The 72,089-nt window shown below is 38.2% G+C and overlaps 1 protein-coding gene and 1 non-coding gene across 2 annotated transcripts; both read right to left on the minus strand.

Annotated features, from left to right (window-relative positions):
• Nucleotides 1-20,017: 20,017 nt before the first annotated feature.
• On the minus strand, nucleotides 20,018-20,124 carry LOC113002240 (small nucleolar RNA R71). The gene has a single exon (XR_003267784.1). It is a non-coding gene; the product is annotated as a small nucleolar RNA R71 (small nucleolar RNA).
• A 13,557-nt stretch (nucleotides 20,125-33,681) lies between these two features.
• Nucleotides 33,682-39,511, minus strand: LOC100781773 (RNA demethylase ALKBH10B). Its single transcript, XM_006583694.4, has 8 exons — nucleotides 38,549-39,511; nucleotides 37,607-37,729; nucleotides 37,243-37,301; nucleotides 36,994-37,111; nucleotides 36,219-36,341; nucleotides 35,961-36,073; nucleotides 35,703-35,857; nucleotides 33,682-34,644 (listed from the first exon to the last, which is right to left on the minus strand). Exons 1-8 carry the CDS (start codon nucleotides 39,159-39,161, stop codon nucleotides 33,954-33,956), a joined length of 1,995 nt encoding a protein of 664 aa, XP_006583757.1. The 5' UTR covers nucleotides 39,162-39,511; the 3' UTR covers nucleotides 33,682-33,953.
• Nucleotides 39,512-72,089: the final 32,578 nt, after the last annotated feature.

A 72,089-nucleotide genomic window follows, 5' to 3' on the forward strand; every position in this document is an offset into this window, starting at 1 on the left:
GTGATGTTTATTTGTTGGGACACACTGGGTGGTGCTTATGATATTCTCAAGAAATTCAACAAGTTGTTAGCGCATTGCCTCCTAGTTTATCTGGTTGAACTTTTGCACTTACTGAAGGTTTTTGAGTCTCTGACAAGTTGGGAGTTTCGTTGATACATAAATGACTATGGAACTATTTTTGCCTCCTTCAAACCCACCTGAGACTATTATACGCAGTTAGAATGTACTGTCATCATTGATGACAAATGTGGGAGAAGTGGAGTGCAAAGAAAAATCCACTGATGCATAGTATGTTTGGATTACCGTTTGAATCACCAAAAAAGTTTATTTTCATATTTCGAGAGATAAAACAGAGAAGCAACACCATTTTTTGTTGAATATAATGTATGTTTGCATTGGAACAAAATGTTTTCCATACATACACTATTTACCTTCTTTATGAAGTTGTTTTTACTAATATTTATTTGGTATCTTCTTATTCATTCATTCGGTTAAGGATTATGTGTGTGTGTGTGTGTGTGTGTGTGTGTGTCTGTATATGCTACTCAATTTATCTTTATTTCACTGAGTAACGATATTTATGCATACTAACATTACTTTTATTGATGTTTGCATTGTATGGATGCTCATTTAGATGGTTAGAGAAATTTTCTCTCCTTTTTAGAAAGAAAAATATAGGAGACTTATGATAAAATAAATATCGTGGGAGTATGTTACGAATAGAGGACAAAGCGAAGGCCTTGTATTCGAGAACAAGGTAAAAATCGTATTCTAAACTACTAAAAATTAAGTGCAAATTTCTATTATTTTATTACTATTGGTGCAATACATTATTTATAGTATGAGACTAGGTACTAAGTGTTGTTGCACGATAGCTAAAACAGAATAACCAAATGGGTGGGGTAGTGGAATGGAACAAGGTCTTGCTTTTATAGACTCTTCAAGTCTGGTCAAGAAAACCATTGGAAGAGTTATAACCTTTAGAAAAATCTGAAAACCATTGGAAGAGTTACATCTTTTGATTTTAGTTCAAAACTTGTCACTGGTAATCGATTACTAAATCCTTGTAATGATTACACAAAGCATTTTATGAAAGGATGTGACTCTTCACAATTGAATTTGAATTCCAACGTTCAGATGCACTGGTAATCGATTACCAATATCTTGTAATCGATTACACCATTTTGAAATTAATTGGAACGTTGCAAATTCAATTGAAAAACTTTTGAAATCAAACTTTGCCACTGGTAATCGATTACAGGAAACTGGTAATCGATTACCAGAGAGTAAAAACTCTGGTAACTTAGAAAATTTTGAGAAAACTCTTTTGAAAAACAAAACTGTGTTATGTTTGTTTTCTTAAAAAGCTTTTCAATACTTCCCTTGTGAAGTCTTCTTGATTTCTTCTCTTGGAACTTGAATTCATCTTTTCTTGAATCTTGAAATCAAACTTCTCTTGATTCTTGAATTGTTGACTCAATCTTAAAATCATTCTCTTGGGCTTTTTGTCATCATCTTTTGTTATCATCAAAACATCTTGAATCAACTTGATTCATCATCATGAAGTTTGCTTCTACAATCTCCCCCTTTTTGATGATGACAACCTTGAAATCAAGAAACACGTACACATACTTTTTCCTAGTCGATCACTCACTTAATTCTCCATATTCTCCCCCTTTGTTTTTGAGTTTAAGCTTCACTTGAAATTAAGTTATTTTATTATGTGAGTTTCTTGATTTAATCCTTAATTTCTCTCCCCCTTTGGCATCAACAAAAAGCCAAAGTGCGTAACAAATATAAAATATACACAAATGACTAATCATACATAAGTCATTCATTTGAAAAATCTAAACCAATCATGAAGCAAAAAAACATGAATAGACCAAATATAAATCACATAGTCATATAACATAATTCATAACAATTCAGTCATACTAAGCAAATATTAGAAGACATACTAAATTGTTCAAATGTCATAATAATATAGCCAAATACACGGCTAGAAATCAAAGTACTAATAATATTAATAAAAATCTAAGATGATGGTGGCGGTGGTGGTGGTAGATCAAAGCTTGTGCGAATGTAAGAGACATCTTCTTCGACCTTGGTAATCCTTGAATCCATCTCATCAAATCTCATGTCCACTTGTAACTCCAAAGCATCAAACCTTTCACCAACAAAGGTTTGAAGACCATCGAACCTGTCCAAAATCTTTTGAAGAAGAGAGGAATCTTCTCCACCTTGTAAATGTCCTTCTCCATCATTTGGTTGAGCACCCTTTTTCACCCAAGAGCCATCATGCTCTTTTTGGTAACCAAAGGATGCAATCACAGCGGCACCAATTAAGAAGGATCTCTTGATTGGAACATAAGGTTCAGAATCAAGAGGGATGTTAAAGTGTTGAAGGAAGAGAGTGACTAAGTGTGGATATGGCAATGGAGAATTTAATCGCAATTCCTTATGCACACGATATCGGACTAAGTGTGCTCAATCAATTTGTCGGCCTGTGTGAAAAGCCCACATGACAATAAGATCTTTTTGAGAAACCTGTGCAAGGTTTGAAGATCTTGGAAGCAAGATACGCACAATGAGATAATGAAGGATGCGGCTTTCAAAAGCCAATGAACCGGCAAGAAGCCTTCTGGTCATATCTACTTGGTTGGTGCAAACCAACCGACGGGCATCATTCATAGAGAAGTCAAATTTTCAATCATCATTCAGTGTACCTTCAAATGGTACAGCTTCACTAGATAATTGGGTCAAGTCATAGAATAGGGATTGGTCAATCACCATTTTTATCCCATAGACTTCAGAAATTAAAGTGTCTTGGATTTCTAAGTTAGAATAGAAGGCTTTAACTAATTTAGTGTAAACAGGCAATTTTAAAGACATGAAAGGAATGAGATTGGAGTTTTCAAATGCCTGAATGCATTCAAAACTCTCATTGGAAAAGAAATTCATGTCAATGAATTTTGGATCAATAATGGAATGGGAAGAGAAAAGATTTGTGTACCGTATCCATTGTTCTTCGGATGAGAACAATGAGGAAGAGGAAACTGAGGAAGGAATCTGCCCTTCCTGAGTCTCGGAATGTCGTTGGCTTCGACTCGAAGAACCCTTTCACTTCTTTGATGGTTCTGCCATTTGAGGGAGTTATTTGAAATTTTAATCGGTTCAAATGAAAGAGACTTAAAAAAGATGAAGTTTGGGCTTTGTGGGGAGTGATTTGGACAAGAAATGAGTGAGATATGGAAGAAGGAAGAATTGGGAACGAGGGTTTTCGAAAAAATGAGAAGTTACACATTTCTGATTTGGAATTTGGAATATATATGGGCAGGGACGCGTTGCAATCGATTACAGTATTTGGTAATTGATGACACCCTTCTTAACTGCCTGTAATCGATTACACTATTGTTGTAATCGATTACCAGAGAGCATTTCCGCCAAAACTAAATGTTGAATGACTTTTAAGGGAAAAAGGATTTGAATGAATATCAAAATACCTTCTTAAAGAAAATATATATAAAATTTTTATTTTTTAAAAAAAACTTTATGGAGGAACCTTAATCAAGTAATTCACATATCATATTCAAAATCATGCATAATCATTTAAAAGAAACATATATATTCACTTATATCAATATAATTAACACAAGTATTGAAGAATAATGATCATAGTCATTATAAAATTATTTAAAATGAGACTTCATGCTTTGAGAAAGAAAAATTAACTCAATCAAGAACATATAAACACATACTCACAATTTCAATTAATCAAGACAAACAAATAAAATTTTGTTAGTCATCATAATCAAAATTAATTGAAAGGAAAAATTTCAACCAAAATAAAATTTTAAAAAGAAAGGTTTTGATGTTACCTTTTTCATGATTAAAGTATCTAGTTCTTCAAAGATGGAAGTCATATATTCTTTTTACTTTTTGCTCAATCTTCCTGAGAGATGTTTTCATCACTTTCATAGTCCTTGGTTAGAAGGTTGATCTCCTTCTCGGAACCGTCGGATGAGTCATTGTCATCCCATGCAATGTAGGCCTTCTTGGTTCTTCTTTCATCATACCTTTTCTTATCACTTTTCTCAGGCCATTCTTCATTTGAAGGACAATTTGCTTTGATGTGACCAAGTTGGTTGCATTTGTAGCACCTAAGAACTTGAGAGTCTTTTTGAGATCTTCTTCCATTGTTGAAATTCTGACGCCTCTCGATTCTTCTTTTCTTGACAAATTTTTGAAACTTCTTCACAAAGAGTGAGAAGTCTTCTTCATCATCTGATTCTTCTTCTTCATTTTCTTCTTGCATTGATGAGGAGGCTTTAAGTGCTATACTTCTTTTCTTTTTGTTGGTTTCTTCATTTTGATTAAGACGTTGGAGTTCCATTTCATGTTCCTGCAATTTTCCAAACAAAGTAGCAAGAGACATAAAGGAAAGATCTTTACTTTCAAAAATAGCAGTTACCTTGGGTTGTCATTCCCTACTTAAACATCTTAAAACTTTATTAATTAGATCTTCATTAGGGAAGATTTTTCCTAAAGAGGCAAGATGGTTGACTATATGTGTGAATCTTTTCTGCATGCTATGGATGTTTTCATTAGGGTTCATCCTAAACAATTCATATTCATGTGTAAGGGTGTTGACTCTAGATCTTTTTACATCAGTGGTGCCTTCATGTGTAAGTTGGAGAGTATCCCACATCTCCTTGGCATTTGTGCAATTTGACACTCTAAAATACTCATCTATTCCTAAGGCTGAAGTAATAATGTTTTTGGCTTTAAGATCATACTGGATTCTTCTTCTATCTTCTTCTGTCCATTTATCTCTAGGTTTTTGTGTTTTGGTGCTAGTGCTTACATCTACTACAGTGGGTATGTAAGGTCCTATTTCTATTGCTTCCCAAATATTTAAATCTATGGCTTCAATGAAAATTTGCATACGGGTTTTCCAATAGTGGTAACCCTCACCATTGAAGATAGGTGGTCTATGGATGGAATTTCCTTCAGGGAACAAAGAGTTTGAAGAGGCCATGAATCTTGAAGTGGTTAAACTTTCTACAAGATACCTGCTCTGATACTACTTGTTGGATCAAGTGGCCTCGGAATAATTAAGAAGGGGGGGGTTAAATTAATTATTAATGAACCTTTACTAATTAAAAATCTATCCTTCTTAATGTTACTAGATTCAATTAGACTTTTACTATAATGTTAAGAAAGTAAAGAACAGAAATAGAAACTTAACCAAAAGTAAAAGCGATAAATAAAAGTGCACAGCGGAAATTAAAGAGTGTAGGGAAGAAGAAGAAAAACACACGAGTTTTATACTGGTTCGGCAACAACCTGTGCCTACATCCAGTCCCCAAGTAACCTGCAGTCCTTGAGATTTCTTTTCAACCTTGTAAAATCCTTTACAAGCAAAGATCAACAAGGGATGTACCCTCCCTTGTTCTCTTTGAACAACCAAGTGGATGTACCTTCCACTTGAACTGATCCACAAGAGATGTACCTTCTCTTGTTCTCAGTTACAACAACCCAAGTCGATGTACCCTCTACTTGTACCACAAAGGATGTACCCTCCAATGTGTTAAGACAAAGTTCTCAGGCGATTAGTCCTTTGAAACTTTGTGAAGGGGAAACAAAAGATATCTCAGGCGGTTAGTCCTTTGAAATCTTTTGTTTATGGGAAAGGGAAGAATCAAAAGAATTCTCAGACTGTGTCATTTTGAATTCTTTGACAAGGGAGAAGGGAGACACAAAAGAATTCAAGCGGTTAGTCCTTCGTTCTTTTGGAAAAGGGAGGAGAGAGACACAAAAAGAATTCAGGCGGTTAGTCCTTGGCGAATTCTTTTTGGCAAAGGGATAAGAGAATAAAAGATATAGCACACTTCTGTTTTCAAGGTTTGGAAAACCAGAAAACTTTAGAAAGCTTTTGCAAAGGAAGAAGAAGATGAAGAAGAAGTTCAAGAAAATGTTCAAAGAGATTCAAAGGTTGTAAAAGAATATGTGGAAAAAAAAATTTAAAGGTTGTAAGTGTTGTTCAAATGCAAATCAAGATCTTGCTTTTATAGACTCTTCAAGTCTGGTCAAGAAAACCATTGGAAGAGTTATAACCTTTAGAAAAAAAATCTGAAAACCATTGGAATAGTTACATCTTTTGATTTTTGTTCAAAACTTGTCACTGGTAATCGATTACACAAAGCATTTTATGAAAGGATGTGACTCTTCACAATTGAATTTGAATTCCAACGTTCAGATGCACTGGTAATCGATTACCAATATCTTGTAATCGATTACACCATTTTGAAATTAATTGGAACATTGCAAATTCAGTTGAAAAACTTTTGAAATCAAACTTTGCCACTGGTAATCGATTACAAGAAACTGGTAATCGATTACCAAAGATTAAAAATTCTGGTAACTTAGAAAATTTTGAGAAAACTCTTTTGAAAAACAAAATTGTGCTATGTTTGTTGTTTTTTTAAAAACTTTTCAATGCTTCCCTTGTGAAGTCTTCTTGATTTCTTCTCTTGGAACTTGAATTCATCTTTTCTTGAATCTTGAAATCAAACTTCTCTTTATTCTTGAATTTTTGACTCAATCTTGAAATCATTCTCTTGGGCTTTTTGTCATCATCTTTTGTTATCATCAAAACATCTTGAATCAACTTGATTCATCATCATGAAGCTTGCTTCTACAGATATACCCTAATGTAATGATTATGAAGCAAGTTCCACATTATGCCCTACATAAAAGAAAAGAAAAGTAGAAATTAGAACAGGGTTGCCTCCCAGGAAGCGCTTCTTTAACGTCACTAGCTTGATGCTTTTACCTCAATGGGTGATCACGTTTTGGTTCGTTCTTCCAGGACCTCCTTACCCACTTCCATTACCTGTAATTAAACATTTTGTTCTAGAGCGAGCTTGTCTTCAACAAATAAATCAAAATCAATTTTCTGATCTTCAAAGCCCAACTCCAACTTCTTTCTCCCCATATAAACTATGCAGCTTTCCCAATATTACAAGAATGTCATTATCTTGACAGATATCCATTACCACAAAGTATGCCAGGAAGATAGAATGTTTTACTCTGACCAACACATCTTCAATTACTCCATATGGTCTGGTAATGGAGCGGTCAGCAAGTTGTAAAGTCATCTTAGTGTGCATGATCTCCAACTCTCCCAAATCAATAAGAGCCTTTCCCACAATGACTTCTCCAATTGATCAAGGAATGGTTACGCTCCCAGGGTCTTTATGCTTAGGTGGAAGGATCTTTTGAATCACAGCACTACAATTTCCTTCCACAACAATGTTTTCCTGGTGAATATACTTGTGTTTCCTTGTTAACATATCCTTTAAAAACTTGGAGTAGAGTGGCATTTGTTGTAAAGCTTCTCCGAAGGGCATGGTTATTGATGAAATCCTACCCCGCAAGGGCATTGGATAGAAAACTCCAAGTAGATTGGGCCAGAGATGCAAGAGAAGGCCTTAGGGTTCTTATGAGCCTTAGGGTAGATTTCGGGCCCATGGGCTAAGTACGAGCCCACTTATCTTTGTAAATATTAGATTAAGGTTTCATTATTTTTGGGCCTTGTATTTAGGGCTCCATAATGTAGGTAGGGTACCCTAGAAATATAGGATTTTTTGGCCCTTGTATTTTAGGGCACCTAGACTAGTTTTTGTATTAGGGGTAGTTTTGTAATTTCACATGCACTAAGTGGATATTTGATGTGTGTGTTTGGAAATAAATTTAATTGAATTGGTAGAAGCCCAATCCAATTAAATTTTAGAGGGGGAGGTGAGCATTTGCTTACTACACCCCATTGCCACATCATATAGTCACACTTTGTGCATGTCCTTCATGCTTTTCATGCCTCATGACACCTAAGCACACTTAGTGGAGAATCTTGGAATTGATCTTGGATTAGTGGGCTGAACCATAACTAAAATTCACTAATCATAATTAGTGAAATTTTGGCTCCAAAGTTTGGCTCCACAAATTCAATTTCAAATTCAAGTGAAATTTGAATTTCCCTCCAATTTTGTTGTGACACTTAGGCTATAAATAGAGGTGATCAAGGCCGAACCCGAATCAAATAAACATGAAAATGCAGTAACTAGGAAGTGATCCTAGGTCGTTTCCCAACGAGCAGTGACAAGCCAAATGTTCATAATATACTTGCAGTAACAGTAACGATGGGGGGGGGGGGTTGTTTGTTTTGTGATTAAAGAGCAGAACAAGTAAATTGGAATACGAAACTACTAATATTAAAAACGGGTTGTTTCCTCTGATTCAGAAGCCATTCTCTTATCCTGGGTTATGGAGAATTCGTCCCTAACAGTCAACCACTTAATCCAACCCTATTTCAATTTACTAAGCGAAAATCAACTTAGGGTTTTCAATACGTGATTAGGCACCACATACACCAGTTAGCCCTTCGTCCATTAAGCATGAACGCAAGTTAGGCTCAGAGGCAATTAATCGAACACGAAGCGTGCACTGATTAATATTCACGAATTTGGGATACTGGTGAAGGGAGAACTGCCAGGAAACCACATTACAAGCGAAACCTCAAAGAGAGTTGGGCTTCGTCCTCAAAAGGAAACAACACCAGAAAATCTAGCCTTCCATGGATTCAAACAGAAAACGCAATTGAAACATGAAGCAGAAACGTAAATGAACAGAAACGTAAATGAACAGAAACGTAAACGAACAAAAATGTAAAATGGAACAGAAACGTAAATGAGAGTAGAAGAAGAAGCAAGAACGAAATTGTAATTAGAAGCAGAAAACGTAAAATTGCATTACGAACTCAGAAGCATCAAAACAGAAAAACGAAAACCCTAAAACAAAGCTCTGAATAATGAATAGCATAACAGAATAGAATGCCCTGCACGAATCCCAAGGCAGCTATTTAAAAAGAGTCACTCAAAGTCACTGGGCCCTATTACAATACTTTGGCCCAAAATGAAATAAACACTGAACAACATAAAATAAAATTGCGAAATTTCCTAATTAGAAATTAACTAAGGTAAGCGCTGCTTTATTTGCCCTCTTCAAGTCCACAACCAAAATCCGGATTAAGCCCAATGTTTCATTAATTCCTGAAATTAGATTAAAAACATCAAATTAGCTAAATGAGCCCAAATAATAAAACTGCCTAATTAATTGACAATTAAGACCAATCAATAATTAAAATGGTGCAAAAAGGGTTTAGAAAATAGAAGAAAATGATGGCACATCAAGAGGTCATGTGTGAATTAGACTCAAAATTCAAAAGTTAGGCTAAGAATGACAAGAATACATGAACAAATGTATCTAGAATTCAATCAACAAAATAAAATTCAACACAAACTTAGAACATAATGTGACAATTACTATGACTAAACATGACTCTAAGACAACATGGATTAAGTGATTTACACTTAGATTTTTGTGTTTTTTTTTTCTAATCAATATTTTGGAACAAAATTTAGATCTAAAGGTTCAGCACAAGAATATTATGAATGAAAATTGATAGAACCTAAAATCAACACAAAAACAAGATTCAAGAGTAGATCTACAAAATTTGAACCATAGAAATGCAAGAACAAGTGTAGATCTAAGATTTAATCGGTTTATTTTTTTTTGAATCTACTCTAAACATCACCAAACCACAAGACAATGGAGGATATACATGGAGAATAAGATGAAGAACAAGGAATTAAAGAGAATTCACTGAACAAAAAGATAGAGGAAGCAAAAGAACATCACCTTGATGAAGATGCTCTTAATACCACATGATGCAAGCTCCATTGGAGCTTGTAGGCCTAGGATCTTCTTCATCAATGGATTCCTTTGCTTCTTGGAAGATGAATGGCAGCGGAATGAAGAAAGGAAGAGAGAGAGGAACGCCACTTCAAGGAGAAGATGAGTCTAGAAGAAGCTCACCACCATAGGAGGCCATGGATAAGAGCTTGGAGGAAGAAGGAGATGAATGAAGGGAGAGGGAGAGAAGAGCACGAAATTTTGTGCTCTAAATGAGCTTTGAGATCTGAAGTTTAATATTCAAATGATCAAAGTTGAAAAAAATGCACACACATGACCTCTATTTATAGCCTAACAAAATTGGAGGGAAATTCAAATTTCACTTGAATTTGAAATTGAATTTGTGGAGCAAAACTTTGGAGCCAAAATTTCACTAATTATGATTAGTGAATTTTAGTTATGGTTCAGCCCACTAATCCAAGATCAATTCCAAGATTCTCCACTAAGTGTGCTTAGGTGTCATGAGACATGAAAAGCATGAAGGACATGCACAAAGTGTGACTATATGATGTGGCAATGGGGTGTAGTAAGCAAATGCTCACCTCCCCCTCTAAAATTTAATTGGATTGGGCTTCTACCAAATCAATTAAATTTATTTCCAACCACACACATCAAATATCCACTTAGTGCATGTGAAATTACAAAACTACCCCTAATACAAAAACTAGTCTAGGTGCCCTAAAATACAAGGGCCGAAAAATCATATATTTCTAGAGTACCCTACCTACATTATGGAGCCCTAAATACAAGGCCCAAAAATAATGAAACCTTAATCTAATATTTACAAAGATAAGTGGGCTCGTACTTAGCCCATGGGCCCGAAATCTACCCTAAGGCTCATAAGAACCCTAAGGTCTTCTCTTGCATCTCTGGCCCAATCTACTTGGAGTTTTCTATCCAATGCCCTTGCGGGGTAGGGTTGCATCAGTTATTTCCAGTTTCCTAAAAATATCTAAAAATCTCACCAAATGGAGGTCCTTCTCCTTCTTGGAAGGTACCATAGGATATGGTACTTTCGCACCTTCATTCACAGCTTTTTCTCTTTTCTTCTCTCTAGCTTGTTCGCTTCTACTCCTCTCTTCATTCTTATTTTTTTCATGTTTTTCATTTTTTCACTTTCTTTTTCTTTTTGTTTTTCTTGGTCATTTAATTTCTTTATCTTGACCATTAGTTGTTTTTCTTTTTCCTGATTTCTTTCACCTCTCTCATCATCTTTCTTTTCATCAGTACCTTTCTTTTCAACAGCTTTCTTCTTGGATACAACACTATCCTCATCCTCCGCCTCCACAAACCTCTTACTCCTTGTCATCACAGCTTTACATTCCTCCTTGGGATTCTTTTTTGTATTCACCACGAAACTATTGGATGACTTGTTAGCTATCTTCTTGGCCAGTTGTCCCACCTGGACCTCAAGGTTTTTCAGTGCTGACTCGGTGCTTTTATGATTAGACATTGTTACTTGCATAAGCTGAGTCAAAGTCTCCTCCAGCTTAGTAGTCCTCTGAAAGATGTTAGGCCCTTGTTGAATTGGCCTGTTGGAAGGTCCACCCTGGTCCTTGATGAATTGATTGCCAGGGTGTGATCTCCACTGTCCTTGTTGGTTATAAGGACCCTGCTGGAAGCCTGAAAATCCTCCTTAAGTATATCCTTGTCTTTGTTGATTTCCCATATAGTGAACTTCTTGAGTGTTTTCTTCAATGGGAATACATTGGCCTACTTCATGAGCCTCACCACAGATGGTACAACCTGTAATCTGCAAAATGGAAGAATGTGTAGGTTGACCAATAGACAGTTTAGTTGGCAACTTACCAAGTGTTTCTGTTAAAATCTCAAGTTTCCTAGAAAGCAACTTATTTTGTGCCATTAAAGCATCATGTGATGATAGTTCTAACAAGCTTTTCTTTGTGGGTTGTGAACTCTGTCGCGCAAAATGGCATGATCACTGGCTGACATATTCTCAATTAGCTCAGTTGCCTCTTCAGGGGTCTTCAACTTTATTTTTCCCCCTGCAGAAGCATCTAACAACTGCTTGGTTTGTGGTCTCAGCCTATCTATAAGCATATTCAATTGAATTGGCTCAGATAACCCATGGGTAGGAGTATTTCTCAATAAACCTCTAAACCTCTCCAACGCTTCACTCAAGTGTTGGATCAAGTGGCCTCGGAATAATTAAGAAGGGGGGTTGAATTAATTATTAATGTACCTTGACTAATTAAAACTTATCCTTCTTAATGTTACTAGATTCAATTAGTCTTTACTACTAAGTTATGTAACTTAAAAAAAAGTAAAGCATAAGAGTAAAGTACACAGCGGAAATTAAAAAGTGTAGGGAAGAAGAAGACAAACACATGAATTTTATACTGGTTCGGAAACAACCCGTGCCTACATCTAGTCCCCAAGCAACATGCGGTTCTTGAGATTTCTTTTAACCTTGTAAAAAACATTATAAGCAAAGATCCACAAGGGATGTACCCTCCCTTGTTCTCTTTGAACAACCAAGTGAATGTACCCTCCACTTGAACTGATCCACAAGAGATGTACCCTCTCTTGTTCTCAGTTACAACAACCCAAGTAGATGTACCCTCTACTTGAACCACAAAGGATGTACCCTCCAATGTGTTGAGACAAAGAATTCTCAGGCGGATAGTCCTTTGAATCTTTGTAAGGGGAAACAAAAGATATCTCAGGCGGTTAGTCCTTTGAAATCTTTTGTTTAAGGGAAAGGGAAGAATCAAAAGAATTCTCAGACTGTGTCCTTTTGAATTCTCTTGTAAGGGGAGAAGGGAGACACGAAAGAATTCAGGCGGTTAGTCCATCGTTCTTTTGGAAAAGGGAGAAGAAAGACACAAAAATAATTTAGGCGATTAGTCCTTGTTGAATTCTTTTTGGCAAAAAGAGAAGAGAATGAAAAGATATAGCACACTTTTGTTTTCTGTAGAAGAACAAGGTTTGGAAAACAGAAAACTTAGAAAGCTTTTTGGCAAAGGAAGAAGAAGAAGAAGAAAGATGAGTAGGAAAGGTTTCAAGATTTCTCAAAAGTTGTTCAAAGAAGTTCAAAAGTTCTCAAAAGATATTTGAATGCAAGTCAAGGTCTTGCTTTTATAGACTCTTCATGTCTGGTCAAGAAAACCATTAGAAGAGTTATAATTTTGAGAAAATCATGTCAAGAGTTACATCTCTTGACTTTTTATTCAAAACTTGTCACTGGTAATCGATTACCATAATCATGTAATCGATTACACAATGCCTTTTATGAAAAGATGTGACTCTTCACACTTAAATTTGAATTTCAACGTTAAGATACACTAGTAATCGATTACCAATATATTGTAATCGATTACACCATTTAAAAATCATTTGGAACGTTGCAAATTCAGTTAAAAGCTTTTGAAAATCAAACTTTATCACTGGTAATCGATTACAGGAAACTGGTAATCGATTACCAGAGAGTAAATACTCTGGTAACTTAGAAAATTTTGAGAAAACTCTTTTGAAAAACAAAACAATGCTATGTTTGGTTTTTGAAAAATCCTTTTCAATACTTCCCTTGTGAAGTCTTCTTGATTTCTTCTCTTAAATCTTGAATTCATCTTCTCTTGAATCTTGAAATCAACTTCTCTTGAATTCTTGAATCTTCTTGATTTCTTCTCATGAATCTTGAAATTAATCTTGATCTTGAACTTGTTGACTCAATCTTGAAATCATTCTTTTGGGCTTTTTATCATCATCAAAACTACTTGATTCATACTTGAATCATCATCATGAAACTTGCTTCTACATCAAGGACTCGTCAAGGAACTGCTGAAATGAAGAGATTTAGCTTTCCCTTCCACAGTTTTTGACTCTGGGAAATATTTTTTTAGAAACTTTTCAACAACTTCTTCCCAGGTTTTCAGACTGTTACCCTTAAATGAGTGGAGCCACCTCTTGGCTTCTCCTGCCAAGGAAAATGAAAATAGACTGAGTCTAATGGCTTCATCTGGCACGCCTACAATCTTTACAGTGTTACAGATTTCAATGAATGTCACCAAATATGCATAGGGGTCCTCATTTGGTAATCCTTGGAATAAGTTCCCCTATATTAAATGAATCAAAGAATGAGGGTAGTTTATGTTGTGAGCTTGCACTTCAAGACGTGCAATGCTGGTAAAGAATTACAGCACTGAACTGCTTGAATAGTCCTCAAGGGTAACTCTTTATTGGTGCTCATCAGCAATGGAAATGGCTTCTGGTAAATAAGTCACGGATTCCCTTGATGATGGTGAGTCGGATGATGAAGAATCAGAAAAATGAGTTTCTTCCTCAAGAATGGACGCTACTGTCCTGTCTTGTAGTAATTTTCTTCTCCTCTCGGCTCTATTCCTTCTCAACATAGCTTCAATCTTCAAGTCCATAGGAACTAAATTTCCTGTGAGAGATCTATGCATATAAAACACTAACAGAAACAACGGTTATCCAGTTCAAGAGGAAAACAAATATGAATAGAAACTAAATATTCACAGTTTATCAAAGAATAAAGAATAGACACCTAGGAATGAACTAACTTTCCAAATAGAAAGAAGTTCCCCGGCAACGGTGCCAAAAACTTGTTCAAACCCGGCAAGTGCACCGGATCGCGCAAGTAGTATAAAATGGTAAGAACCGAGTATCGAACTCTCAGGGAACTTGTGTTACTTGGTAAAGCTATATTCAGTGAATAGGTGTCTAGTATGAAAAGAGATGTGTCAACTACGTACAGGTATGTAAACTAACTATTAAAAGGAAAATCACGTGAGGAATGATGTGTAAAGACAAGTAGACAGCACGTTGGTCTTCCTATCAGGTGCCTGATGTTAAAAGGATATTCTCTACTTAACAATGCTCATGTGTTCTATGGTGTCTCCTGAAATGCTAAACCCCGATTTCTCATGATAGTCTAGCCTAATCCTCGTCCTCAGATACCTCTTGTTGGACTAAACTCGACCAGAACTGCATTAAGGCAAACATACAAACAACTAGGTTATCGTACCCCGATTTGTGCTCTCTTAGAACTCAAGCTTTTGCATCCTAGAAAAACCAAATATTTTTGCAGCCCAGCCTCATTACAAGCCAATAAAAGTCCTTTTGATTCTATTTGTGTATTTCTGACTTTATGGCATGAGATGAAGTACAAAGATTGGACCTCTTGTTAGTTGTCATTGCTAAATAGCTTAAACACTTGTATGTGAGTGATACAGTGGCCGTGAGAATTTGGTTAAGTATCTTTCCATGAAATTTGTCTCCTGCCTAGCTTCATTTAGTTGTGTTCCTGACTAACATGTTCTTTTCTCTGAAAAACTGCATGCCTTGTGAAGAGCAATTGATAAAGACATTATGATTCATTTGTTATCATGTAATTAATATTTTGTGAACTGCACACCTTTGTACATAATCACTGCATGTTGTGTCACTTGGGGACCAGTGAGTTGTTCTTTATTTGCTTGAGGACAAGCAAAACGGTAAATTTGGAGGAGTTTGTTAGTCGGTCAATACAACTAACTTTTGTGTAAGAAACTTGTGTAAATTGTATACAACTCCTCCCATTTATGGTCATTTTTGTAGTGTTCTAATTACTGTTTGTTAAATATAGGTAATAAGTACTAAGTATCCCCATTTTGTGTATTTAATGATCATTCCTTTTCAATTTCAGTCTATTTAGGCAAGTTTTGTGGAAGTGCTGATTTTGAGCCGCTCACTAAGCCAACTCTCTGGCTTAGTGAGCCATCCGCTAAGTGCAGCAATTCGTGGTTAAGCGCGTAGAAGATCCTGGAAGCAAATGAGTTGTCCAAGACATGCTCAGCGAGAATCAATTCGCTAAGCGCACCGCTCAAACCTCCAGGCTGAGCGAGCATGACTGGCGCTAAGCCAGAAATCACATACACGCGCTAAGCGAGCATATCTCCCGCTAAGCGCATGCCTCCCAGCAGAATTGCCTATTTAAAGTTGAATCTCAAAATTGAGAGGTTGTTGAGTTTTTTGAGAGTTTATGGCTGTGGAGAGACTGGAGAGAACCGAGCTTAAAGAGGAAGCTATCTTGCGAAGCATTGGATGAGATTTTGAGTGATTGTGAGGTTTCTAGAGGTGGAGGAGACATCCCCACTACCTGTAATTAGGGGTGGGAATAGGTCAGGCCAGGCCAGGCTTTAAAAGGCCTGAGCCTAGCCTACGATGAATTTTTGAGGCCTGAGCCTGGCCTATAGCCTATCAAAGGATTTTATTTTGGCTCGCCTGGCCATTTTAAAAGTTTGGCCTGGCCTGATAGCCTTTTTAAAAGCCTTCTTCACATTAATATTCATTTGCTCTGGAATAGTAGGAACTTAATAGGAAAGTGATGTGCCATCATTTTTTTCTATTTTCTAAACCCTTTTTGCACCATTTTAATTATTGATTGGTCTTAATTGTCAATTAATTAGGCAGTTTTATTATTTGGGCTCTTTTAGCTAATTTGATGTTTTTAATCTAATTTCAGGAATTAATGAAACATTGGGCTTAATCCGGATTTTGGTTGTGGACTTGAAGAGGGCAAATAAAGAAGCGCTTACCTTAGTTAATTTCTAATTAGGAAATTTCACAATTTTATTTTATGTTGTTCAGTGTTTATTTCGTTTTGGGCCAGAGTATTGTAATAGGGCCCAGTGACTTTGAGTGACTCTTTTTAAATAGTTGCCTTGGGATTCGTGCAGGGCATTCTATTCTGTTATGCTATTTTCATTATTCAGAGCTTTGGTTTTAGGTTTTCACGTTTTTCTGTTCCCTTGCTACAGTTTTCGTTCTTAATGCAAATTTCCGTTTTCTGCTTCTAATTACGAGTTCATTCTTGCTTCTTCTTCTGCTTTCATTTACGTTTCTATTCATGTTTCATTTGCGTTTTCTGTTTGAATCCATGGAAGGCTAGATTTTCTGGTGTTGTTTCCTTTTGAGGACGAAGCCCAACTCTCTTTGAGGTTGCATTTGTAATGTGGTTTCCTGGCAGTTTTCCCTTCACCAGTTATCCCAATTTCGTGAATATTAATCAGTGCACGCTTCGTGTTCGATTAATTGCCTCTGAGCCTAACTTGCGTTCATGCTTAATGGACGAAGGGTTAACTGGTGTATGTGGTGCCTAATCACGTATTGAAAACCCTAAGTTGATTTTCGCTTAGTAAATTGAAATAGGGTTGGATTAAGTGGTTTGACTGTTAGGGACGAATTCTCCATAACCCAGGATAAGAGAGTGGCTTCTGAATCCAGAGGAAACAACCCGTTTTTAATATTATTAGTTTCGTATTCCCATTTTTATTTTGTTCTGCTTCTTTAATTACCAAACAACCAAACCCCCCCCCCCCCCCCATCGTTACTGTTACTGCAAGTATATTATGAACATTTGGTTTGTCACTGCTCGTTGGGAAACGACCTAGGATCACTTCCTAGTTACTGCATTTTCATGTTTATTTGATTCGGGTACGGCCTCGATCAAATTTGGCACCGTTGCCGGGGAGCAGTGTCCAAAGGTTCATAATAGCTAGCTAGTGTTGTGTGTTTAATCCTTTCGTGTTTTAATTGTTAGTATTGTGTTAGTATGTGTGTTAGTGTTGATTAGTGTCCTGGTATTTTGTTTAATGTGTGTTCTGTTTCAGTTTTACCATTAAGCGTTTTCCTTGTTTCAGTCTTGGGTGTTTTGCTGTGAAGATTGTGCTTGAAAACAGAGTAGTAGTAGAAATCAGCTTGCGGAAAAACAGAGTAGTAGTAGAAATCAATTAGAGACGGATTTTAGCGACCACCCATGCTGAATTAATTGGGATTTTTTGTTTTAGTAGCTAGGGTTGTTATTTTTGGCTGAATTTTTTTGTGGTAACTTCTTTTAATCCATATTGTGTGGGAAAAATAGCTAGAGCCTTTAGTTTGGTCAGATTTGAAAGTTCCAAAAAACTAGCAAATTTTGTGTTTGTCAAAACTTCAAATGGCCATAACTTTTGCTCCGGTTATCAGAATCGCAATTATTATATATGCATTTGGGGTAGAAAAAAATTTCCTACGCCGTGACAGCCGGCCATAGGCCGTGGCCGGCTGAGGTCTCCATCGTCCAAAAAAAGCGATTCTGTCAAAAGTTTTTTATTTTTCAAGTTTTATTCACTTATTTTTCTTAACCTACCAATTTTAGCTTTCATAGTTAGACTTTGAATTTTTGTCTGAAATTTTTTGTGCTATCTTCTCATCATTTTATAAGGTTGCTCACAAAATTTCAAGTCATTTGGATATCATTTGAGGGTAGCTGTAGTTCAAACCTACACCTTTATTTACATGACAAGGCAACTAGTTGTGTGCATGCTGAATGTAGTGTATGACTAGAGGCAATCCATCTGACTTACAACCCTTTGATCCTGAGATAGATAGGACATTTCATAGATTAGTTAGGCATCATTTTATACCTTTGGATCATTCTGAGCATTCCATAACTGGTGAATCTGTGCATTCTGTTATTGGTGATTTTGAACATCCTGAACTTGAGCATTATAATTTTGAGCATTCTGATTTTGCACATTCTGAGAACATGGCACAACCTCCACCTCGTGAGAGGACTCTAAGGGAAATGGCTGCACCTGATTTCACCTATGAAAGCTTGTGCATCCAATACCCTGATGAGGATGTCCCATATGTTCTTAAAACTGGATTGATTCATTTGCTTCCAAAGTTTCATGGCCTTGCAGGTGAAGAGCCGCACAAACAACAACAACAACAACAACAACAACAACGCCTTATCCCACTAGGTGGGGTCGGCTACATGGATCAACTTCCGCCATAATGTTCTATCAAGTACCATACTTCTATCCAAACCATTAATTTCGAGATCCTTTTTTATAACCTCTCTTATAGTCTTTTTGGGTCTTCCTCTGCCTCGAATTGTTTGTCTTCTCTCCATCTGGTCTACTCTCCTCACTACAAAGTCTACCGGTCTTCTCTCTACATGCCCAAACCACCTAAGTCTATTTTCCACCATCTTCTCTACAATAGGCGCTACTCCAACCCTCTCTCTAATAGCTTCGTTTCTAATTTTATCCTGTCGAGTCTTACCACACATCCACCGCAACATCCTCATCTCCGCTACACCGACTTTATTCTCATGTTGGCTCTTGACCGCCCAACATTCTGTTCCGTACAAAATCGCCGGTCTTACCGCAGTCCGATAAAACTTTCCCTTTAGCTTGATCGGTACCTTTGCATCACATAACACCCCCGATGCTTTTCTCCATTTCATCCATCCTGCTTGAATGCGATGATTCACATCCCCTTCAATTTCCCCATCATCCTGTATTACAGACCCAAGATATTTAAACCGTGTGACTTGAGGGATAATATGGTCTCCTATTTTCACCTCTGAGTTAGAAACCCTCCTTCTTTTGTTGAACTTACATTCCATATACTCCGATTTGCTTCTGCTTAGGCGAAAGCCATGTGTTTCTAGAGCTCGTCTCCAAGTTTCCAACCTCTCATTCAATTCCTCCCTCGACTCTCCAAGGAGGACTATGTCATCTGCAAAAAGCATGCATCTTGGCGCTATCTCTTGGATTTGTTCCGTGAGGACATCCAGAATTAAGGTAAAAAGGTAGGGGCTAAGGGTTGACCCTTGATGTAAACCAATTGTGATGGGAAAATCGTCTGACTCTCCACCCTGTGTCCTAACACTAGTCGATACCCTATCATACATATCTTGGATAGCTCGAATATATGCAACCCTAACCCCTTTCTTCTCTAGAGCTTTCCACAAAATCTCTCTAGGCACTCTATCATACGCTTTCTCCAAGTCAATAAAAATCAAGTGCAAGTCTTGTTGGGCCATGCGATATTGCTCCATCACCCGCCGTAATAAATAAATCGCTTCCATGGTCGACCTTCCCGGCATGAAACCAAATTGATTCTCAGTAACTTGAGTCTCCTTTCTTAATCTCCGTTCGATCACTCTTTCCCATAATTTCATGGTATGACTCATGAAGACCCGCACAAACATTTGAAAGAATTTCACATTGTCTGCTCCACCATGAAACCCCCAGATGTTCAAGAGGATCACATATTTCTGAAGGCTTTTCCTCATTCATTAGAGGGAGTGGCAAAGGACTAGTTGTATTACCTTGCTCCAAGGTCCATCACGAGCTGGGATGACCTTAAGAGAGTATTCTTAGAAAAAATTTTCCCTGCTTCTAGGACCACAGCCATCAGGAAGGATATCTCAGGTATTAGACAACTCAGTGGAGAGAGCCTGTATGAGTACTGGGAGAGATTTAAGAAACTATGTGCCAGTTGCCCCCACCATCAGATTTCAGAACAACTTCTTCTCCAATACTTTTATGAAGGACTTAGTAATATGGAGAGAAGTATGATAGATGCTGCCAGTGGTGGAGCCCTTGGAGACATGACTCCTGCTGAAGCCAGAAATTTAATTGAGAATATGGCCTCCAACTCCCAGCAGTTTAGTGCCAGAAATGATGCCATAGTCATTAGAGGAGTGCATGAGGTAGCTACAAACCCATCTGCATCATCTGAAACTAAGAAGCTTGAAGGCAAACTGGATGCGTTGGTCAACTTGGTAACCCAGCTGGCCTTGAATCAGAAATCTGTACCTGTCGCAAGGGTTTGTGGTTTGTGCTCCTCTGCTGACCACCATACAGACCTTTGCCCTTCCATGCAGCAACCTGGAGCAATTGAGCAGCCTGAAGCTTATGCTGCAAATATTTACAATAGACCTCCTCAACCTCAGCAGCAAAATCAACCACAGCAGAGCAATTATGACCTTTCCAGCAACAGATACAACCCTGGATGGAGGAATCACCCTAACCTCAGATGGTCCAGCCCTTAGCAACAACAACAGCAGCCTGCTCCTTCCTTCCAAAATGCTGCTGGCCCAAGCAGACCATACATTCCTCCACCAATCCAACAACAACAACAACCCCAGAAACAGCCAACAGTTGAGGCCCCTCCACAACCTTCCCTCGAAGAACTTGTGAGGCAAATGACTATGCAGAACATGCAGTTTCAGCAAGAGACCAGAGCCTCCATTCAGAGCTTAACCAATCAGATGGGACAATTGGCTACTCAATTGAATCAACAACAGTCCCAGAATTCTGACAAGCTACCTTCTCAAGCTGTCCAAAATCCCAAAAATGTCAGTGCCATTTCATTGAGGTCGGGAAAGCAGTGTCAAGGACCTCAACCCGTAGCACCTTCCTCATCTGCAAATGAACCTGCCAAACTTCACTCTATTCCAGAAAAAGGTGATGACAAAAATCTACCTAACAATTTCTGTGCAGGTGAATCTTCTTCCACAGGTAATTCTGATTTGCAGAAGCAGCACATTCCCCCTCTTCCATTCCCTCCAAGAGCAGTTTCCAACAAAAAAATGGAAGAGGCAGAGAAAGAGATCTTGGAAACATTTAGAAAAGTAGAGGTAAACATACCTCTATTGGATGCAATAAAGCAAATTCCAAGATATGCCAAATTCTTGAAGGAGCTGTGCACTAATAAGCGGAAGCTTAAAGGAAGTGAACGAATTAGCATGGGCAGAAATGTCTCCGCATTGATTGGTAAATCTGTTCCTCAAATTCCTGAAAAATGCAAAGATCCAGGTACATTCAGCATACCTTGTATTATAGGGAATAGTAAGTTTGACAATGCCATGCTAGATTTAGGAGCCTCTGTTAGTGTTATGCCTCTGTCGATTTTTAATTCTCTATCTCTAGGTCCCTTGCAGTCAACTGATGTGGTAATTCATTTAGCTAATAGAAGTGTTGCCTATCCTGTTGGTTTCATAGAAGATGTCTTAGTTAGAGTTGGTGAACTGATTTTCCCTGTTGATTTTTATATCTTGAATATGGAAGATGGATTTTCTCAAGGATCAGTTCCCATCATTCTAGGAAGACCCTTTATGAAAACTGCTAGAACTAAGATAGGTGTTTATGCAGGCACACTGTCCATGGAGTTTGGTGATATAACTGTTCATTTTAATATTCTGGATGCTATGAAATACCCATCTGAAGATCTTTCTGTATTTCGTGCTGAAATAATTGACCATGTTGTTGATGAATACATGACTGATCTTTATTCTAATCTGCATGCCTCTCACTTTTCATGCATTGAGTCTGAAATTGTACTTGATCATATGTCTGAATTTGATACTGAGAGTGAATCTGAGAGTGATATTGATTGCATGCCTGGTGGTGGTGTTTTACCTCTTGAGATTGATTTTATAGAGTTAGATAGGACTAAGCATGTTTCAGGGAGTACACATATCTCTGACTTTCTTTATGAGGTAAAGGCTGAGAAACCATCTCCTTCTACCACTGTCCAGCCGACCACACCAGAATTGAAGCCTCTGCCATCAAATTTAAAATACGCTTACTTGGATGATAGCAAGAGTTTTCCAGTGATTATATCTGCCTCCCTTGCTGATGAGCAAGAGGAGAAGTTGTTGTCAGTTCTCAAGAAGCATAAGAAGGCTATAGGCTGGACCCTGGCGGACATTCCTGGTATTAGCCCATCCACATGTATGCATCGAATAAATTTAGAGGATGGAGCTAAACCAGTAAGACAGCCACAGAGAAGACTCAACCCGGTGATTCTTGATGTAGTGAAGAAGGAGATAACCAAGCTTTTGCAAGCTGGAATCATTTATCCTATCTCCGACAGCCAATGGGTGAGTCCCGTCCAGGTAGTCCCGAAAAAGACTGGCCTCACAGTGATCAGAAATGAGAAGGAGGAGCTGATTCCTACTCGAGTGCAGAACAGTTGGAGAGTCTGCATTGACTATAGGAGGCTGAACCAGGTTACCAAAAAGGACCATTTTCCCCTGCCATTCATTGACCAGATGCTTGAACGCCTGGCAGGTAAATCCCACTACTGTTTCCTTGATGGTTTTTCTGGTTATATGCAAATTACTATTGCTCCTGAGGATCAGGAAAAGACCACATTCACCTGCCCCTTCGGCACTTTTGCTTATAGGAGGATGCCTTTCGGCCTGTGCAATGCCCCTGGTACCTTCCAGCGGTGCATGATTAGTATTTTCAGTGAATTTTTAGAAAATTGCATAGAGGTGTTTATGGATGATTTCACTGTATATGGATCCTCTTTTGATGGTTGTTTGAATAGTTTGGAAAAAGTTTTGAATAGATGCATTGAAACTAACCTTGTTCTAAATTTGGAAAAATGTCATTTTATGGTTGAGCAAGGTATAGTTTTAGGCCACATTATTTCCAATAAGGGTATTGAAGTAGATCCTGCAAAAATTTCTGTTATTTCACAATTGCCTTACCCCTCTTGTGTGCGAGAGGTGCGATCTTTTCTTGGTCATGCAGGTTTCTACAGGCGCTTTATAAGGGATTTTAACAAAGTAGCCTTTCCACTGTCCAATTTGCTGCAAAAGGAGGTGGAGTTTGACTTTAATGACAGATGCAAAGAGGCTTTTGATTGCCTCAAAAGAGCGTTGACTACCACCCCCATCATCCAGGCACCTGATTGGACAGCCCCTTTTGAGCTTATGTGTGATGCATCAAATTATGCATTGGGGGCTGTCCTTGCTCAGAAAATTGATAAATTGCCCAGGGTGATATATTATGCTTCTAGGACTTTAGATGTTGCCCAAGCAAATTATACTACTACTGAGAAAGAGCTTCTAGCCATAGTTTTTGCTCTTGAAAAATTTCGATCTTATTTGCTTGGTACTCGCATTATTGTTTATACTGACCATGCAGCTCTAAAGTACTTGTTGAAGAAGGCTGATTCTAAGCCTAGGTTGATCCGATGGATGCTCTGGCTCCAAGAGTTTGACTTGGAGATCCGTGATAGGAGCGGAGCACAAAATCTAGTTGCTGATCATTTGAGTCGGATCGAACGTGTCTCTGATGCAGATTCACCTATTCTGGATGATTTCCCGGATGATCATTTGTATATATTGTATAGTATTTCTGACTCTCTTTCTACTCCCTGGTTTGCTAACATTGTCAATTATTTAGTTGCCTCTGTTTTTCCTCCCTTAGCATCTAAGGCCCAAAAAGATAAGATTAAAAGTGATGCTAAGCATTTTATTTGGGATGACCCCTACTTGTGGAAATTGTGCAGTGATCAGGTCATTAGACGGTGCATTCCAGATCATGAGACTGACTCAGTCCTGCAGTTCTGTCATTCTTCCGCACCGGGAGGTCATCTAGGTGTTCAAAGGACAGCTCGCAAAGTGCTTGATTGTGGTTTTTATTGGCCCACCATCTTTAAAGATGCGTGGAAGATCTGCAGCACTTGTGAGCAGTGTCAGAGAGCAGGAAATACACTTACATGGCGACCACAAATGCCTCAGCAACCTATGCTATTCTGTGAGGTGTTTGATGTCTGGGGTATAGATTTCATGGGTCCTTTTCCTGTCTCTTTTGGTTATGTTTATATTCTCCTTGCAGTTGATTATGTTTCAAAATGGGTGGAAGCCAAGCCCACTAGAACTAATGATGCTAAAGTTGTCGCAGACTTTGTCAGGTCTAATCTGTTTTGCAGGTTTGGAGTACCTAAAGCAATTGTTAGTGATCAAGGAACCCATTTTTGCAACAGGACAATGCATGCCCTGCTTAAAAAGTACGGGGTGGTACACAGGGTATCCACACCATACCACCCCCAGACTAATGGACAGGCAGAAATTTCTAACAGGGAAATCAAGAGAATTCTAGAGAAGATTGTGCAGCCAAGCAGGAAAGATTGGAGTACCAGGCTTGATGATGCTCTCTGGGCACATCGGACTGCCTACAAAGCACCCATAGGAATGTCTCCTTATCGGGTTGTCTTTGGAAAGGCATGTCATCTTCCAGTGGAAATTGAGCACAAAGCATACTGGGCAGTGAAGACTTGCAACTTCTCTATGGATCAAGCTGGCGAGGAAAGGAAGTTGCAACTGAGTGAGTTAGATGAAATCCGCCTAGAAGCCTACGAGAATGCCAAATTCTACAAAGAAAAGACCAAGAAGTTCCATGATAGCATGATAGTTAAAAAAGACTTTGTGGTTGGGCAAAAAGTGTTATTGTATAATTCTAGGCTTGGACTCATGAGTGGTAAGTTGAGGTCTAAGTGGATTGGTCCTTTTGTTGTTACTAATGTTTTTCCTTATGGTACAGTTGAGATCAAAAGCGACTCCACAAACAAGAGCTTCAAGGTCAATGGACATCGACTTAAGCCATTCCTCACGAACCCTTCTTTAGTGGACGTAGTGGTGGAAGAGACTTCCTTACTCCACCCTACTCTTCCTCCACCATGACTTAGGGAGTTTTTCTTTTCCTATCTCCTTCTTTGCTTTTATTACACTTGTCCGATTCTCTTTGATGATTTAATTGTTTTTAATCTTTTAATTGTGCTACATTGAGGACAATGTGTAGTTTAAGTATGGGGGGGGGAGTGTTCTTTGGTTTTGCTAGTTTTGTTGGTTTTGTTAATTTGTTAGTTGTGTTAATTTGTTAATGTTGTTAGTTTCGTCGGATTCTCAGTTTAATATTTTGGGTCAATTTCATGTGCACGTACGACTTTGCATGTTTTTCTTTGAATTATAGGATATGTTCAAGAAATGGGTAATTGTTTTGAAAATAAAAGTTCTTGACATTTTGTGACTTGAAATCCTTGATTCTTTTCTACATGTCATGATAGTTTTGAAAGCTCAATTTGAAAGTGATGATTTTACCTTTGTGAGAATTTGAGCCATCCATCATTATAATCATTTGGTGTGTTTTGCCCCATTGATTGCTTGCACAATAGCCTTGGCTTGATTCTTGTTGATGCGTCCTAATTCACATGCATATTTGGAAATGATTAAGGCAATTTTGTTCTTATAAGCTTCTAGCCAAATGGACTTACCTTCAATTAATTCCTTTGATAGCCCTTTTGAGCCTTGTTTCCCTTTCCTTGTTTTGAAGCTCACTACAAGCCTTAAGTGAAAAACCATGATATTACCATATCCTTAAGGAATTTTGGAGCTTTGGAATTGTTTTGGGAATAAGTGTGGGGGGTTTTTGTTTCATTGGACAACTTGTTTTGTTGGCTATGCTTCATGATGTATTTTGGGCCATACTTGATGTACATTGTATATTGGTTAAATGTTGGACATGCTGAATGAAATGTTGTCTCTCAAAGGCCAAAGAGTAAAAAAAAAAAAAAAATCGAAAAAAAAAATTCGAAAAAAGAAAAAGAAAAGCAATAAAGTTGAGTGAATAAGATCTTAAATGGCACAAGAATGATGAAACTCTTGGTTCTACTCTTCATGTTTAATTTTTATCTTTACTTCTTTATATTTTCTTATTTTTTTTAATATGCACTTATTCCCCTTTGCTCCTCTATTCCTTTGGGATTTAGCCACTTATTCCATATTTCTCCATACCTTGTCCTTGGCCCCATTACAACCTTAAAAGACCTTTTGATCCTCATGTGCTTGTGTTTATGGGTTGATTGTCAATTTTAGAATCTTGCCAAGTTTATGTGGTGTTTGCTTTCATGGGTGCTTTGAGGGTAAATAGTAGCCTAGACACTTGAGAGATAGAGTGTATATCTTGTGAGGCTTTATCACTTTTCATTCTTGAGCTGATTAACTATTTTGCCATGATTGGGTTGCTTGGATGATTTTCATGAATGTCTTGACTTTTTGGATCTCCTTATGTTAGATGTTACCCATTCCTTTCATTCCTTGATGTTCATTGAGAAATATGTGAATGTTTTTGTTTGTCTCCCTTTCACATCCTTGGATTTTGTTCTTTGTTTCATTTTGCCCAGGAGTGCAAAAGGCTAAGTATGGGGGGTTTTGATGTGCCATCATTTTCTTCTATTTTCTAAACCCTTTTTGCACCATTTTAATTATTGATTGGTCTTAATTGTCAATTAATTAGGCAGTTTTATTATTTGGGCTCATTTAGCTAATTTGATGTTTTTAATCTAATTTCAGGAATTAATGAAACATTGGGCTTAATCCGGATTTTGGTTGTGGACTTGAAGAGGGCAAATAAAGAAGCGCTTACCTTAGTTAATTTCTAATTAGGAAATTTCACAATTTTATTTTATGTTGTTCAATGTTTATTTTGTTTTGGGCCAAAGTATTGTAATAGGGCCCAGTGACTTTGAGTGACTCTTTTTAAATAGCTGCCTTGGGATTCGTGCAGGGCATTCTATTCTGTTATGCTATTTTCATTATTCAGAGCTTTGGTTTTAGGTTTTCACGTTTTTCTGTTCCCTTGCTACAGTTTTCGTTCTTAATGCAAATTTCCGTTTTCTGCTTCTAATTACGAGTTCATTCTTGCTTCTTCTTCTGCTTTCATTTACGTTTCTATTCATGTTTCATTTGCGTTTTCTGTTTGAATCCATGGAAGGCTAGATTTTCTGGTGTTGTTTCCTTTTGAGGACGAAGCCCAACTCTCTTTGAGGTTTCATTTGTAATGTGGTTTCCTGGCAGTTTTCCCTTCACCAGTTATCCCAATTTCGTGAATATTAATCAGTGCACGCTTCGTGTTCGATTAATTGCCTCTGAGCCTAACTTGCGTTCATGCTTAATGGACGAAGGGCTAACTGGTGTATGTGGTGCCTAATCACGTATTGAAAACCCTAAGTTGATTTTCGCTTAGTAAATTGAAATAGGGTTGGATTAAGTGGTTGACTGTTAGGGACGAATTCTCCATAACCCAGGATAAGAGAGTGGCTTCTGAATCAGAGGAAACAACCCGTTTTTAATATTAGTAGTTTCGTATTCCATTTTATTTGTTCTGCTCTTTAATTACCAAACAACCAAACCCCCCCCCCCCCCATCGTTACTGGTACTGCAAGTATATTATGAACATTTGGTTTGTCACTGCTCGTTGGGAAACGACCTAGGATCACTTCCTAGTTACTGCATTTTCATGTTTATTTGATTCGGGTACGGCCTCGATCAGAAAGTTAAAGGAAAAGGAAACATTAACAGGAATAAGAAAGCCAATAAAAATAATGAGGAATATAAAGGGGCACATGACTCACACCTAAATTGTAATTAAAGTCTTACTTGATTATAGGAATGGAAGTTATGGAGCAGTAATGTGTAATCAAAGTCTGCTAGTTTCAAAAAAATAATTAATTGTACCCAAAAAATAATATAAGTATATATACATATATATATATATAGGCCAGCCTATCAGGCTTATAAGGCTTTTTAATAAGCCTAAGCCTGATCTATTTAATTTAATAGGGTTTTAAAAAAGCCTGAGCCTAACCTTTTAATTAAATAGACCAGTCTAGGCCAAACTTTATGTAGGCCAGGTCGTAGGCCCCTGTAGGCCGGCTTGGCCCATTCCCAACCTGTAATTCTTCAACCTTTCGCTTTCTCTTCTCTTTGTTGTAAAAGAAGCCTCCCTGCTATGGAGTTGGTTCTTCCTATGGGGTACTTGATGTAAATACTTTTATATCTATCTGATGATGTTTTATGTGTTCTCTGTACTATCAGTACTTCATGCTAGTATGCTTTTGCCTTGATCACGTAGATGCATGCTTAGTTAGGGTCACTCAACATTGGGAAATGGTTTGATCCTTAAAACTAGATAGGACGGGCCTAGTTTATCGTATTGTCACGAGGGATCGGGGTACGGTAACCTAGTTGTTGTTATGTATGTCTTAATGCGATTTTGGTTAAGTTTAGTCCAACAAGAGGGATCTGAGGACGACGCTTGATTAGGATTAGGCTAAACTTGCATGAGATATCAGGTTTTAGTAGTCCAGGAGACAACATAGAACACATGAACATTGTTAGATAGAGAACATCCTTAATAACATCAGTCATCCCGTAGGAAGATCAACACGTTCTTTATCTGTCTTCACACACCACTACTCACGTGATTTACTTTTGAATAGTTTAGTTGCATACTTTTCCATACCACGCACCAAACTTTCATCCAAAGGCACTTATTTACTGAACCACAGCTTTACCAAGTAAAACAAGTTCCCCAAGAGTTCGATACTCGGTATTCACTCACCATTTTATACTACTTGCGCGATCCGATGCACTTGCCGGCCGTCGAACACAGCTCAGGAGCCTACTTCTCCAATTCTTGTCTCTCCAACACCAATTATTGATGATTCTCAGCCATATGCACCAGCATTGGAGCAAGAGTAGCCCATTTCACAGGATCCACAAGCTGCTCCAGTGTTGGATCTTAATGAGCATGCAAAGGATCAACCACAAGAGGATTGACAGGATCTTTATCTTTTTGCATTTTGAACAATTTATTTTTATTAGTTTATTTATTTTATGCTTTATGTTTCAATTATTTAAATTTCAGTCTTTAAATTTCAGTATTTTGTTAGTAGTAGTAGCTTGTACAAAAGCATGTTTGAGCAGTGAACTGATTGAATATGATATTCAGTGGTTTGTTTTGTATGAAATGAAGTGTTGTGATTGATTTGAATGAGAAATTGTATGAATTGAGTGGACTGGAATGTATAGATTCTGTTTTGATCAAGCTTGCAGCCATTAGAAGAGAAAGAACATGTGATTAGTAGTATGACTGAAAATATTAGTCAGTTTGTCAGATTGATTGTTAAGGAATGCATTAACCGTAACCCGGTGAGAGTGTGATCCTTAAATTTTGAGAGAAATGACTATCATTTAGTACTGATTTTTGCATGAATCTCTGAAGTATGGACTGAATGCATGAAATTGAGGATGATGAAGGCCATGTTTGATTGTGATAGCCACTTAGCCAAAAAGCTGACCACGTGCTTGAATGATTTATCCCTTGCACCCAGTTTTGAGTTGAATGATTGATTGATTGATTGAACCTTGAGCCTATACAGTTTTATCTCCTGCTACCTTGTCTTAGGTTGTAGGAGAGCATCATCCACAGAAAAGCTTGGTTCAAGACAAATTTGTCCCAAATTTGGGGGAGACACTGGGTAAGAAATAAAATGGTCAAAAGAGAGCAGCATATACACACTATTTTCTGTGTGTGTGTGTGTGTGTGTGTGTGTGTGTGTGTGTGTGTGTGTGTGTGTGTGTGTGTGTGTGTGTGTGTGTGTGTGTGTGTGTGTGTGTGTGTGTGTGTGTGTGTGTGTGTGTGTGTGTGTGTGTGTGTGTGTGTGTATAAAGAACTGGAAGTACAAATAAAAGTGTTTAAGTGTGTGTGCTGCAAATCAATGAAATGAAGCTAAGTGCCTAAAAAGAGGCAAGTATTGGGGTGGGAATGAATGAAAAGTAAAGGTTTATCTATGGATGAATGCTCTCCTAGAATCTAAGCTTTTGAATCCTTGAAAAACCATGATTTGTTGGCAGCCCAACCTCATTACAAGCCTAGAAAGTCCTTTGGATTCATTTTGTGTGTTTATTTATGTATGGTATGAGATGAAATGCAAAGGTTAGGACTTGTGTTAGTTGTTTATGATGGAATGAACCTAAACACTAGAGCTTGAGTGAAACAATGACTGTGAGGCTTTGGTTGATGATCCTTCCTTGATATCTGTCATTCTCACAAGCTTATTTCAGTTGTAACTCCAATGCATACGTTCCTATCTTTGAAAAGCTGCATGTTTGTGAAGGGCATTTGATTGAATCATTCCATGATATTCATTTCATATGATTAAATTTTTCTGTGAAACAAACACCACTTTGATTAACCACTGTATTTTGTCACTTGAGGACAAGTGAATTGTTCTTTCTTTGCTTGAGGACAAGCAAAACTGTAAATTTGGGGGAGTTTGTTAGTCGTCTTATACGACTAAATTTTGTATAGAAAACATTTTCTAAAACTTGTATAGTTCCCCAATTTATAGTTCTTTTGTAGGAATCTATAAATAAATCTTGATATGTTTTGATACCTGTCATTAGAGTATCTTTAATTGGAATTAATGACAAAATTTGTACAATTTCAGGTCAAAAGAGGCTAAAATCTTGAAGTGCTAAAAGGAGCAGTCGCGCTAAGCGGACCCTGTGGGCTCAGCGCGCATCCGCCACTAAGCGCAACTTTAGTGCACTTAGCATTACAAGGGAATCTAGCAGAGCACAAGAATCAAGGCAGCGCGCTAAGCGTGAGATCATCTCGCTAAGCGAGATGTTTGTCTTTAGCTAGGCTCAGCGCATGACTGGCGCCAAACCCAAATCCACTTACTCGCGCTAAGCGCAAGGGTGGCGCTAAGCGCGACGTCACGATTTCAGAGCCTATTTAAGCCTGAATTGTCAGAATTAGGGTGACAATTTTGAGAGACCAGAGCTGCATATTTTTGCACACAATTCGAGAGAAACTCTAGAGGCAGCAACGAGGAGTTGTGCAGAGAAGCCTTGGGTTCTATATTTTTAGAGAGATTAGTGAGTGTTAGAGTGATTGTGAGGTGCTAAGAAGAGGAGGAGGGATCCCCCTTCTTGTGTAAGCAACAATTATTCTGTACTCTCTATCTCATTTGTGTTAGGGTTTCTATGTATGGCTGGCTAAAAACCCTAGTTGGGGATTTCTAATGAACAGTTGATGTAATTACTTTTCATATCTAATTAATTGTGTTTTGTATGTTCAATGCTTCTTTCAATGCTTAATTACTACATGCTCTTGGCCTGATCACCCATTTGTGTGTGTTGTTAGGTGACTTTAGCATTGGGAAATGTATTGTTGCCTTAGAACTTGATAAAAGCAGGACTAAATAACTACATTACCAGTGATGGATTGTGGGGTTTTGATTTTCTAAATATGCTGTGATGATAATGCTATTTAAGTTAAGCCTAGTCTTACAAGAGGAATCTGCGGACGAAGCTTAGGTTAAATTAGTCTAAACTTACGAGGGATCGAGGTTTAGTACTTTAGGCTACTACATAGAACACAAGAACATGATTAATTACAGAAATATCCTCATATGCATCAACTTGTTTGTTAGAAAGACCCAACGCTTTTTACCTATTGCTATCAACTTTTACTTACTTGCATTTACTATTTTTACCATAGAATTAGTTTATTTCTATTTTTAACCATCAATTATCTGTGTTTGTTCCAACAATGCCTTACTTCTGAATAAAACACTGTCTAATAAGCAAGTTCCCTGAGTTCGATTCTCGGATCACTCCGTTTTAATTTTAAATACTTGACGACCCGGTGCGCTTTCCGATATTTCATTTCCCCTGAATATATTTGTTAAAAATTGGAGAAAAAGGAACCATATGGGAAAATGAACAACACTTCAAGGAGAAGATGAGTCAAGAACAAGCTCACCACCATAGGAAGCCATGGATAAGAGCTTGAAGGTAAGAGAAGATGAGTGGAGGGAGAAGGAGAGAAGGAGCACAAAATTTTATGTCTCAAATGAGGTCTAAACTTTGAAGTGTAATTCTCAAATGATCAAAGTTCAAAAAATGCACACAGAAGACCTCTATTTATAGCCTAAGTATCACAAAATTGGAGGAAAATTAGAATTTCTATTCAAATTTCAGTTGAATTTGAATTTGATTGGTAAAGCCAAATTTGGAACCAAAATTTCACTAATTATGATTAGTAAATTTTAGCTATGGTTCAGCCCACTAATCCAAGATCAAGTCCACAATTCTCCAATATGTGTGCTTAGGTGTCTTGAGGCATGTAAAGTATGAAAGACATGTACAAAGTGTGATTATATGATGTAGGAATGGGGTGTAGCAAGTAAAGGTTCACCTCTCCCTTAAGATGGTCAAAATTTAATTGGATTGGACTTCTCCCAATTCAATTAAATTTATCTCCCAACACACACACATCAAATAGTGCACTTAATGCATGTGAAATTATAAAACTATCCTTACTAAAATACAAGGCCCAAAAATAATTAAACCTTATTTTAATATATACAAAGATAAGTGGGCTCATATTTAGCTCATGGGCCCAAAATCTACCATAAGACTCATGAGAATCCTAGGGTCTTATGCTACAGCGCCCAATCTTCTTGGAGTTTTCTATCCAATGCCCTTGGGGGGGGTAGGATTGCATCGCAACCTCTTCAGGCGGTCTGGTGGCTGTTGTGAGCAAGCATGGTGGGAGGCAGGTTGAGAGGTTCCAGCAGGGGAAAAGGCAGGTAATGGCAGCATGGGCGGCTAGTCGGACCTAATTGTTACGAACAGAGGACAAGGGGAAGGCCTTGTATTTGAGAACAAGATAAAACTCTTATTCTAAACTACTAAAAATTAAGTGCAAATTTATCTTCTTTTATTACTCTTGGTGCAGTACATTATTTATAGTATGAGACTAGGTACTAAGTGCTGCTGCATGATAGCTAAAACAGAGTAACCAAAAGGGTGGGGTAGTGGAATGGAATTCTGTTATAACAGACTCTGGTAGGTTGGTCTGGTACTTGCCCTCTTGGACCTACTATGTGCTATTGTAGTATTGCTATCAAAGTAGGTTGTTTAAGTGTTAAATTAGAAAGCGGGGACGTTGAACAAATAAATAATAAGATAAACGGGAAAGATATTTTTATCTGCCAATATTTTTTCCTAAGCTTTAGTTGGATAGTAATTAGAACATCAACAAAATGATATTTTTCTTCGTAAACTTTAAAGAACAATAATCACGTATCTTAGTCAATATACAAGAACTAATATATTAATATTTGACAATTCATTATCTAACAATTAGTTTTAAGGAACTAAAAATTTGAGAACTGTTAGCATACATTTTATATCATTTATGATGCACAAATACAATATATAATATATTCGATTCAGCAATACGACTACTTTTTAAATATTTAAACATTTTCAATGGATTATTTTGCCTGCTTCTACTTTAATTCAAGAGTCCTCAGATTCTATCTCACCATGCAGGCATCATAATTGTTTAACAAATGGTAGAAGAAAGCATTACCACAACAAAAACCAACCGCTAAACACGTAAAATAATTCAAAGATAGGAAAAATCAAAATCTGAACTAAGAATGGGGTTAACCTTGCTGTAAAAATTAAATATAATAAGACAACAAAAAAGGAATGGAGCAAACAAAGGATCAAAAGTGAACCAAAAAGTTCTGCCTCCTTCCATTGTTCTCTCATTTGCAGAATTGTATCTTGTCGTGTCAAATGTTGCCGCTCTTTACATTTGCTCCAAACTCGTTAAATCCGTAGCTACCTCTTTCCTTTGATAAGCTTTTCATCTCTCTCCCTCTCTCTAATCCGGCATAGCTCAATGGTTTGCAGCCGTTGTGTCATTGCTTTCCTGTTCTTTCTCTACTACAGCTTGTTCAGCTTGAGTTCCATCTGCATTTCCATTGCTTTCTTGCCCCCCTTGTATATTTCCATCCATTTTGCCTTTTGGTGAAGAATTTGTGTTATGATTGGATTTCCCATTTTCCTTTCCCGACACGGTCAAAGTTTCCACACTTGGGTTCACTTCAGGTACGGTACATGGCAAGTGTTGAGATGAAGTACCTGAGCCAGGTGGAGGGAGGAAGACTCCTGTGCCAGGAACAGGGATTCGAGGAGGAGGATGCCTCGAAGGAGCTGAGGTCCATCCGGTGGAACCAGGTGGGATTGGTACGGGTGTAGGAAATGACATGGGAGGTGCAACTGGTGCTGGCACAAACAATGGCTGCATACTGTTTGGAGGTGCATGTATGGATGGAGCTGGCAGTACTACAGTTGCTGGAACCGTGGGATAATGCTTGGGGCCTAATTGATGACGCACGTGATTGGGAGATCTGCTCTGTGGTGGTGCCCAATGGGACGCTGCCGGTGGAGCAAGTCGCTGAGAATCATTTGGCAGGGAACATTTTGGTTGGGACTTTGTGAAGGTTATGATTATGCGTTGTTTGTGAATAGAAGGAAGAGCGTGCTTGGCGAAATCAGTTGATTTCCCTTGCATCACCAGAAGGGACCTACAATTGCCAGAGTAAATAAATAGATCATATCAGGAGAAAGCACAGATACAATACCACATGGACATGGAGATACAACAAATTTGAAAAATCATAGGACATGACACAACTATAATAAAATATATAAAATTAATTAAAGAAAATGAAAATAAAAAATTTAAATCACGAGAGAACTCATGTTTTAAAAATTAGCATAAGTCATTATAAACATAATAATATACAAAATGTTATTTTATTATCGTGGTTTTCTAATTAGTATTGGTATGAAAATTATTAAAAAGAATTTAAAATGCCCATCCAGTATCAGACATAGATGCATACCTGACACGGTTATGATATGACACGACCACTACTTAAAAAATGCTCACGCTTCTTAGATATTAATTGTAGAATCAGATTAAAGAGCATAACATGCAATGTTATACAGCATGAGCTGCTTATGAGGGTATGGGAGGATTTAACCTCTAACCATCGGCAAATGTAAAAGCAATGAAACTAGTCAGGGCCAATATGCATCATGACAGAAAAAACCATTTCCATACCAGACAGTCAAATTACAATCACAGTAATATAGTAGAAGTAGGAACATACAAGTCCTCTGAAAACAAATCTTCAATAGTGTATCCAAAAAACTAAAAATTATTGATACATTTGATTGGAAACAAATCTAATTCATGGAATAACTAATACATTATTCACGGATTAACTCAACATCATGAGATATATTTATCAACTACAAACTTTGACAATTAAAAACTAATATAATTCACAGATGATGGATTAAAAAAATAAACACCTTCGGTTTTGTTTTCATGTGAATTTAGAGATGTGACAGCCAATGAAGGAAATTTACTCTTACCTGATAATACCTAGTACCTTCTACCGACTCAACTGGATCTAACCATAACTTAAAATTCAACTAAATTGTATGGTATAGACATTTCTGTATAGAAATGTCACAGTTTCTATAATGCTGAGATGATCCTATAAAAAAAATGATACTAACAATAATAATATCAAGCACTAGCATAATAAAGAATAAGGTTAAAAAATATTACCCGGGTACAAGAGAAAGCCTGACAGCACCTCTAAACTCCCCAGGATGATCTGAGACAATTATTCTCCCAAAAGTCATGTCACATTCAGTCAGGAAAAGTGTATAAACAGGCCTTCCAAACCAAGGAGGCCAATTGTTGGGATGTGAGTGCTCACCCTACAGACGATAGCAATACCTAGTTATGTAAGCAAATCTGACACCAATATACCCCCCACCTCACCACCCCCACAAAAAAAAAAGGGGGGGAAGAAGAAGCAACCTCATTAAAGAAATCCACAATGCAAGCATCAGGCTTCACAGTCATCACTTGTGAGGCAGCCAGGCGCTCAATGATATCTTGGAACAAAGAAGGGATAGATTCTACTTTCTTATCTGTCAGATTCAATTGGTGGAATTTCATCAATCATTACTAGTACTACAAGCAAAGTGAAAGATAAATAACATGCAGCAAAGAGAAAAATATGTGAAATATTATACTAATGATCTATATAAAATAAATACGCATGAGATGACATGCCTTTGGAGATTCCTGTTACATTGTCCACATCTGGTGGTGCATCAGCAATGGGAACACCCAACTGAATCATTTCCCTTCCATGTCCTTTCATGGGCCTTTTTGAAACCACAAATGTCTGATTTCCTGTTTACAGAAATCATCAGCAATTAGCAGGATATAAAAAAGAAAAAAAAAATCTTTGCATTAGAGAAGCATCGGTGACTAGGTTGTAAAAATAGTCTTACTTATTAGAGAGTTAAGAAAAAATATAAATGGAAAGCTAGATTTGCAGATACAAGAGAATATAACTGGGATACGGTGCATTTTGTTGGAACAAATTGCCATAATTTTAGCAAGAAATCCCTCAATTATGCCTCTTCTCTTTAGTCAAACTGAAATAGAATATTTACTGCTTCGTAACTAAGAGTTGGTTCCTTTTGATATGATAATTCATCATTCATCATTTTACACAAATGGAAATACATATGTTCACAACAATCACAAGAGTCTGAAAACATATATTACAATAAGTATTTGACCTGGCATAAGTCATGTTACCAATTTACAGTTGTTAGTTAGCATCATGATAATTCCAAATAATTCTTTGTTGATAACTATTCAACTACTATAATGAAAGAGAAAAATATGTACCAGTATAATGTCATTTCTAACTGAAACCACCAACTTTGAGAATATGGGCAGACACTGACTATTGCATATTGATCAAAGAAAGTTATAAAAAGAAGCAGTGATAGATCCTTCCAACATACTGACATAAGACACACAGTACACTTACCTTGAAATTGTCCTCTTTTTCCGGCAACCCTCAGATCATTGACCAATGAAACAAGTTTTGAAACTTCAGTACTATCCAATAAATCTTCATACAACTTCAGTCCATCAACCACATTCACCTAAGATTAAAAAACAGGTGCATTTTAAAGATAGAATATTAAAAGGAAAGGAAGAAAATTTATGAGGTGTTACATGTCAAGGAAAAATAACAAGGAATGAACAAAGCAAACTAACATTTCAAGGACCCTACCATCTTCCCATCAAACATCTCGTTGCCAATAAAAAATTTTCCCATGATAGAATCATTCTCTGGAACACATTGCACAAGAGTCACAAAATCAAATCAATGTGCAAGGCAAATTATGTCTAAAATCTGACTCTGATCCTATAATTAAATGTGACTCTGTATGTGTGACAGCAAGCAAGGGAGTAGTATGGACATTTTGTTATTTGGTATGTCAATATGCAGTGCAGGTATATTGCATTGCATGTTGGTGGCAAACACTGGAGGTGGGGTTAAAAATATGAGCATAAGTTACTTATTCCAAAAATTCATGCATATAACTAACATAATCTGATGCCCTCTAGATTTAATCAATCAGCAGTAAGAAAACCTTTAGAATTTGATACACATTCTTCATTTACACCCACAGCTTCACATTCTGAGCTGGACAGAGATCCTTGAGAATTCCTAGAGCCCTTCAAAATACCATCAGATTGATGATTTGTAATAGCATCTGCTCAAGCAACCAAAAGATGAAAAACTCAAGATAGCAACAAGCATATAAAATGTATTCATAAAGAAACTCTGAACTGTGTTACTATTTTTATTCTTTAACAGGTTTAAATGTGAGGGAGTCTGTTTCAAAGTTGACAAAGTAAAGTACAGAGCTATCAAAATAATGTAACACTGGATTTCAACTCAAGAAAAAGTAAGTGGAAAACAAACAGGAGAGCAAAAAGAGAAGACCTCTCATTAATTATCAGAATCAAAAAGACAGTATCGCCGCCAATAGAATTTTATAAGTCAATAAGACATATTTTGTCCTCAATCCCACCCATTTTCATTTTGCAATGTATTAGAGTACTAGTTATTTGATCACACATCTCCTGGTGCTTAAAGGAAACCATTAGTTAATTCATAAACTCTTTATAACAACAGAGACTAATTCCAATTATTAAGTGTCATTGATTTATAGTGTGTCAGTGTTTGTGAAAATATCCTCTACCTTATCGTTAATTGAGAAGAAGGAACCACATGATCATACATCTCATAGCAATATGTAGAAATGTATCAGTGATCTGTGAATTCATCCTCTGGCTCTACCATGTCATCAATTCCAATGTTTGAGATCTACCTTATCTAAAAAGCGATATACAAAAGCCATATTTCTAAATCCTAATAGAGCACTCAATTTATAATTACTATATTAAGTATAATACAAGATCAAACTTGTTTTAAAATAACAATATTCACCAAGCGATTCAACATTCACCATATTGTAGTATAGCACTTGCTTTATACAATATAGATACATTCCAAAGACACTATTTACCTTTCCTCTCCTCAGGAGATCCTAAATTCTTGTTATCCATGGTCCCAACCATGCCACCAGATTTAATTTCTCCATTCTTCTCGGTCACACAAGCCCCTTTCTCCACACCTCCAGCAACCACCACAGCATTTGTCCCATGACCAAAAGACTCTACACTAGAATTATAACCATCCTTGACAGCCTCAAACCTGTGCTGCCCTTGCTTAAACCCCAAACCGAACTTCCTAAACTCCTTGGCACCGGTTTTTGCCGGATCAACAACCCTCTGCTGCCTCCTCCATGACACTTGCTGCAGCGCATACACCACCTCAGACACAGAAAAGTACTGCTGCATAAGAAGCACCTGAGTCCAATTGCACCTTCTCTGTTGAATTGCCCCAACAACCATGTTATACTCTCCAGGCTCCCCTACATCACGCAAATGGTGGCACAGAGAATCTATGATGGCATTCGCAGCAGCGAATTCGCTGCGAAGCCAGCCAATAAACCCATCCCTCTCATCCACAAACCACTGCTGGCGGAAGTGGATCTCACTACCACCACCGGGGGCACCACCGCCACCCGGAAACTGCAATTTTTCCGGCATTACTGCATTTCCCGATGGCATTGCCATGAGAACTCACTACCTACAATACACTACACACTAAGGCCGCATACAAAGCATACCCAGTTGAAAAAATGTGAGTTTTTCAGTGGGGTTTCAAATCCAGTGCAATTCAAGTGGATCCCACAAGATGGAATGCAAAATTGAGAGGCTTTGAGGCTCAAAGGTGGAAAATTGTTAGGGAAAGAGACTTGTCCGGGAAGAATTGTGGGGTGTTTTTGATGGAGGGAGCGTGTGACGGAATTTGGGGAGATCTGAGAATGAAGTGTGACATAATGTTGAGTTGAAGAGAAGGAAGAAGGTTGGTGCTGTTGAAGAATTAATATCTAGGGTTGGGTTAAGGTTATGTGCTAATGTTAAAGGAAAGAATATGAAATTTCATGCCTTATCCATCACGCATCCGTTTAAATTAAATTAAAATAAATGTGCCTTATTTTTTTTTTAATTATTACTTTATTAGTTTATTTAATAATTCGTGACTATAAGGCAATGATGTAAAAAAAACATAAGACATGTATGATTTTTAATGGGTAAATATTTTTTTATCCTTATGAGATAGTAACACATTTGTTTTTGAAAGATGAACTTTAATTTTCGAATTTAAAAAAGTGTAATAATCTAATCATGTTGTAAATTCTTCTTTGTTATCACATGTCAATCACATGATAATATTTAGCGGTTAAATTCAGGATATTATTAATAAGATTCTATAAAATTTCAAACTAGATCTTCTACCTAAGTCACATATTATCCTATATGTGTAGAATCTTCGATTAATTAATTGTTTTATTTATTGGAATAACATTATCATGAAAAGATAGTTAAAAAACTTGAAAATCATGAAAGTGAGAAAAATGAAAATGCTAGAATCATTTCCTTATATATCTTTTTGATGGGACAAGTGTAATACGTCTTGTCCTTGTTTTTTTCAATCTTTGTAGTTTTTACATTGTTGTCCAAGGGTTAGGTATTAGAAGACATGACCTTCTAGTTGTTACACCCTCTACCCCAATATGGATATAAATGAGAAAAACATATAAAACACGGAATCTAATTAAATCAATTTTATTCAATAAAATCGTGAGTAAATCCACATGGGTAAAAGGTCCATATTCGCTTCATTGTTACCACATAAAACTACTCAGAAACATTTCAGGCTTAAAACAAGGTTGTTTAAGTTTATAAAAAAACCCAAGTTAAGCATCAGAATAAAGTAAAGTCACATGGCATGTTCGGAATATCATACAATTAAAATAGAAACTCATGCCCAAATGTCACATCATATTAGAACATTGTTTTCTAGTGTCATCCACCACAAGGTTTCTTAAAGCAATCCACCTAATCATCTACTCCCACGAACACAAGGTTTGAGATCTTCACAGGATTCAAACACAAACAACACAAGGGGGAGTGAGACACCACATTCCTCAACGAATAGAGATAAACAAAAGCATACAAGTATGACATAAATATAACAATAATATAATTATAACAACAATATAGGTATAACAAGGCTCAACTTTGGCACAATTCGCATCATTTCAACACTCAACACATCACTTATCCTAAAATTTAATCACAAATCACATTCTATGCCTTCACAATTAATCACATATTCAAGACAACACATCTCAAATACAATGATCATTACACAGGCGTTATGTAACAGATACACTAAGACTCAATCCTATATGCAATGTGGTACCATGTTAGTGAAAAATCTCGTTAGGCACCTCAGAGTACATGACAAGACAAACTATACATTGATAAGCCAGGTCACTCTCATTAGGTAAAATCATAGGGAGACCAATCAGAGTCACACTGTTTTGCGAGAATGTTCCAACCATGTGAGATTGGCACAGACTTAAAGGAGCACTCAAACTGGATATATTTACCCCTAAGGCCTAGACGTCGAAGACTCCGTTAGGACCTCTCCCTCCTAATTTAGGTCCAACTTAGAAAACATTTTAACATAGAGATTATATCTATGAATTATACAAAACATATGACTTCTCAATTGTTCTTAAAATAATTTTAACTCGTCGCGCCTCAAAGTGATTCGACTTGTCAGGTTCTCACAGTGGATCCCATCCCAATACTCGTCACTGTTGGATCAAGTGGCCTTGGAATAATTAAGAAGGGGGGGTTGAATTAATTATTAGTGAACCTTTACTAATTAAAAAAAACTTATCCTTCTTAATGTTACTAGATTCAATTAGGCTTTTACCAGAAATAGAAACTTAACCAAAAGTAAAAGCGATAATTAAAGTGCACAGCGGAAATTAAAGAGTGTAGGGAAGAAGAAGACAAATACAAGAGTTTTATATTGGTTCGACAACAACCCGTGCCTACATCCAGTCCCCAAGTGACCTACGATCCTTGAGATTTCGTTTCAACCTTGTAAAAGCCTTAACAAGCAAAGATCCACAAGGGATGTACCCTCCCTTGTTCTCTTTGAACAACCAAGTAGATGTACCCTCCACTTGAACTGATCCACAAGAGATGTACCCTCTCTTGTTCTCAATTACAACAAGCCAAGTAGATGTACCCTCTACTTGTACCACAAAGGATGTACCCTCTAATGTGTTAAGATAAAGTTCTCAGGCGGTTAGTTCTTTGAAACTTTGTGAAGGGGAAACAAAAGATATCTCAGGCGGTTAGTCCTTTGAAATCTTTTGTTTAAGGGAAAGGGAAGAATCAAAAGAATTCTCAGACTGTGTCGTTTTGAATTCTTTGAAAAGGGAGAAGGGAGACATAAAAGAATTCAGGTCGGTTAGTACTTTGTTCTTTTGGAAAAGGGAGAAGAGAGACACAAAAAGAATTCAGGCGGTTAGTCCTTGTCGAATTCTTTTTGGCAAAGGGAGAAGAGAATGAAAAGATATAGCACACTTTTGTTTTCTGTGAAAGAACAAGGTTTGGAAACCAGAAAACTCAGAAAGCTTTTGACAAAGGAAGAAGAAGAAGAAGTTCAAGAAGATGTTCAAAGAGATTCAAAGGTTGTAAAAGAATATATGAAAAAAAAGTTATTGAAATGCAAGTCAAGGTCTTGCTTTTATAGACTTTTCATGTCTGGTCAAGAAAAACCATTGGAATAGTTGTGACCTTGAGAAAAACCTGAAAACCATTGGAAGAGTTACATCTCTTGATTTTTATTCAAAACTTGTCACTGGTAATCGATTACCAAAAACCATGTAATCGATTACACAAAGCATTTTATGAAAAGATGTGACTCTTCACAATTGAATTTGAATTTCAACGTTCAGATACATTGGTAATCGATTACCAATATATTGTAATCGATTACACCATTTAAAAAACAATTGGAACGTTGCAAATTCAGTTAAAAGCTTTTGAAATCAAACTTTGCCACTGGTAATCGATTACAGGAAACTGGTAATCGATTACTAGAGAGTAAAAACTCTGGTAACTTAGAAAATTTTGAGAAAAACGCTTTTGAAAAATAAAATTGTGCTATGTTTGTTTTTTGAAAGATCTTTTCAATACTTCCCTTGTGAAGTCTTCTTGATTTCTTCTCTTGAATCTTGAATTAATCTTCTCTTGAATCTTGAAATCAAACTTCTCTTGATTCTTGAATCTTCTTGATTTCTTCTCATGAAACTTGAAATTTATCTTGATCTTGAACTTATTGACTGAATCTTGAAATCATTCTTTGGGCTTTTTGTCATCATCTTTGTCATCATCAAAACTATTTGAATTAACTTGATTCATCATCATGAAGCTTGCTTCTATAGTCACCCTTAAAGGGTCTTATAGTCATGTGATTGTACGGTTCATAGCTCACAACTCAATGCACACAACATCTCAATACATGTGTGATCTCACAATTTAACATATACTCAACTTGTCACTTACACACAATTCATCACACTTTCATAATCCCAAGACATCACGTCATCATGCCTCATGCATCATATACATATCACACAGTAATAATATTAATATGTTATATTCATATGATTAATCATCTCATTAAAACATGCATTTGAAATTATATATGTGCCACTGAAGTTTGAACTATGTAATACACAAAACTACTTAATTGTTTTTAAAATCATTTTAACTCGTCACGTTTAAACTGATTCAACTCGTCGGGTTCCCATAGTGGATCCCATTACAATACTCGTCGTGCATTAACTCGATCCTTTAAGGGTTTTACAATTGTGTGATTGTACAGTTCATAGCTCACAACTCAATGCATACAAAATCTCAATACACATGTATATTACAATTCAGTACATACTAAATTTATCACATACACTCAATCTCAATCATAACATTATAATCCCAACGCAACGTGTTATCACACCTCATGAATCATATAAACATCACACAATATTAATATTTACATGGCACAAAACATGTATATATTAAATCGAACTGTATTATTTTCAATTAAAAAGAGTTAATAAATAATTAAACTAAAAATGCATTGAAAGTGTGTGTGTGTGTGTGTGTGTGTGTGTGTGTGTGTGTGTGTGTGTGTGTGTGTGTGTGTAATCATAGAGGCAAAATTACAATACAGTAAACATCCCAGCCTTTGGGCACTGGTGATTGCTCTAAGGATCCCTATACATGGTTCTGACATGTTCCTTTTCTATTGAGGTGCCAGAGGAAACTAACTTTACCAAATGGAGAATCGTCATAGGTGCCCATCATAGTTTACACAATCCAAAACTTGTGTATTTGTTATAGAATGAAGCATAAATATATATGTGTGTGTGTGTGTGTGTGTGTAAACAAGATGTGATTCCTTGCATCAATGAATTTGTCTTTGTGTGAAGGATATTTCTCTTTCTATAGATATTACTTCGTAAATCCCAATGGTGGGAATGTGTGAAAATGAATTTCAAAGGTGGTGTCCAAATTGTAGAATGATCCATTAGTTAATAAGTTTGGGATCATAGTTTTATTTAGATAAGTTTGGGTATATGCAGGAAAAATAGAAGATTTTGGGAGAGAAATAAGAGAAAACGAATCTGGGAGGAAAAAATAACATAGAAACGTATTGTAAATGTAAAAAATTAACCTAACATGTCTCTATTAATAGCTAGGGTACTCTGATCATATTAATTACTTTATTTTTCTTTATTTTATTATTTTATAAAAAGAGAATTCTATTTAACTCCTTTTAAATAAAAAAATAAATAACTCATTAAAATATCTCTTTTTTTCTAAAAAATATATTTATTTCATTTATTTCAAAACTTATTATTTTAATTAATAAAACCATTTTCCCTTCATTTATTTAATTACAAAAACACTATTATTTTTTCTAAAACTCTATTTATTTTTAAATAAAACCCTTTTATTTATTTTTAGAAAAATGGGGTGTTACATTGGTAGCATGTTTCATTTTTAATTCGTTTGATCATGTTTAGACTGTAGAGTGAAATTTTTTAAGCATTAAGGAGGTGTAAGTGAAAGGGGTGGCATAGGATTAATGCGATCGATTGACACATGATCGATGATCAAAGTGAAATGATTAAGCATATTAGAAAATGTAAACAAGGACTTAATTAAGGGATGTGGTGATGACTATACTAATAATTTACAAGCAATATGAGACTTAATAAAAAATTCAAAAGTACTTTCAGGGAGCAAAATGATAGTACATAGTTAAGTTCATGAACCAAAATGTCAGTAAGTTTGACTGGATGGATTTATTTTCAAATTGCAAGTTGTTAAATAATATAGCCTCAAGGTCAGATCACTCCCTCATCTTGCTTCATTTGGATGCATCAAAGAGGATATTTTTTTAAAAAAAAAATTTAGGTTCGAAGACTCTTGGTCATTAGAACCTCACTTGGATGATGTTGTTCGGATTGGGTGGGCTAATTCCTTATCTGACAACATTATTTCAAAAATAAGTTGTTGCATTGAGGAGAATGTTGGATCAAGTGGCCTCAGAATAATTAAGAAGGGAGGTTGAATTAATTATGAACATGTCTTGACTAATTAAAAAATCTATCCTTTTTAATGTTACTAGATTCAACTAGGCTTTTACAACTAAGTTAAGAAAGTAAAGAACATAAATAGAAACTTAACCAAAAGTAAAAGTGATAATTAAAAGTATACATAAAAAATTAAAGAGTGTAGGGAAGAAGAAGACAAACACAAGATTTATACTGGTTCGGCCACAAACTGTGCCTACATCCAATCCCCAAGCAACTTGCGGTTCTTGAGATTTATTTTCAACCTTGTAAAATCCTTTACAAGCCAAAGATCCACAAGGGATGTACCCTCCCTTGTTCTCTTTGAAAAACCAAGTGGATGTACCCTCCACTTGAACTGATCCACAAGAGATGTACCCTCTCTTGTTCTCTTTGAAATACCAAGTGGATGTACCCTCCACTTGAACTGATCCACAAGAGATGTACCCTCTCTTGTTCTCAGTATAACAATCCCCAAGTAGATGTACCCTCTACATGTACCACAAAGGATGTATCCTCCAATGTGTTGAGACAAAGAATTCTCAGGCGATTAGTCCTTTGAAATCTTTTGCTTAAGGGGAAGGGAAGAATCAAAAGAATTCTCAGGCGGTTAGTCCTTTGAATCTTTTGTAAGGGAGAAGAGAGACAAAAGAATTCAAGCGGTTAGTCCTTCTGTTCTTTTGGCAAAGGGTGAAGAGAATGAAAAAGAATAGCACAAGTTTTTGATCAAAGAACTTTTCTTGAAAGAGAAAGAATTGAACAAAAACTTTTAGAAAGATGAAGAGAAATGAATCAGAAAGATCTATAAAGTGTTGAAAGAGATGAAAGAAGATATTGAAAGATTGTTCAAATATTGATTGAAAGATTCATTGAAAGATTGATGACATGGTCACATATTTATAATCTTTTGATGACTCAAGTTAAAGTTTGTGACTCTTGGCAATTTCTTTAAAACTAGTCACCCTTTAAAAATTGTGACTCTTTTGAAAACTAGTTACTTAAAAAGTTGTGACTTTTGAAAAAATCTTTAGAAACAAGTCACTTGAGGATTTGTGACTTTTGGAAATTTATTTTTCGAAATCAGTCACTGGTAATCGATTACCATCAAGGTGTAATTGGTTACACATCAATAGATGTGACTCTTCATCTTTAATCTTTGAAAATCAAAATGTTTTTAACTCTAGTAATCGATTACAAGTATTGTGTAATCGATTACACAAGTTTAAAATGATTTGAAAATGTTTAAACACAAGTTGTGACTCTTGAAATTTGAAATCTAACGTTTTAAAACACTGGTAATTGATTACTACCTTCTGGTAATCGATTACCAGAGAGTAAAACTCTTTGGTAATGATTTTGTGAAAACTTCTTGTGCTACTCAATGTTTTGGAAAACTTTTTTTAGTACTTATCTTGATTGAGTCTTCTCTTGATTCTTGAATCTTGATCTTGATTATTCTTGAATCTTGATTCTTGAAACTTGATTCTTGAATCTTGAATTCTTGAAACTTGATTCTTGAATCTTTGGAATTTTCTTAGCTCTTGATTCTTTGGCATCATCAAAATAACCTTGGAAGGCATTGCTTCCACAAAGATGAAAAAATGGAGCTGAGTTTTAAGGAGCAATACCACGACCAAACTAATGCTTGTAGGCAAGAGCTTGATGCCATCCGCCAATCTAATGATGCTTCTCATTTTTCAAAAATTCAAGAGAGATTAAAGTTGGTTATTGCTCAAGAGGAATCATATTGGTGTCAAAGGGCAAATATATAATGGTTAAAAGATAGGGACATCAATTTCAAATTCTTCCACAAAGCTGCAAGTGCTAGGAAAGCTTCCAATTCTAATTCTTCTCTCATTCGTAATGGTGTTATGGTCCATAGTCATAAGGATATGTCTGATGTAGCTACCTCTTATTTCAATAATTTGTTTCAAACTAAGAATAATTGTAATTCTTTTATGTACATCATAATAATATTTCACTTTTGCATTTCCTCTTATGACAATGACTCTCTCTTGGCTCCCTTTTCTATGGAAGAATTTCACTTGGCACTCTTTGAGATGAATTCTGACAAATCCCCAGGCTATGATGGTCTTAACTCAGCTTCTTACAAGTAGTTTTGGCACCTATATGGTAATAAAGTCTTCCACTCTACATTGCCTAGCTTGAATCGGGTACCTTTCTAACTGAGGTAAATGCTACAACCATTGTCCTAATTGCAAAGAACAAAAATCCTACTTGTATGAAAGACTTTTGGCCAATCTCACTTTGCAATTTCCTTTACAAAATTCTTTCACAATTATGGCTAACTATCTTAAGAATTGGGGAATTGGCACTAAAAATTGATATCAACAAAGCTTTTGACAAAGTTGGCTAGGTTACCTCCTAAGTGTTATTTTGTTTCCTTTTACTTTACAGGATGATTTAGAAAAATTGATGAATTCTTTTTGGTGGGGAGGTAATAATCTATCAAGAAAAGGAATGCACTAGTTGAATCGAGAAAATTGATAATGAAAAAATAATTTGGAAGAATGAGTTTTAGGCATCTTCATGCTTTTAATCCTACCATGCTAAGGAAGCTAGGTTGGAGATTGATGACCAACAAAGATATTGTATTTTCTAAAGTCTTCAAAGCTAAATACTTTCCTTCAGGGAGTTTTTTTATATGATTCTCTTGGGCACAATCCCAGTTTCATTTGGCATAGTATCCATGTTTCACAAGTAGTGGTAAATCAAGGCAAGAGGTGAAGGCTTGGTAATGGTTTCTCTGTCAAAATTTGGAACCAACCTTGGTTACCATCACATGTTAACCCATGTATCACATCCCTTCTTATTTTTGGTATGGAGGATTTATATGCTTGAGACCTTATGGATCACAATAAAAGGGAATGGTAAAAGGAGCTCATTGATGATTTGTTTGATTATGAGGACTCTACTCGAATCCAGCAACTACCCCTCCTCAATATCCAGGGAGAAGACAAACTCATGTGGAGGTACAAACCAATGGTTATTATAATGTTAAAAGCGCTTATCATATCATCATGAATAACATTCTTGATAATGAGCATCTCAAAAGTGCTTACCAAAAATAAAGCACTTTTTGTGAAGGCTTCTAAGATGTTTCTTACCAATAAGGAAAAGACTCACCATAAAAGGCATTCTCTATCCTACAGATTGTCCTTTTTGCTCTAACAATGTAGAAGATGATTAGCACCTATTTGTCGACTACAATAAAGCAAAACATTTTTGTCTTGAAATTGGTCTTTGGTCCTATATAGATAGCAAAATTAATGTTGTGGATAACATAAATGAATTGATCTTTGACTTTTTGAATCATCCTGATCACAAGTTAAAGTACAAATTTCAATTGTTTTGTGGTCCTGTCATACCCTAATTTTGTCCGGGGACTATTTTTTGATGGCATGCAACCTTTGGTTGACCGCTTCGAGGTACTTGGCACCCTTTGTTGCACAATACGTGAAGTTCCGAGACATGCCGAAAATTAAAAGGAAGCATTGTTATGCAATTCGTGAAATTCCGTAACATGCCGGAAATCAAAAGGAAGTATCGTTACGCAATCCGTGAGTTTCCGTAACATTTCGAAAGCTAAAAAAGGAGTAATTACATGACCCGTAAGGTTTCGTAACCTTACGGAAAGAAAACAAGTATCGTTACGAAATTCGTAAAGTTTCATAACGTTACGGAAAAAGAATCACCAAAAAAGCAAAGGGGGTGTATTTAGTAAAAAATGGGGTGCAAATACTAACCAGGCCCACTTGGGCCTTCTAGGATGTTCCTCTAGAAGGCGGTTGCTTCTGGAGGAAGCAATCTGGCTCGCCTGGGCGAGCTGGGTGGCAAGCTCCTCCCCTATTTTCCTATAAATAGAGGGAGGAGTGAAGGAGAAAGGGGTTCAGCCCTTCTGGTACTTCATAATCACTTAAAATTAGTGAGGAAAATTGTTTCCGGAAGAAAATCCAAGCCGAGGCGCTTCCGTAACGTTTCTGTGGGTGATTACGTGAAGATTTTCAACCGTTCTTCGTCGTTCGTCGTTCTTCGGTCTTCAACCGGTAAGTTCCCGAAATCGAACTTTTCAATTCATTCTATGTACCCTTGGTGGTCCCCATTTGTTTCACGTACCTTTATTTTTGTTTCATTTACTTTCCGTACCCCCTTTTGACGTGTTTTAGTCATTTACTTAAGTCATTTTCTTGCCTAATAAAAAAATAAAATAAATTTCCACCGATCATTTGAATTGTAATATCGGTTAATTTCTGTTAAAATGAAATCCGACCGTTCGGTCATGCCGTAACCACGTTGGAAACCAAAATGAGGAAAAATAATAATATAATAATAAAAAAATATCTTTTAGTAAAATAAACCAAAAAAAATCAATCGGATGTTTCTCTATGGGATTTTTCTTTCTTAAATCAATTGACTAACAACTAAAGTGAAACTAAGGCTAAAATCAACTCGCAAAGTCAAGCTCGTCCGCAAAAAATCACTAAAAAAGGATTTTAAGGTTCGATACCTCAGTTTTTCTCACCAAGTAAAAATGGATCATTTTAAGGTCCAACGCCTTAAAAGGACCACCTTCCAAGTAAAAAGAATCACTTGATTCGCCCTTTAGAAAGAACTATGTAGGTCTGATTTGCTCTTCGATGGAGGGTACGTAGGAGCAAGAGCCCCACTTTTGTCGACCTCAAAAATAAAAAAGGAAATAAAAGTTTAGATACACAATTTCACACAATTCTAATTTAAGGTTGTTGTCCTTTGGGACAAACTTCAGAGGTGCTAATACCTTCCTCAAACGTAAATACAACTCCTGAATCTAGAATATTCTTCATGACCGGTTTCCTTCGATTTTTCCGACGTTTTCCACAAATAAACGTTGGTGGCGACTCCGTGCTTTTTCCTCCTTTGGAAGACGCACCCGTGAGCCTCGCCTCGCTCGCTCGCAAAAGGGTAGGTTGCGACAGTTAGCGACTTCACTGGGGATTGTTTTTGTGAGTTAGGCCTATTTTAAGAAAGTGTGGAATTGTGAAACTTTTGTGTGTGCATTTTTTTCTTGAACTGTGTAAAAATAATAAATGTTGTCTTTTCCACATTTTTACACCGCATTCTAAGCACCCACAGGTTTGAGTAAAAAAAAAGAGGGGGCCCTATATCCGGGTCCATGGAAATCTAAGGAGTGGAGGTGAATCTATGGTCATGCTAGGTCTCCGACTTGCTTGATAATAGTGAAACCTCGTCTAGAGCTTTCTCTCTTTATAATGTGTTGTCGCTGGTATTCCATACCGCCGCAATATTATTATCTTGAGTGATGATACCTCTAGAAAACAGCCATGTGAGATATGGATCGTTGGGAATAGTTATTAGAGACCCCTAGATATTATCCTATAGGTCCCCAAATAGGGGCACGGAGCAAACACGCTGCGTGCCATTTTAAACACTGCCATACATGTAGTCCTAAATGTCATGTACGCCTTTGTTGTATGATTATTTGTGGATATTGTCATGCTGTGTACATCCTCGTGTTATGCTTTTGCGCGTCTGCATCATGTCGTCATGCACGCGTTGTGTGTTGGTCTCGTCTTTTGTCACGGGAGGTTGGAAGGTCCATATCACCTTCTTAACTGTACACATGGGGCACTGCACCCCCCAAGTGTGCAAGTAAGAAGAGATAATTTTCTAGGCTCTCGTGTCCGTAAATGCATTCATATCATGTATCACATAAGCATCTCTTCATGGCATCATAATGAACATATCGTTCCTGCATTTGTCCGTTATCATATTCCAGCCTCACATTTCGCATGAGTCATTGCATCATCATGCATATGCGTTCAACTGTCTTTTTTTTATCTACAAATTGCATACCTTTTGTTTTCATGTTTGCTCATGCATGATCCTTGCGTTTTCCTCTGCAAAACAAAAACAAAAAAAGGAAGCATGAAAATTCATGATGCATTCTTAGTTGCATATATTCGGTACCATGAGCCAACCATGTTGGGATCATAAACCCGTTTCACTTAAAAACAAAATGATTGAACATGGTACCTAATGCGTGGTTAACTAGGAAATGATGTCTCTTCGGGCATCTCAATCTCATTTTCCATGCATAGCATGCGTATTCCCGAGTCTTTCATCCCTATGAAATGTTGTTGAAGTATTGGTGATCAAAATTGCCATTCCCTGGGTTGTGGGGTTGAACCAAGCTCGTGCTTTTATGAAAAGGCTCATCAAGTCAAGTTGAAGTATGGAAGTAACCATCTTGCAAAAAATTGGGGCAAGAGATGGATCGTGTTACATCATTGCTTCGTCTACTGCCAAACATGTTTAGGATTGTTGATATCCTTGTTACTTCTAGTTTCACCTTGACAAAGATGTCATGGACCATGTTGAAAATCTAAATTGATTCAACCCCATGTCCTGCGTAAAAATTCGCAATACTTCAACTATGCATCATTCGCATACATCCATGCTTTTCATTGGTTGCATTGCTCATTGCATTCTTTCCTTGAAAAAAAAGAAAAAAACGAACTTAATCATTGTTATAAAAAAGAAAAAAACATGCTTTACGGTGCCCTTACCGAACCCGTGCTAGAGCTAGAGTAATGGGTAAAGTAGAGGAGGTGCAAGAGAAGATGAAGGCCGACATGGAGGCCATGAAAGAACAAATGGCCACAATGATGAGCTTGAACAAGATAATGGAAGCCAATGTGGTTGCAGTTGCCGCTACCAGCGCTGTTGCTAGGGTTAACTCGATGCCCCCATCTGATCTCAACCAAATGAATCATCCAACCTCAGATATGGTGGGCAAAGATTTGGGAAGTACGGATGACCCCATGATGTGCAAATTCAAAATGAGCACGCCTTCCCGCCATATGGCTTGCCTCCCAACTATATGCCACCCAATGTGGCGTACACTCCCAATGAGATTGTCAATAACTCCACTCCTATACCCATTGAGAGCCAACAACCCCAAACTGATCATGCACATGTCTCTTAAACCGTGGGGGAGACACATGAAATTCGCCACCACAATCTAGCCGACTTCGAGCCTTGCCTCGGATATGCCACTGAAGGGCAAGCAGTTGGTGGTTTACCCTTGCAAAACACTGTGGAGAGCCCTCAATATCACCCACAACTACACCTCTTGCATTCCACAACAAGTAAAAACCCTCATGCTATGGCAGAAATGGGAAAGTTGGATCATCTAGAGGAAAGGCTCAGGGCCATTGAAGGAGGTGAAGATTATGCCCTTGCTAACCTAGAAGAGTTGTTCCTAGTACCCAATATCATCACCCCTCCCAAGTTCAAGATGCTGGACTTTGACAAGTACAAGGGGACTACTTGCCCCAAGAACCATGTAAAGAGGTATTGTCGGAAGATGGGGGCATACGCAAAAGATGAGGAACTGTTGATACATTTCTTCCAAGAAAGTCTTACTGGGGTAGCTGTTACCTGGTACGCTAACTTGGAACCTTCCCGAGTCCATTCTTGGAAGGACCTAATGGTTGCCTTCGTTAGGCAGTATCAGTACAATTTTGATATGGTTCCGGATAGGATGCGACTACATAACATGTGCAAAAAAGGGCACAGATCTTTCAAAGAATACGCCCAAAGGTGGAGAGACCTGGCAGCTCAAGTGGCACCTCAATGACGGAGAAAGAAATAATAACAATGATAGTAGACATATTACTAGTGTTCTATTATGGAAAATGGTGGGTTACACACCTTCAAGCTTTGCGGATTTGGTCTTCGCTGGCAAAATGATCGAAGTGGGTCTAAAAAGAGGCAAATCTGATCATCATGCTTTGATAAATGCAAAAAAAAACTAGGGCAAGTGAAGAGGGTGAGAATGAGGGAGAAACCCATGTTATGACTACCATTCCTATACAGCCAAGTTTCCCACCAACCCAACAATGTCATTACTCAGCCAATAACAAACCTTCTCCTTACCCACCACCCAGTTATCCACAAAGGCCATCCCTAAATCAACCACAAAACCCACCTACCACACAACCAATGCTAAACACCACCTTTAGCACAAACCAAAACACCAACCAAAAAGGAATTTTGCAGCAAAAAGCCTGTAGGATTCACCCCGAATTCCGATGTCATATGCTAACTTGACCCCATATCTACTTGATAATGCAATGGTAGCCATAACCCCTACTAGGTTTCCTCAACCTCCATTTTTCTGAGGATACGACTCGAACGCAACGTGTGCTTATCATGGAGGAGCCCCGAGGCATTCCATTGAGCATTGTAGGGCCCTGAAGCGTAAGGTGTAATGTCTAATTGATGCAGGCTGGCTGAAATTTGAGGAGAATCGCTTGTGAATCCTAACATTGACAAGCAACACCACACATGGGGCAATTTTGGAAGCTGTTGTTAGATGTCTCTAATGACTCATCAAGATTTTCAAGTTTATGCCATTATTGTAAACCACATTTACAATGCTAAATAAAATGGATAAATTTGATATCTTTGTCCCTCATCCTCTCACAAACACATCATTGCTTATTCAACTTTCACCGGAATGTGGGTGCAAGCCATTAGTTTGTTTGCTCAAGTGACTTGCGCTCCTGAGTTTGGACTTCCAAGATCGTTCAATCAGAAATTACTCGTGCTACACATTTGGTGAGGGTGTCGTAAAACGACAAGTAAAGCAAAAATAAGTTTCAAAATAAAAATAAAAAAAAAGCATTTGATTGACTGTGTTTTCAAGTAAAAATATAGACGTTCATGTGACCTCATTTTATCATTCTGGAAAGTTTGTCTTTTTAGAGAGAAGTGAGTTATCAAGAATAGGATGTTGGACAAATGGCCTCAGTTATCTTAAGAAGGGGGGGGGGGGGTTGAATTAAGATACAAAGACTATTCCCCAATTAAACTTTCACTCTCTCTTTTTAGATTAACAATGCATCCTTAACATGAATTACTCAAAAGACAATTCAAAATAAACTTCTTTAAAGCAAAAGATAAATAACAATAAATAAAAGAAGTTTAAAGAGAGGAATGCAAACTTGATTTATACTGGTTCGGCCACTTCCCGTGCCTACGTCCAGTCCTCAAGCATCCCACTTGAGATTTTCCACTCTCTTTGTAAAACTCCTTTTACAAAGTCTGAACCTCACAGGGACAACCCTTCCCTTGTGTTCACGAATCCTCTAAAACAAGAGACCCACGATCTCTTAATCCCTTTTCAAAAATAAGAAGAAGAGAAGAAGAAATCTCTCTTAAAAGAGATTGTACAATGAAGATCAATCAAAATTCCTTATTGAATATGCAAGTGGTTGACCAAGGAATCTTTTTGAGAGGATAAGACATTTCAGTTCAGAAAAACTCTTAATCTTTTGAGAGGATAAAACTTTTTGGGCAATAAAAACTCTCTTTAAATTCGTGATTCCAAGTCACCTTTGATGGCCATTCATAAACCATTTGAATATATGTGACTCTTGGAAATTATTTTCTGAAATTCCCCTCTTGTGTAATCGATTACAAGCTTTAAAATTTGAATTAAAATGTTCAATAAACTGCTGGTAATCAATTACCATCCATGTGTAATCAATTACACATTATAAATTTTGTATTTCTAGTGACTGTTATAAACATTTTCAGCTTCTGGTAATCGATTACCAGAGAGTAAATCTCAATTTAAAATGATTTAGATAGAATTCTTTGGCCAAACCTTTTGCTTTTTCAATTTGGAAACTTCTTCCTAAGATTCTAGAGATCAACTTGATCATATATCTTGATTTTCTTGGATTCTTGTCTTAGAAGCACTTGATCCTTTGGCATCATCAAAACATCAAAACATCTTGCTTCTACATAGGAGTCATTTGACTTAATCCATCAACTGAAAAATCCTTCAACTATTTCTCATCCTTGGAAAATTCTTTTTGCAAGAATCAACTGCTTCTTTCGTTCTTCCTCACTACGAGGTTGTGAAAACAAGACAACGATGGTTACCTCATAGCCCTACACTGGGGCAATGAAAGGCACCATGCATAAACCTCAAGCGAACCTAGGGGCAGATTAGAAGTTCTCACCCAATAGGTTCCCTGCTACAAGGTCATGACGAAAGACAACAATTGATACCTCAAAGCCTTACACTGGGGCAATGAGGGGCACCATGCATGAACCTCAAGCGAACCTAGGGGTAGATTAGAAGTTCTCACCCAATAGGTTCCCTGCTACAAGGTCATGACAAAAGACCACGATTGGTACCTCATAGCCCTACACTGGGGCAATGAGGGGCACCGTGCATGAGCCTCAAGTGAACCTAGGGGCAGATTAGAAGTTCTCACCCAATGGGTTCCCTTCTACAAGGTCATGACGAAAGACAACGATCAGTACCTCAAAGCCCTACACTGGGGCAATGAGGGGCATCGTGCATGAGCCTCAAGCGAACCTAGGGGCAAATCAAAAGTTCTCACCCGTCGATGTTTTTAAACAAAAAAAGAGGGGGGGACAAACCCTGGAATTTCAATGGATTGATTAAACGTCAAACGGCTCCATTGTCGTCACTCCAAAATGGTCAAGTGACTAAATCAAACAGAACATACACTCTGAGGGAGTTCCCGGAGAGATTTGCAAAAGATAGGATAAGATTGCATGAATTATCACCTTTTTCAAAAGGACAATCAATCTGTGTTTTCCAAAAAAATTAAATCAAAATCAAAATCAGGGAAAGAATGTCATGAACATTGTACAACTTTCCGTTGCATTGCATTCATATGAAGTTCACATTTACCAAATTTCAAAGGTTGCATACATCTGCATCCCTAAAAATCATCTTAACTGCATAGATGTCCTACACCTAATGTCCCATCTTTTGGAATTTGGGATGACCGGCCCTCTCAATGAGTCAATCTCTTGCTTTCTCAAAAGGGTGGACCCTTGGGTACTAGTACCCTCACCCTTAGAGGGCTCCACGCCCTCGCCATCAGAGGACTACACATCCTCGCCTTTAGAGGACTACGTGTCCTCGCCTTCAGAGGACTACACGTCCTCACCTTCAGAGGACTATACGTCCTCCCCTTGAAAGGACTACATGCCCTCGCCTTCAGAGGACTATACGTCCTCCCCATTAGAGGACTACATGTCCTCCCCTTCAGAGGACTGCACGTCCTCACCTTCGAAGGGTGACACGTCCTGAATTTCAGAGGACTACACGTCCTCACCTTCAGAGGACTAGACGTCCTCCCCGTTAGAGGACTAGACGTCCTCGCCTTCAGAGGACTACACACCCTCCCCTGTAGAGGACTACACGTCCTCACCTTTAGAGGGTTGCACATCCTCGCCTTTAGAGGGCCGCACACCCACTCCTTTAGTGGGCTGGACGCCTTCACCTTCAAAGGGTGACACATCACTAACTTTAGAAGGCTATGTGTCCTCACTTTCAGTGGTCTCCATAGCCACACCTTAAGAGAATTTAAGGTCCTCTGCCCTTAATGCTTAACCGAGACTTGCGCTCCCAGTTAAGGGGTGAGTAGTTTCCTTTTATCAGTTCTTGGGCTACCCCCTGATATTGGAGGGCGACCAACTGTGCGAGCACATCCAGAGAGGGAGGCTATCACGCAGCTACTATGCATACTAGGGCAAGATTTCACCCGTGCTGCTGCAAAGAGACGAGTGCGGATCATACGCACCAACATGACTACTCTTACATAGATATAGATGACGTTGCTACTTAGCAACATTCTGCCTGGCGACCGCAATGCTGATCCCCCCTGCGGAAGTATCAGTTGGGATCGCGCCCACAAGACACGAAGTGGACCTGGAGGAGCCTAACAGGGCCCTGGGGTTTTCGGCTCTGGTTACGGGCCTTTGTCAATCCTACAGGGTGCCCGTTCCCCCCAGCAAGGTCACGCCATCATGACATAGGTAAGTATGCACATCGTCCAACTGATTTCTGATGCCATCTTTGTTTGCAGGGATCGCGCCGGTAAGATACCCAGTGGACCCGAAGAAGTCCAACAGGGTCTTGGAGTTGCCAGCTCTGGTTACGGGCCTCTGTCAATCCTACAGGGTGCCTGTTCCCCCCAGCAAGGTCACGCCATCATGACATAGGTAAGTATGCACATCATCCAACTGATTTCTGATGCCATCTTTGTTTGCAGGGATCGCGCCCGCAAGATACCCAGTGGACCCGAAGAAGTCCAATAGGGTCTTGGAGTTACCAGCTCTGATTACGGGCCTCTGTCAATTCTACGGAGTGTCTGTCGCCCCTACAAGGTCATCAAGCCCCCTACTAATCGAGCTTTCATCAAGAAGTACTGCGCCCCCAGGCAGGCGCAGGGTGAAACACCCCAACAGCCTAGGGACGGCTGACAGCGGGCAACAGACGCACCGCCACCACCTCTAGAGTTCACCTCAGCGCATCCACAGAAAGGTTAGAGCGTTGCCTACGACACATGGCCGACCAATAGGCGACCAAGTCCAAAGCCAAAGGTGAGCAAAGTACTAGGTCCGTGACCGACAAGTCATAACGCATCCAGCTCAAGACGTTAAAGAAGCGCTACTAGGAGGCAACCTAGTACCTTTTAAATATCTACTTGTTATTTGATCACTTTTGTTTCTCAAGTCATAGTAGGACACACCTAGTTGCTCATGAACCTAGGAATTTAAATAAAACAAGCACAAGCTCGGAAGGTAGTCATACCTCACAATATATATATATATATATATGTATGTATGTATGTATGTATGTATGTATGTTTAGGTAGCAAGATACCTTGGATATGCATGTATATAGCAAAAATACCTCACAAAAATATACACATATTTAGGTAGCAAAATACCTCATGCAAAAAAAGGGAAAAAACAAAAAAACAAATTTTCCCTATTTAAAACCAACCCAGTGTTTCCAAAAGATGTTCTTTTATCAATTTATGCACACATCCGATTCCATTTAGTGAAAAGAGATAATTTCCAACTTTTATTTGAAGAAAAATTCGCTGATCATAACTAGTGTTTGAAAAAGAAAAAGAAAAAAAAAATGTGTGTACACATTTGAAGGGTAAATGCTGTGAAAGTTTTTTCGAACACCCAAGATAGACTCGGATTGATAAAAGAACATATTTTGGAAACACTGGGTTGACTTAAATAGGGAAAATGAATCCTGAGCCCTAGTGTCACATGACCATAAAAACTTTATGCTTGAGTGTCCACATGGGTGCATGCATGACCAGTTTTGCATAAAATTTCCTAATCATCATTGTTGCATGTGTATCATGGAAATAATGTAGGACATCCCCATTATCCCCGAACAGCTAACCAGCCGTTCTACAAACCTTGAGCCAAAATCCCAATTTATCATAAACCTTGACCCAGGGTGAGAATGTCAATCCTTGCCCTTAGAAGAAAACAAAAAAAAAAGAGAAAAGGAAAATTCTAATCAAAGAGTGGGAGAAAGCAAAAAAGAAAGAAAGTTCTCGATCAAAGATCGGAAGAAAACAGAAGAAATATGCAGAAAGGTCTTTGGACCAGACAATATCTAAACAATACAGAATTGTCACCAAGTAAACAAGAAAAAAGGAAACCACGACCTAAAGTGGTCCTCTCCCTTTGATTGCCAACCAAAATCCTGTGCGCTAGCGACTTTCTCGCCCCACACTGAACAAAAACAGAAAACGAAAAGGCAAAAAATGCTCAAAGCCAAATTCCCCACCAAAAAAACCATTCCCAAGAAAAAGTCCTATTGATCCATGATCACACATGTAATCTTTGATTTGATAGGAAATGATTTGCAAAATCAAGTCATGACATATCTATGGTTCGGAATTAGGATAAAACACTTACCTGTGTGAGATTGATACACTTTGAGTGATTTTCTTATATTTTTGTTGAACCCAGTGTTTCCTCTAAATGGTCGTTTAGAAACGAAATGCTAACATCCAAAATCTCATTTACGGTTATGAGAAAATTTCATCAGCGTACTCTCCTTCCCCGATAGACACATTGTTTTTCATCCAAAAAGCATATGTTGCTCCGATCAGTTGGAAGTTTTGTTTCTTTACTAAAGCATGTTCGCATTTTAGTGAAGAATACACCGAGACTATTTTTAGTCTCACAGTTATCAAGAACTACATAGGTCTGATTTCCTCATCACAAATTGAGGATATGTAGGAGCAAAAGCCCTGCTTTTGTCGACCACCCCACCTTTTGTTACCGTGACCCAAGAGTCCGGTGGCATGCGGAGCCACATGACCGTGGGATCCCCAAATTCGTATGTTCCATCATTTATCATTTGTATGTTATCTTGTTTCTATGACTTGAGGGACTAATGTTTGTTTTGTTTTTTCAATTGTCCTTTGTTTTGTGCATACATTTTGTTTGGACTATTGTGTTAGTGCTTGCTTCGTTATTATCGATAATGCTTGTTGAAATTCTGGAACCTTGTAGAGTTTTCCTTTAGGAACGTCGTCCTAAAAATAAAATGAACAAAAATCATGATAACACCAAGAATTGAAAAACAAAGAGGCGTTGTGAACAAACGTCGTGTCTATATATAAAGAAAAGAAAAGAGTTTTTGTGTATAAAAAGTGTATGAAAAGATTTTGTGTGTATAAATAATGTGTGAAAAGAAATTCTGGTGTGTGAGTAATGAGTGTACATAAAGAAATTTTTGTATAAACCACGAGTCTATGTTGAAAAACGAAAAAGAAATCTTTGAACAGGAATAGAGTTTTTATATAGACCGTGTTAGACCGTGTTGATATAAAGAGAAAGAGTTTTTAATGCGTGTGTATACAGAAAAAGTTTGTCGTGTATAGGAATGTAGGTGTACAAAGTAAAAGTTTTTCTCATAGATAACGATGGATGTATAGTTTTTGCAAACGAAAAAAATGAAACAAAAAGAAAAAGAAAGAAAGACCTCGAAGGTCGGCATGTTATGGTCATAGGAAGCATAAATCATTCATAGAGAGCAAACATATCTTTTGGAAACAAGAGACTGACGCTAAGAGTTTATTTTCCAAAATAACCGAGATAAGAATGGATGGATTCATTGAACCGATGAAAGAACATAATTTGGAAATATTGGGTCTACTTGTGTAAATCCCAAGCCTTAGTATCATAATGCCATAAACTGGATGCTTGAGTACCCACCTAGCTGTAGCCATGACTAATTTTGCACGTTGTTTCCAAATCATCTTTGTTACACGTGCCTCGTGGAAATAATATGGAAATTCAACCCGAGACCGACACCTTGACACACGAATTTGTTTTGCCCCAAATATCAAAATCGGGCTCGCACGATGAAAAGACCATGTTGAGACACAACTTTAAGCTACTTTGAACCTTGGCCCATGAAAAGAATCCTCATCCTTTCCCCCGAAGAAAAGGACAGCAGAATCTCCTCAAGGGAGAGCGAATAACGAATGCTAAAACCCGAATTCCCAATCAAAGATCGGAAAGGAAGAAATGAAAAGAAAGAAAAGAAAAGGAAAAGAAGGATTCCCGATCGAAGATCGGAAGAAAGTAAAAAGAAAAAAGATCGAAGGAAAAACAGAATAATTCCCGATCAATACAGGAAACTAGGAAAGAGAACATAAGATTTTCTGACCAGATAAATTTTTCGGCAGGGTAAATGACTGCCGGCAAAGGAAAACCCAATTTTTGAAGTAGTTCTTACGTTGGGATTGCCATTCAAAGTCGCTCTCGACTGGCGATATCCCGCCCCACATAAACAAAGAGGAAAAGACCGAAACACCCAGCTTCCTCTCCAAAAACACTACCCTCGAGAAAATCCTATTGATCCGTGATCGTGCGTGTGATCTTTTGGTTTGATAGGAAATCATGTGCAAAATAAAGTCATGGTGCAGCTATGGTTTCGGATTAGGGTAAAACACTTACCTGTGTGAGTTTTTATACACTATAAGTGATTTTATTCCCAGTTTTAGTTTGACCCGACGTTTCCCCTGAATGTTCATTTAAAAGCTAAATGTTGACATCCTGCCCTTCATTTTCGGTTACAAGGAAAATTACTTTTGGCATGAGTATATTGTTTCTCTAAAATATGGTGCTCTCGTGAATGATTTATTTTTCCTTACTAAAGCATGTTCGCCTTTTAGGTGAAAGAACCGGTGGACCATTCGGTCCACCCTCAAATCTTATTCGGAGCCCCATGAATTGATTGTCATTCATGCATTCTCCACCATTGAGTCTGGAGCCCCACGAATTGATTGCCTAGCGCTGTTCGTCTATCCTCCACCCTCAAATCTTATCCGGAGCCCCATGAATTGATTGTCATTCATGCATCCTCCACCACCGAGTCTGGAGCCCCACGAATTGATTGCTTAGCATTGTTCGTCTATCCTCCACCCTCAAATCTTATTCGGAGTCCCATGAATTGATTGCCTAGCGCTGTTCATGCATCCTCCACCATCGAGTCTGGAGCCCCACGAATTGATTGCCTAGCATTGTTCGTCTATCCTCCACCCTCAAATCTTATTCGGAGTCCCATGAATTGATTGCCTAGCGTTGTTCATGTGTCCTCCACCATCGAGTCTGGAGCCCCACAAATTGATTGCCTAGGACTTTTCATCTATCCTCCACCCTCAAATCTTATCCGGAGCCCCATGAATTGATTGTCATTCATGTGTCCTCCACCATTAAGTTTAGAGCCCCATGAATTGATTGCCTAGCGCTGTTCGTGTATCCTCCACCGTCCTATTCGGAGCCCCATGAATTGATTGCCTAGCGCTGTTCATGTGTCCTCCGTTATCAAGCGCGGAGCCTCTGGTGACTGGGAAATATGGTTTTTTGTTATTTTCCCGATTGGTTCCTTCGCCAAACATGTGTATATGTGTATATTATGTTATTGGTGTTTTTTGTTGTTTGTGTTTGTTTTCTGTTGTGCAGAGAAAGAAGAAAGAGAGACGGGAGTCGTCATAGACTAATCACGGAGAGAGCGAAGATGGATGAAATCAGTGTTTTATCTTTTCTTTGCTCTTATCTCTGATAAAAGGTAAGTAAAGAGGGGCAACTGTCATACCCTAATTTCGTCCGGGGACTATTGTTTGATGGCATGCAACCTTTGGTTGACTGCTTCGAGGTACTTGGCACCCTTTGTTGCACAATACGTGAAGTTCCGAGACATGTCGGAAATCAAAAGGAGGCATTGTTACGCAATCCGTGAAATTCCGTAACATGCCAGAAATCAAAAGGAAGTATCGTTACGCAATCCGTGAGTTTCCGTAACATTCCGAAAGCTAAAAAAGGAGTAATTACATGACCTGTAAGGTTCCATAACCTTACGGAAAGAAAACAAGTATCGTTACGAAATTCGTAAAGTTTCGTAACGTTACGGAAAAAGAATCACCAAAAAAGCAAATAGCAACCAGGCCCACTTGGGCCTTCCAGGATGTTCCTCCAGAAGGCGGTTGCTTTTGGTGGAAGCAACCTGGCTCGCCTGGGCGAGCCGGGTGGCAAGCTCCTCCCCTATTTTCCTATAAATAGAGGGAGGAGTGAAGGAGAAAAGGGTTCAGCCCTTCTGGTACTTCGTAATCACTTAAAATTAGTGAGGAAAATTGTTTCCGTGAAGAAAATCCAAGCCGAGGCGCTTTCGTAACATTTCTGTAACGTTTCCATGGGTGATTTCGCGAAGATTTTCAACTGTTCTTCGTCGTTCGTCGTTCGTTCTTCGTCGTTCTTCGGTCTTCAACCGGTAAGTTTTCAAAATCGAACTTTTCAATTCATTCTATGTACCCTTGGTGGTCCCCATTTGTTTCGCGTACCTTTATTTTCGTTTCATTTACTTTCGCTACCCCCTTTTGACGTGCTTTAGTCATTTACTTAAGTCATTTTCTCGCCTAATAAAAAAATAAAATAAATTTCCACCGATCATTTGAATTGTAATATCCGTTAATTTCTGTTAAAACGAAATCCGACCGTTCAGTCATGCCGTAACCACGTTGGAAACCAAAAAGAGGTAAAATAATAATATAATAATAAAAAAATATCTTTTAGTAAAATAAACCAAAAAAATCAATCGGACGTTTCTCTTTGGGATTTTTGGTTCTTAATAGAATTGACTAATAACTAAAGTGAAACTAAGGCTAAAATCAACTCGCAAAGTCAAGCTCGTCCGCAAAAAATCACTAAAAAAGGATTTTAAGGTTCGATACCTCAGTTTTTCTCACCAAGTAAAAATGGATCATTTTAAGGTCCAACGCCTTAAAAGGACTACCTTCCAAGTAAAAAGAATCGCTTGATTCGCCCTTTAGAAAGAACTACGTAGGTCTGATTTCCTCTTCGATGGAGGGTACGTAGGAGCAAGAGCCCCGCTTTTGTCGACCTCAAAAATAAAAAAGGAAATAAAAGTTTAGATACACAATTTCACACAATTCTAATTTAAGGCTGTTGTCCTTTGGGACAAACGTGAGAGGTGCTAATACCTTCCTCAAACGTAAATACAACTCCTGAATCTGGAATATTCTTCATGACCGGTTTCCTTCGGTTTTTCCGACGTTTTCCACAAATAAACGTTGGTGGCGACTCCGCGCATTTTCCTCCTTTGGAAGATGCACCCGTGAGCCTCGCCTCGCTCGCCCGCAAAAGGGTAGGTTGAGACAGGTCCATATATTAAAGTCAAGAAATGAAAAGGTTCAGAATGAGCTGGATATCCCACCAGCTACATTTCTTTCACCATCAAACCAATTCTTATCAAAATGGTTGTATGATCAACATAACTAGACCAACACTCCCTCATCAAAAGCTCGTGTTCAACAACATCATGGCAACCAACCCCAACGGACTGTATCAAATGCAACATTGATGCCACATTTTCAATGATATTCAAGCTTCCAGTATCAATATCTGTAATTGAGGAGAAAAATGAATCTTTGTCAATGCAAAAACTAGCCTCTTCAATGGCATTCCTGCCCCAATAGAAGTAGAATGCTAGATTTTATATATGGCATGCACTCCAGTGGATAACAGATCTTGGATTGTAAAAGGTCATTCTTGAATTAGACTGCAAGCTAGTGGTTAATACCTACAACAATCTATCATTTGGTCTTTCACTTTTCCATGGTATATTAGCTAAATGTAGAGCAATTCTTACTTATGTCTCAAACTCTAGGGTGAGTTATTCAAGGAGACAAACCAATCATGTTGCTCATTCTTTGGCTAAGGCATCCAAAATTTATGCTTGTAACCATTTTGACAATATTCCTACTTGTATTCAATCTTTGATTATGAATGAAATACCATAATTGAACCAAAAGTTGTTGGCACAAGTGGTTCGGCACTTAGGTCCCTTAACCAAGGTCTAAGGTTCAATCCCTGACTTAGGTATAAAGTGACAACTGGAGGTATTCTTTTACCCTAAAAATGGAAGTGCGCTTTGCGCGCCTGTTGCACTAAGCCTGAACTACTCTTTGTAAGTTGAAGCTTGATTGTGCACTAAGCCTCACATCTTAGGCTAAGTGCATATTGCAGAAAATTTTGTGTTGTAGAAAGTGCAAAGCGCCACCTACTGCGCTAAGCCCCAGATGCTCACAGGAATTTGAAACTTCAAGTTGGGCTTAGCACGAGGTTAGGCTAAGCGCTTGGGCTTTAAACTCAAGCGTCACGTGGGCATGCTAAGCGCGCCAATTGAAAATGCCAAAATAAAATAAAACTGCCTTAGGCAGTTCCCTCTACACAAAAACTCTTGTTGTGCTTACCTTTTGCGTGTGTGATTTGCTTCAATGCTTCAAATCCTCCTTACATCATTGTTGGTTTCATCTTACATTCTTCACTACAATCCAAGTAAGTGGTGCTTCATTTTCACTTTCATTTTCATGCTTTGAACCTTAGGATAGATGATTTTGTGCTTTGTTAGCTTGCATTGCTGTTTAAGTTAGGTTTTTTAGTTTGAGGGTTAGTCATTTTAGGATTTTAGGTAACTTAGAAGCCCATTAAGGGCAATATGGCTGAAAGGGGTGAAAACCCCTGTGTTTCTATTTGGAAATCACGATGAACGCGCTAAGCACGCTTGCTGCGCTTAACCTGTTCATCGCAACTATTAAATTTTGGATTTCCAGACGAACGCGCTAAGCAGACCATGTCGCGCTAAGCGTGTTCATCAATTCTGATGAACAAAAACGATGGAGGCGCTAAGCGCACCTGCGCGCTAAGCGTCACAAGTGTTTTAGACACTCAGAGTAGTTTAGGCGCTAAGTGCCATCTAGGTTCTGAGTTTTAACCCTTTGAATAAGGCTAAGCACTACTGTTGTGCTAAGCCCTTGTTGTGTGTCGAGGAGGTTGAGCTAAGCGTGCCCAATGCGCTAAGCCTAATCTGTAGAAAAATATTTTTTGTGTCTTTAGGCTAAGCGCGAGTCTACTGCGCTTAGCCCATGAGTAAAATTTCATAAGGCGCGCTATGCCCAGCCTGCTACGCTAAGCGCCCAATTCAGTTTTTAGTTTTATTTTTCTATTTTTTGTTGAATAATCTTGTTTTAACCTTGTTGTTTGATCTTATATTTTTAGATGGCTTCCAAGAAGAGAAAGTCTTTTGCTTCTTCCTCTACCCAAGCAAGATTTGATAGATGTAGGTTTCATTCTCAAGAAGCTTAGGAGAGGTACACTGATATAATGGTGCCAAGGAAACTACTAACAGAGAGAAATGTGGTAGTATACTACACTGAATTTGACGAATTTAAGGAGGAATTAGAAAAAAGAAAATGGGATGAGGAGTTGACAAGCTTCCCTGAAGGTAGTATTGATGTAGCTATTGTCAAGGAATTCTACGCAAACCTCTACGACTCAGAAGACAAGTCACCTAAGCAGGTGAGGGTTAGAGGTCATCTGATCAAATTTGATGAAGATACTTTGAACACTTTTCTGAAGACCCCAATGATTCTGGAAGAGGGGGAAAATCTTTGTGCTTATTCTAGATTTGAACTCTTGAGGCCTAATCCTCAAGAGTTAGCTACAAAGCTCTGCATCCCAGGGAGGGGATTTGAGCTTAATGTTGAGGGTCAACCTTTGAAGATTTTAAGGAAGAACATGACCACTTTAGCTCAGACATGGAGCATTCTTTCCTTCCCTAACTTGGTTCCTACCTCCGACACATATGATGTCAGATTAGACAGGGCCAAGTTAATTTATGGAATAATTATGAAGATGGACGTGAATGCGGGTTACCTCATCTCTCACCAGATCTCTATTATAGCACAGCATGACTCCTCTAAGCTTGGATTTCTAGCCTTAATCATAGCTTTATGTAAAGCTAGAGGAGTCACATCTGATTCTAGGACTCTTGAGAGCCTTAGCCCCGCCATCAATGTGGCATACATTAAGAAGAACTGTTGGAATCTGGATGATCCAACAGTAACATTCAGAGGGCCTAGGAAGACTAGGGGAAAGAGATCAGAGGCTCCTACTACTTCAGCAGCACCAGAGACAACCGCACCTTCTTCATCCACTCCTCCAACACCTCCCAGTTCGATTATACCTCCAACACCTTCCACTTCGACTCCAGCACAGTTTCCAGCACAGATTCTAGCTGCTCTTGCCTCAGCCTTCACATTTACACCAAAGATGCTTCATTCTATGCTCCAGAGCTTACACAGGGAGCAGGCCATTATCATGTAGAGCCTTAAGAGCTTAGGCCTGCCTTCCATCATGAACATGGATGAGTTTGAGACTCAGGTGGCTTGGCCAGGAGTCCAGTCTTCTCCTTCTAGAGAGGGTAGGACCTCCGCAGCTCAAGAGCCTGAGGCTGTAAAGGAGCAGATACCAGCAGAGGAGGATGAGCCTACTCCTCCCGAGCCCTTTGAATTTGTTTCTGACTCAGTGGTGGCATAGGAGGAAGTACCTTAACCAGAGCCTATTCCAGAGCCATCTCCTACACCTATTCCTGAGGACACCATGCTAGCTGAGGATACCCAACCAACCATCTGCACCAGTATTGGAGCATGAGTAGCTCACCATTCAGGATTCATTAGCAGCTTCAGTATTGGATCTGAATAAAGATCAGCCATAGGAGGATCAGGACATTTAAATTCTATTTTGTTTTTAATTTTGCAAATTATGAACACTTTAGTTTATCAGCATTTAGTTTTCTTTTGAGTTTGATTTATGCTTCAGTTGTTTTTATTTCAGTCATTTAGTTTGCTTGTACAAAAAGCTTGTTTGAACAGTGAATTGATTGAATCATGCTTCAGTGGCTTGTTTGTTATGAAATGAATGGTTGTGTTTGAATTGACTGAGCAAATGTATGAATTGAGTGGACTGGAATGATTAGATGTTTGTTTTGATCAAGCTTGCAACCACTACAAGAGAAAGAACATGTGATAAGAACTTTGACTGAAAATGTTAGTCAGTTTGTCAGATTGATTGTGAAGGAATGCATTGACCGTATCTCGGTGAGAGTGTGATCCTTAAATTTTGAGAGAAACGACTATCATTTAGTACTGATTTTTGCATGAATCTCTGAAGTATGGACTGAATGCATGAAATTGAGGATGATGAAGGCCATGTTTGATTGTGATAGCCACTTAGCCAAAAAGCTGACCATGTGCTTGAATGATGTATCCCTTGCACCCAGTTTGAGCTTGTCATACCTTAATTTCGTCCGGGGACCATTCGTTTGTTGAGATGCGACCCTCGTTTGACCACTTCGAGGTACTTGGCACCCATCGTTAGGCAATCCGTGAAGTTTCGTAACATGCCGGAAGTCAAAAGGAAGCATTGTTGCACAATCCGTGAAGTTCCGTAACATGCCGGAAGTCAAAAGGAAGCATTGTTGCACAATCCGTGAAGTTTCATAACATGCCGAAAGTGAAAAGGAAGCATTGTTGCACAATCCGTGAAGTTCCGTAACATGCCGGAAGTCAAAACGAAGGAGACTTCGTATGGATTTCAGAAAACAAAGCTAGTAACAGTGCTCTGGGTCAAACACCCACATCACTACATGAAAGAGCTGAGAGCATTTCGGGTTTTACAAAGGAACTTGATTTGGAAATTCTGACCACGCCAATGTGACCGGGGTTCAGTGTAGGTTATGAAAATAACATGCATTTCATGAAAGGATAACATTTACAAAGTCTCTTTGTCTATGGTTTTTCAAAGGAAGCATAAGACATGCAATGGCGGTTCCAAAGTTAGAAAAGATGCAAAGACAAGATGGAACTAACAAGAAACAAGCATAGAACCATGGTTACCTCAAAAGAAAACGAAACGTCAGATTAGGGTTTTCGTTCTCTACCGAAACCGCAAGCCAAGTTGGAAGATTCCGCTTCGGTTGAAGGGTTCCTCTCGGTGTGGGTTTCCAATGGAGAACAATCATGGTTTGTGGTGGCTAATGGTGGCTGTGGGTGATGGAGAAAGTTCTTGGAACTTTAGAAATGGCTTTGGAAGAAAGAAAGAAGAAGAAATGACGTTTTCCCTAAGCTACACGAAAGCAAAGGCTGAAGTGCTTAAATAAGAAATGCTCTCGGGAACGGAAGCTTCGAGCACACTCTAGATATCTTCTCAAAGATCCCAACGGTCAGATAATGGACAAGTGTCTTGTGGAGTTGTAGACCAAAATTCGAGAATATCCAACGGTTAACAAAGGCTGGGCAGCGTGTTTACCGAGGCAGCTTCATGTAGCTTTCTCTAGAAGCTTCATTGAGAGGCTTCCTCCAGAAGCTTCATTAAAAGGCTTCCTCCTGAAGCTTCCTCGTGGCTTCTTTGAGAAGCTTTCTCAAGAGGCTTCTTTGAGAAGCTAGATCCTTATCTATCCACACCCCTCTTTTAACTTAATTAACCTCCGTATAAATAATTACGGATGAAAATAACGCAACAAATAATCAAACATCAAACATAATTACTAATAATATATAGATATATATATCTGGGTGTTACAACTCTCCCACCCTTTTAGAAATTTCGTCCTCGGAATTTACCTTACTCAATCAAGGATGGGTGAGCTTCTCGCATCTGACTTTCTAATTCCCACGTGGCATCTTCTCCTGATGCACCTCCCCAGATCACCTTGACCAGCGGAATCTCTTTCCCTCTTAGGTGTTTTGTTCGCCTATCCTCGATCCTCAAGGGCAATGTTTCATATGTCAAATTCTCCTTCACTTGTACATCATCCAATTCAATCACATGGGATGGATCACGGATATACTTACGGAGTTGAGACACATGAAAGACATTGTGAAGATTAGAAAGAGACGGGGGTAGTGCAATTTGGTATGCCACAGGGCCAACTTTCTTAAGAATTTGGAAAGGACCAATAAAGCGAGGTGTGAGTTTTTGGGATTTCAATACTTGACCAACCCCAGTCCATGGAGTGACTCTCAAGAATACATGATCACCAACCTCGAATTCCAGATCTTTCCTCCTCGTATCATGATAACTTTTTTGCCTACTCTGAGCAGTTCTCATCCTTTCCTGAATTAACTTAACTTTCTCAGTGGTTTGTTGTACCACTTCTGGTCCTAAGGTGAGGCCTTCTCCGGGCTCTAACCAACATAGGGGTGTTCTACACCTTCTACCATACAAAGCTTTATAGGGAGCCATGCCAATGGTAGAATGAAAACTGTTGTGATAAGTGAACTCTATCAATGGAAGAGAACTCTCCCAGTTTCCTTTCTGCTCTAAGACACATGCTCTTAAAAGGTCCTCCAATGACTGAATGGTCCGTTCAGTTTGGCCATCAGTCTGAGGATGGTAGGCTGAACTCAGTCTAAGCTTGGTTCCCAACGCTCTGTTCAAGCTCTCCCAAAATCTAGAGGTAAATCTAGGATCTCTATCAGATACTATGCTAGATTGCACACCATGTAACCTGACAACCTCACTTATATACAAGGTGGTCAACTTTTCCATGGAAAATCTGATATTAATGGGAATGAAGTGAGCAAACTTAGTCAATCTATCAACAATAACCCATATAGAATCTAAACCTCTAGGGGTTCTAGGTAGTCCTACCACAAAATCCATGGAAATGCTGTCCCACTTCCACTAGGGTATCTCTAAGGGTTGTAACTTACCTGAAGGTCTCTGATGTTCTATCTTAGCCTTCTGACAGACTAGGCATGCATACACAAACTCACTAACCTCTCTCTTCATGTTGGGCCACCAAAACATCGTCTTTAAATCATGATACATCTTGGTAGCACCAGGATGGATGCTCAAATTACTCCTATGTCCTTCCTCTAAGATCATCTTCCTAAGTTCAGGCACATTGGGAACACAAATCCTATCTTGGAGTCTCAAAACTCCATATGTTCCAACATTGAAACTACTGTCCCTTCCTGACTCTATAGCCTCTAACTGAGTCCTTAGAAAAGGATCAATCTTCTGACCTTTCCTGATATCACCTAGTAACTCACTAGTGATCCTCAAAGTTCCTAATCTTAGACTATTAGGAGTAACCTGACATGCAAGACTAAGGTCTCTAAACTGTTCCAGGAGATCCATCTCTCTAACCATCATGGAAGACATATGTAGAGATTTCCTACTCAAGGCATCAGCCACTACATTGGCTTTACCGGGATGGTAGCTAAGCTCAAAATCTTAATCCTTAAGAAACTCTAATCATCTCCTTTGTCTCATGCTCAGCTCCTTTTGACTAAACAAGTATTTAAGGCTCTTATGATCACTAAACACCTCGAACTTAGAGCCAAATAGATAATGCCTCCACATCTTAAGGGCAAAAACTACAGCAGCCAACTCTAGGTCATGGGTGGGATAATTCCTCTCATGAGTCTTAAGCTGTCTAGAAGCATAGGCCACCATTTGGCCATTTTGCATCAACACTCTACCTAAACCCATCTTTGATGCATCACAATACACCTCAAAGGGTTCTCTCAGGTTAGGCAAAACTAGCACTGGAGCAGTCGTCAATCTTTCCTTAAGGGTCTGGAAACTATGCTCACATTGGGTATCCCACACAAAAGCTTGACCCTTACGAGTCAGTTTAGTTAAAGGTAAAGCCAACTTGGAGAAACCTTCTATGAATCTCCGGTAATATCCTGCTAAACCTAGAAAACTCTTAATCTCAAAAATAGACTTAGGACTCTCCCACTTAAGAACAACTTCTATCTTAGAGGGATCCACAGCTATACCCCCTTGAGAGATCACATGCCCTAGGAAACTAACTTTCTCTAACCAGAACTCACACTTGGACAACTTAGCATAGAGTTATCGGTCCTTAAGAGTATGCAACACAATCCTCAAATGTTCTTCATGTTCCTCTCTAGTCTTGGAGTATACCAAAATATCATCTATAAATACTACCATAAAACTATCAAGGTAAGGGTGAAAAACTTTATTCATGTAGTCCATAAAACACTCTTGGAGCATTAGTCACACCAAAGGGCATGACTAGATACTCATAGTGACTGTAACGGGTCCTAAAAGCAGTCTTTGGTCTATCCTCAGACTTCACTCGGATCTGATGATAACCCGACCTAAGGTCTATCTTACTAAACACACAAGCTCCTACCAGCTGGTCCATAAGGTCATCTATTCTAGGCAAAGGGTACTTATTCTTAATCGTTACCTTATTCAACTGGCGGTAATCCACACACAACCTCATGATTCCATCTTTCTTCTTCACTAGCAGCACTGGGGCTCCCCACGGAGATACACTAGGCCTAATAAACTACTTATCCAACAACTCCTCTAACTGTTTCATAAGCTCAGCTAACTCTATAGGAGACATCCTATAAGGAGCTATGGATATGGGTCCTGCACCAGGTACTAAGTCTATGGAAAACTCTATCTCTCTCTCAGGTGGCAGACCGAATATATCCTTAGGAAACACTTCAGGAAACTCTCTGACAACAAGGAGGTCACGCATGGAAACCTTTGTCTCTACTTCTAGGCTAGACAAGATCATGTACACTTGAGCATTTTCCTTTAAAGATGTCACAACTTGGTTGGCAGAGATAAACATCATATCCTTACTCACTCCAGAATCATCAAACACCACACTTTTATCAAAACAGTTCAACAAGACATGGTTGGAAGATAACCAGTTCATACCAAGAAT

Source organism: Glycine max, chromosome 7 (assembly GCF_000004515.6).
Source record: "Glycine max cultivar Williams 82 chromosome 7, Glycine_max_v4.0, whole genome shotgun sequence".
In the NCBI taxonomy this organism is placed as follows: Eukaryota; Viridiplantae; Streptophyta; class Magnoliopsida; order Fabales; family Fabaceae; genus Glycine; species Glycine max.

Coding starts and splice junctions, on each gene's coding strand:
- LOC100781773 (XM_006583694.4), bottom strand. CDS start 39,161: ATGGCAATGCCATCGGGAAATGCAGTAATGCCGGAAAAATTGCAGTTT. Junction 36,074..36,218: donor TGTAACAGGAATCTCCAAAG/GCATGTCATCTC, acceptor TGAATCTGACAG/ATAAGAAAGTAGAATCTATC. Junction 35,858..35,960: donor TTGTGGATTTCTTTAATGAG/GTTGCTTCTTCT, acceptor TATCGTCTGTAG/GGTGAGCACTCACATCCCAA.